Here is a 72,089-nt window from a genome sequence, read left to right as displayed (position 1 = left end):
TATATATATATATATATATATATATATCAAAGGAATATTATGAACCTAGAGTAAATGAAAATAGATATGATGTACATCCAGTTTAGTGTTTATGTACTTTAATGTTTAGATTTATAATTATATAGAACAAATATTCTGAACTGTTATAAATATTTTATTATTATGGCCATTAAACTTGTGACCTTTTGTTCGCCTTTACTTATTTTATTACTTAGTTAAAGGATGTGAAAGGTGGTAATGGTCCTATAAATTGAGGGTGAAGGCTCAATGAATAAATGGTCTCATATGATTGTGTTCTATACATTGTGTTCTCCCTCTCCCTTTTACTTATCTATTTTATATACTCATATACATACAATCTCCAAGCATTATCGTGCAAACACCACGTGAGAACTAACGAGTTGATAGGGACTAAGTAAAAGGGTATGCCCTAATCTGTGCCTAACAACACGTTATCAGCACGAATCTCTATCGTAATCTTCGGTGAACGGTATGCCTGAATCTGTTACAATAGATGTTTTTATATTAGGCAAGCATGTTCATATGATTCGTATAATACATGGTTTTATATTGCACATGTTCATATGATTCGTATATATGCTTGCAAATTCTTGAATATGGATTTCCGATTTTTTTTTTTTGTTTTTTTGTTTTTTTTTTTGAATCGGAAGAAAGCATGGGATATATATGTTTGTGTAAATAGAAGTGATTTTTCGTATATACAATGTATGTACACCATGTTGATAATATATGCTGCACATAAGAACATTCATATCAAACTGCATAGATGGTGTTGCTAAATTTACATAAATATTTTTGTTATATATATTGCTGCAATATGAGCATGGTATTCGAAAGGTTGCAATGCTTCAAAATGTTTTCATGTTTGCAAATGGAAAATTATGTTTTCCTTGCATGGATCCGAAAGGATATTTTGTTTTCTGCTGAAAGGTTGAATACTCGAAAGGTCATTTTTATGGTCTCTTGTGTGTTTTCGAAAGGTTTCGAAAGGTTAATTTGTTCTTTCAAACTTTACCTTTCGACTTCATCTTTGAAAGTTTGATTTGCATCTAGAAGATGTCAAATTCCTTATTTTTGCTATGAACATGTGATATTATGAATGTATATGAGAACATATGATATATGTCTTGTAGATTACGCCTTCCACTGTCAAATGTGAATTTATTGAGCTCACTTATGAATGAAGCAATTATTTAGCTTGGCCTCTTGGTATTAAAATATATTCGGCATCTAAAGAATTGAGCCTAGTTTTTTGTTGCTAAGTCATAGAGCACCGATGCCTAGAAGACACAAGCTTTCATTTTCATACGTCACTACTTGAACCATGACCTTAAAAAATGAGTATCTGATTGAAAAAAAGAACCCCTTGAATTAATGGAAGTCTCTGACGGACTATTCCGACTAGAAGTCATCAAATGTTCTTCCTTAGACACATTTTGACTAGTTTAATCTCATGTTTAATTTTGAGATTATAATGTAAGTCAGTGATTAACTATGATTCAGCTATACACAAAATAGTTTCGCAAGTGAAACTCTAAACAAGAAGTTTCAAAGAAATATTTAATTGGAAAGACATTGCCAACTTTTCATGCGAGTAATATGTATTCCAGCAGTAGTACAAGAAAACAAATTATGAGAAGCATCCTAAGTTGATTTTTGCACTCCATGTGGCGAAGAAACATAACTAGTTGTTGATGAAAAATCAAAATGCATGTCTGGTTGGTTTTTGCATAGGTGCCTGAAACACATAATGTTACTCAGTTGAGCAACTTTATAAGGGGTTGCGGTCGAATTGAAATTATAACAGGTGTGGTATGATTTTCGAGCTAAGAATAAGAAACAAAGTGATCAAGATATTCAAGGACAACCAAACTCATCGAGGTAAAATCCTAGCTAGAAGCAGGTTTGCTAACAATGTAGGTCTGAAGGGCATTGATCCCTACGTGTCGCACACCAAAGCATTTGGTCGTCGAAGAATGCACCTCATCTTGATGATTCTAGGTAATTTGCCTGAAGCAAATCTATGATAAATGATGATAATGAAATGATGAGGTATTGATGAAGAAATGGTTGGTGTGATGATAATGTTTTGAACAATGCATGAAAATATATTCATTGTCGAAAAAGTTAGTTCATGCCTGAAGCATAGAGCATCCGAGAAGTTAGCTCATGCTTGAAGCATCAAAAAGTTAATTCATGGCCGCAATATTTATTGCATGGCCGAGAAGTATATATACTCCAAAAGTGTTTTTAAGCGCAAAGTTATTTTTGGACGCAAATTATGATGAGTGCAAAGTTATTTTACTTTGCTGATTTTACTACTCGAAGTGACTATTTAGAAAGTTTACTTCTCTAAGTTTACCATCTAAGCTTAACTTTCTAATCTTACTTCTTGAAATTTTACTTTCTGGAACCTTATTTTCCGAAGAAAGTTTACTTCTCTTAGCTTGCATTCTTATTTATGCAAATTTTTCTCATGCATGCAACATGACTCTCGTATGAAATTGACTGTTTGCTAATTCAAAATTGAATTATTATCAATCCCGAAAGGATTGCTATTATCAATAAATTATGATAATCATCTTTTGACTAAATTTAAGATGTCAACATGACAAATCCCTCTCCGAATATGGCTTAGTGCAATTATGTGTTATTTAAGGAGTGGTATACCCATTTATAAAAATGATCCTGGACTACTGCCATACATAATATGATTGATTTAAATGTCATTGGTATGAAAGATATAAGCAATTTATATCATATCAGTTTGCCCGAAGCAAACGAGGGAATGAATTATTTCATATCAGTTTGTCCGAAGCAAATGAGAGAGTGAATTATATCACGTGAATTTTCACGAAGCAATTCCCAAACCAGTGAGTGACCTAATGGAAAGTTGAGGATAAGGATTTTTGGGAGACCTTGAAGATCTATTTTATTTGACAATCTTCACATATTCCCTACGATTGTTGTGTACCCTTATAATATCATTTGATATGTATGCTTTCATATCTGATTATATATGTTAGAGTACTCTATATGTTACTCTTAGATGATTGCATATATGTTTTGGGTACTTCATATGTTGTGATACATTTTTAAAGACTTTAAAGACCCAAATGATTTTATAGTATAGCATGAACTAGTGGGTCCGCCTTGGACAATTATATATTTTCTTGTTGGGGACATCAGCTTTATTTGCTATTGTGGTTATCACAACCTGACATACTGCATATCATAATTATTTCCCCTAGAACCTAGTGTGTGGTATAAAACCAAACATTTCCCATCTGCGTTTTATTCACAGTGTGCAGTCTTCTTCCTATATCACCACCATACCGTACCTTTGTGGGTATGTATATATTGCTTAAAAACCTCCATCTATTATTTAAATCATTAGAGCCCATGATAAGAGATCAATATATAATTAGGTACGCTGACTGCACACTTTATGAAGATCATTTCACGACATTAGGGGGAGATAAATGTTCAAATTTAAAAAAATGCCGAGAAATTCTATTGATGATTGATGAAAAGATCTTCAATATTTGAATCCACGTACTAGGTAGACTGAACTAGAAGTTCATAAGAAGTAAACTGAACTGGAAGCTCAAAAGATAATTAATCTGCCAATATATATATACTGATACTGCCAATATCTGAAGGCATATGGTTGCACTCTTTTTCCCTTAGCTAAGTTTTTTCCCACTGGGTTTTCATAGGCTAAGGTTTTTAATGAGGCAACCGGTACAACACAACGATTTAATATACTTTGTGTACTCGTTTCCTCGTCTGATTTTTTTCCCACTGGATTTTCTAGCGACATTTTTAACGAGGCATGAGTATAGTTATTTAATGGCCAAAAGGGAGTGTTATAAATATTTTATTATTATTATGGCCATTAAACTTGTGACCTTTTGTTAGCTTTTACTTATTTCATTACTTATGTTAAAGGGTGTGAAAGGTTGTAATGGTCCCTATAAATTGAGGGTGAAGGCTCAATGAAAAGATGGTCTCATATAATTGTGTTCTTCCTCTCCCTTTTACTTATCTATTTTATATACTCATATACATACAATCTCCAAGCATTATCGTGCAAACACCACGCGAGAACTAACGAGTTGATAGGTCGAATTACAACATGAACATACTATTGGGATTTGTATGGAACAATTTCTACAGGAATGACGAGGATAATTGGTAGCGTGAAAAGCAAATTTCGACGACTGGTGCAGTATGAAATTTCGAGTTGCTTTCGATCAGTAACACATATGAACTGCATAAAGCTGGTAGAGTTAATTCCAGCAATGGTCCTCCGACTATTGCAATTTTCCAAAATTAATTCGCGACTTTTAATTTGGACGAAAAAGACACTTGACTTTTTAATTTGATCGATGGTCCTTCTGTTATCCATCCGTTTCTTAGCCGTTAGTTTAGGGAGCAAAATGGGCTTTTCATTAGCTCTGCTTCTTCTTCCTCATTTTGGGCAGTATATGTACGCATTTGACGTAGAGAAGCAATGCTTCTTCTTCCTCATTAGCTATGTTTATTCTTCCTCAGTGGCTGAAATTTCCTTCTCACTTAGCCCAAAATATAGGGTGATTTGTTATAATAATATTATTATTATAATTTAATTAAACCAAGTATGTGGGACTTGTGGCAATGCATGCAGATTGAGGATGCAGTAAGTGGGTCATGACTTTACAATACATGGAGCATGCATCTCCTAAATTTATGCTTTACTAGTTTTGTATTCACTATAAATAGGCTTGTTATTAACCATTTTAAATCATCAATTTGAATCACAAAGCATTCTTTCCTCTCTCTCCCTCTTTCTCTAATATATATATTATATATATATTATAGATATATTATATTATATTTAATATATATTATATTAAATATATTATATTTAATATATCTAACATTTGGTATCAGAGCCAGTCAACCTTTCAACCCCGAGGTATTTTTCATAGTGAATTATGGCCACAAATTTCAATATTGTATGGTCGGGTCCCAAATTGGACGGGAACCTCGATTACAATTATTGGCAAATTATGATGTCCACACATTTGCAAGCTCAAAATCTTTGGAGCTTTGTTGATCCCGGTCTACCCGAAGGAGCTGATGCAGGCGCTATACGGCGAGATAAATTGGCCTTGGGTCAGATTCACCAAGGTGTTCATTATTCCATTTTTGGGCAATTAGCTCGTGCTCAAACAGCAAAACAAGCTTGGGACATCTTAAAGGTGTCACACAAAGGAGTCGATCAGGCGCAGAAGTCTAAGTTGCAGTCGTTGAGAAAGTTGTACGATAATTGTGAGATGACCTCTACAGAAACAGTAGATGCGTATTTCACTCGTCTTATTGATATGGTGAATAAGATGAGGCTATATGGAGATACGATTGAAGATGGTGCAGTGGTTGAAAAAGTTCTTCGAACTATGCCGATGAAGTATGACCATGTGGTGGCTTCAATAACAGAGTCACACAAAACCGAGCTCTTATCAATTGCAGAGCTGAAAGGTATGGTAGAAAGTCATATTGACAGGATTGCGTCAAAATCGGAACCACTAGCAGAAGAAGCTTTGAAGAGTCAAGTCACCCTTAATGTGACTGGCACTAATCAAAGAGGTGGAGGATCTGGTAGAGGTCGTGGAAGAGGAAGAGGAGGTTCTAGTGGAAGAGGTCGTGGTAACTTCAACCAAGGAGGAGGACGTGGTAACTCCAACCAAGGAAGAGGTGGAGGTAATACCAAACAAGGTAAATTTCCATTTCATTGCTACAATTGTGGCAAGTATGGACACAAGATTGCAGATTGTTGGTATAATGAGGACAACAATCGTGGAAATCAAGCAAACATTGCTGAAAACACTGCTGAAAAGTCTGGTGAGAGTTCTGAAACTTTACTTTTAGCCAGCGATAGTTTTTCTGCAGATAAGAACATATGGTTCTTGGATACTGGGTGTAGTAACCATATGTGTGGGAAGAAAGAATTGTTTTCTGAATTGGATGAATCAGTCCGGTCTGAAGTAACGTTTGGCAATAAGTCAAAGGTGCCAATTTTGGAAAAAGGTAAAATCTCTATTCAGTTGAAGGATGGTACTCACAATTTTATATCCGATGTGTTCTATGTTCCTGAACTACACCAAAATTTGTTGAGTATGGGTCAGTTGTCAGAAAAAGGATATAAGATACATATTGCTCAAGGGTGTTGTACCATTGCAGATGCTAAAGGAGTTTTGATTGCAAAGGTAAATATGTCCCAAAATCGACTATTTCCTTTGAAAATTAAGCATACTCTCCTTGCTTGCTTTAATTCTGAAGTTTGTGATGATAATTGGTTATGGCATATGCGGTTTGGGCATTTTCATTTTTCTGGGTTAAACTATCTTGCGAGAAAGGAACTTGTTTCTGATTTACCTGTTGTGAATGTCCCTAATCGTATCTGTGAGATTTGTGTGATTGGGAAGAAGCATAGAGATCCCTTTCCGGTGGGCAAGTCAAGGAGAGCCACAAAACAGTTGGAGATTGTTCACTCAGACCTGTGTTCGTTGGAGGTTCCCTCATATGGAAGTTGTAAGTACTTTATTACTTTCATTGATGATTTCAGTAGGAAAACATGGGTTTACTTTCTGAAGCAAAAGTCTGAAGCATGTGATGTTTTCAAACAATTTAAGGCTTTTGTTGAAAAGCAGAGTGGTTATGAAATTAAAATCTTGAGAACTGATAGAGGTACAGAATATATTGCCTGTGATGATTTTCTGAAGAAGAAGGGTATTCAACATCAGATGACAGCTAGATACACTCCACAACAAAATGGAGTGGCTGAGAGGAAAAACAGGTCTATCATGGATATGGTAAGGTGCATGTTGAAATCCAAGGATCTGCCTAAACCTTTTTGGGCAGAAGCTGTTGCTTGTGCTGTCTATGTGTTGAATAGGTGTCCAACTAAGAGTGTCCGGGATAAGACACCCGAAGAAGCTTGGAGTGGGAGAAAACCCTCTATCAAATATCTCAAGGTTTTTGGATGTTTGGCATATGCACATGTGCCAGATCCGTTGAGAAAGAAGTTGGATGATAAAGGTGAGAAGTGCATATTCATTGGTTATAGTGACACTTCAAAGGCTTATAAACTCTACAATCCTGAAACTAAAAAGGTTGTTATAAGTCGTGATGCCACTTTTGATGAATATGGTGTCTGGGATTGGTTAGCTAAAGATGAAAGTTCAGTTGTTATTCCTGCTGTTGAAAATATTGTTGAAGAGCAACCGATTCCAGATAATGTCCAGTCTCCTTCACAGCCAGAATCGTCAGTTCGGCGATCTCAGCGCGAGCGCCACTTACCAGCTCGCTTGCAAGATTATGTTTTGGGTCATGATAATGACCTGTCTGATGAAGAGATTGTTCAATTTGCTCTCTTTGCAGATTGTGATCCTTTAACTTTTGAGGAGGCTGCTACAGAAACTCATTGGCTTAAGGCGATGGATGAGGAGATACGTGCCATTGAAAAGAATGGTACCTGGGAGTTAACAGATTTACCTCCTGGAAAGAAGCCGATTGGAGTAAAGTGGGTTTACAGAACGAAGTACAAATCAAATGGAGAAATTGACCGTTTTAAGGCACGGTTGGTAGCAAAGGGTTACAAGAAAAAACCAGGTATTGATTATTTTGAGGTTTTTGCTCCTGTAAGTAGACTTGATACAGTTCGAATGGTTATTTCTCTTGCTGCTCAAAATGATTGGAAATTGCATCAAATGGATGTCAAGTCTGCTTTTTTGAATGGTTTTCTTGAAGAGAAATATATGTTGAACAACCTGCAGGATTTCTGAAGAAAGGGGAGGAAAATAAAGTGTACAGGTTGAGAAAAGCCTTGTATGGCTTAAAGCAAGCGCCTAGGGCATGGTATGGTTGCATTGACTCATATTTTGTTGAAAGTGGTTTTATGAGATGTCCTCATGAACACACTTTGTATGTCAAATGCACTGATTCTGGTGATATTGTTTTAATCTGTCTGTATGTTGATGATCTGGTTTTTACTAGAAACAACTTGAAGCTAATCTCAGAATTCAGGGAGGCACTCATTAAGAGGTTTGAAATAACCGATATGGGCCTTATGTCTTACTTTCTTGGCCTTGAGGTTATTCAGATGGATGGTGGAATCTTTATTTCACAGAAGAAGTATGCTGCTGATATTTTGAAAAAGTTCAAAATGGAAAACTCCAAACCAGTTTCGACTCCGTTAGCTGAAAAGTTAAAGGTGTCCAAAGATGAGTGTGGTAAGAATGTGAATGTTACAGCTTATAAAAGTTTAATTGGAAGTCTGAGGTATCTGGTGGCAACAAGGCCAGATATTTCTTTTGGAGTTGGAATACTTAGCAGATTCATGGGGGAGCCAAAAGAATCACATTGGGCTGCAGCAAAGCGAATTCTGAGATATGTGAAAGGTACGAGTAATGATGGACTTTTTTACTCTACTAATGAAGTTGTGGAACTTGTTGGGTACACAGACAGTGATTGGGCTGGAGATATGGAGACCAGAAAAAGCACATCAGGATATGCCTTCTATCTTGGTTCAGCCATATTTTCTTGGTCGTCAAAGAAGCAGCAGATTGTAGCACTTTCAACAGCAGAAGCAGAATATATTGCAGCAGCAAACTGTGCTACTCAAGCAGTTTGGCTGAGGAGAATTTTGGAGTTCTTACAACACGAGCAGGAAGCACCTACAACTATTTTTTGTGACAACAAGTCAGCAATATCGTTGTCCAATAATTCAGTCTTTCATGGTCGCAGCAAACACATTGATATCAAGTATCACAAAATCAGAGAGTTGGTTGTTGAAAAACAAATCAACATTGAGTATTGTTCAAGTGAATGTCAAGTTGCAGATATCTTTACGAAGCCGTTGAAGACAGAGACATTTCTTAAATTGAAGAAAGATATTGGGATGACCAATATATCCAACTTGGTTTAAAGGAGGCAATGTTATAATAATATTATTATTATAATTTAATTAAACCAAGTATGTGGGAGTTGTGGCAATGCATGCAAATTGAGGATGCAGTAAGTGGGTCATGACTTTACAATACATGGAGCATGCATCTCCTAAATTTATGCTTTACTAGTTTTGTATTCACTATAAATAGGCTTGTTATTAACCATTTTAAATCATCAATTTGAATCACAAAGCATTCTTTCCTCTCTCTCCCTCGTTCTCTAATATATATATATTATATATATATATTATAGATATATTATATTATATTTAATATATATTATATTAAATATATTATATTTAATATATCTAACATGATTCCTCCATTACTGAAATGTCTACAAGGTATACTAGTGAAAACTCTTCATCTTCAAGGAATCAAGAATACATCTATGGTGAGTTCATAACCAGTTCGTCTCCCTGGCTCTGGGTCAGTGGTGTTGGAGAATCTCAAATGGAAAGCACCCCCATCCAACTGCCAACATATGAACACCACTTCAGTTTATAATTACATATTTACAGACCAGAAGTCATTCATTTATCTAAAGAACAAGACCTTTATTGCAGCACAAAATCAATATAATAATGTCTTGTTGGAGAATATGAAATCAAAGGGGGGAAGAGCAGAACTTACAAGAATTGGCTCTTAGGCGAGAATAAGCTGATAAGGCTGCAGAATCAAAGGCCTTTTTGATGGGGTTGAGAAGATAAGGAGGAATAGGCACATTTGTAGTTATATACTTATAGATCAAAGCCTGGTGTTCCAGCTCCATCCACTAAGATGGAGTGAATGGACCTCTCACCCCACTTAATTACTAACCCATGCATGTTCCTAGAATTCAATCCTGCATACCCTGAAATGGAAAGAACTAAATTACCTCAAAAACAAATTTCAAGAAAGCAAAAAACTAAAACAGCTATCTTGATTGGTGGGTGGAAAATGCAAAAGGCCTTTGGTATCAAGAATGTATGAGGGGCAAGTAACATCACACTTTGAAAAGGGGATCATAAAAGTGCTTGGCTACAACAATGTAGAAAATCTGAGTTTGGAGAGACCAATTAAGTAAAAACAAAACCTCTGAGGAGGAATGTACGTGCATGAGTGACAGATGTTTAATTAAAATGTTCTTTTTCCCCACTTTTCTACCTTCTTATTAGCACCGGCCAAACTGGTATCTTTGCAAACCAAGATTCTGTTGTGGAAGATGGTGTGAAAAGACATGGTTTCCAGCACATACAAGATTGTGTTGGGAATTTAAAACTCAAAAACAGAAAATCCATGCAAGAAAGAAACAGTCTTTAATTTCCTAAAAAGTCATAAGCAGATCGAATGTGAACCCAATTTAAACATCAACTCAAGTTTTGGAGGGGAGTTGGTAGAGAATCATTTCCCTTCCAAAATGACAAGCCTAGAGGTCTACTAATTAACCAAACACATCATATGCCATTATTACCATTTATGCACCCACCATGGGTCATAATAAAGTTAGCAAAGCGTACCTGAGTTTTTGCTAAAAGCGGCAGAAATTTGGTGATGGTAAGATGGCAATGGCAGTGTCTGCGAGTTGGGAGAAGAAAAATTGAGCATTTGCTGGCCGGATAACTTTGTTTCTCTCCAGCCATAGCTAATAAGGAAGAAGAAGCATAGCTAATGAAATGAAGGACCTTTGCTGGAACAAATTAGAAAGTCAATATTTTTCGTCCAAATTTTGGAAAAATGGCAACATGCATGAGATCTCCCTTTTATTTCTTTTCCATAAGCTGTCAATACCCTTAATTCCTTAAAAGAGTTATACTATATAAAGTGGGAAAAAAGGGATTTCCAAAACCAATGTGGGACAACATTTTTAAAGAATAAGAAGCGTTTTCCCTTTAAATGTCTTCCAACACATAGTGCATGATACCCATTATTAAACATGATACATCTGCAGTATAATATTTATGTAAATTAAGATTAAAATTTGCGTATATAAATATATAGAAGCAATTTTATGACCATACTACATTGTTAATAGAAATACATATAATATGCATATAGTTTAATGTTTAGGACTATAGATATATAGAATACATATTATGAAAATATTACTATATAAATATAATGCACAAATTGATACTTAATATAAAATTATGCCATTTTGAACTAGGGTCTATTATATATGCATGGTCGACCTTGTCCACGATATAATTGTAGTGTTTTATAATCAATTGATTATTTGATAACTAATCAATTAGAAAGTATCACCTTGTATATAAGAAATTTCATACATTTTCTTCGATTTCATTGTCATTAACTAGAGCAGAGTTCCCTATTTGGTATTAAACTATGAATTTTGAGTTGTCAAAACTCCTAACAAAAACACGTTGGAACTCTATCTATCTCTCTCTTCGTCTAAACTCTTTCAATTGAATTATGAATTGAAATTAGTCATATTTATTAAATGATGGAATGACAAAATTTCAAAATAATGACTAATTGTGACAAGTAAATGAAATTCAATGATGTAGTATCATAAAATTAAAAGAGTATGATAAAATTTGACAGTTGCAATAGTTAAAGACTAAGGGGGCGTTTGGTTCAGGTTATCATACATAACTAAGGGAATGTGACATTTCAGAGCTTACATTTCTATATCTGGTTAGGGAATATAACATTCCAAATGGAAGTGCAACCTTGGTGCCATTAGACCATAAGGTCTTTGGGCACGCCTATTGATTGTTAGTTAAACAAATAATAGTGGTCAAATAAGTTAAAATTGACTAATAGACTAATTATTTTACCAAACATGTCCAATATATAAAAACACACATGCAGCATATTAATTAAAATTTTAAAATGTCCCCCAAACAATAATTAATTAAATCTTCATATACGCACCCCAAAAAAAATCAAGAAAAGACATAGCACTAGTATTTCTCCAATATTGATATCAATGCAACATGGATCAGTGATGACCATGCAGTTACCCACAAACTCCTATAATCTCTGTTGCGGCTTCCTTGTAAATCTCTTCTACTGGAAATTGACGTTCATATTCACCTGCTATCACCTGTTTCAACATATTGAATTAAAAGAACGTAATGAACATATAATATATAAACATAAAAGTACAGTTCAACCATCAATTTAGTCTTTTAATTAGTTAAGATGGAACACATTATTCTTCTATTTCGTATCAGAACCAATTCATGCCAGAGGTCATGGGATTCATTGCTCATAGGGTACGTATGATAAGGATGAGGAAGACTTACACGGGCATGGATCATGTACATGCTCTTATTATGGTCTGATGACACATGAGCAGATAGCACATCAATTTTGTACTTCTCCAGCACAGAGCAAATGGCAGCTAAGACACCAAACTTCTTAGAACAGCAAACGTTAATGTGTGCATCATTGCCACACACATTGAGTGTCACATTAGGAGAGGTCCATGTTTTAAAGACATGATCAGAAGGGGGTATAGATGTCATATGTGGGATGCTGCTCATCATCATCGTACCATTGTCGGAAGCAAATGTACCACATTGATCACCCATGTCCGTCATGCCCAAAATGGTTCTTGTTTTCGAACTTTCAAGCATTTCCGACTTCTGTCTCTGGAGGTCGCTCAATGTACTTTCAAGTCCCTTTATATGCTTCACGGCTTCATCAAGAATACTGGACTTGTCAACTTAACCTTAAGCATGAAAATGATGCACATTCAGTACACAAATCACGCACCTTAATAACACAAATCATGCACCTAAGGTTTTAACAACTCACACACCTTAAGCATACAAATCACGCACCTTAAAAAGGAAAACAACGCACCTTAAGCTTCAGGAGCATGTCTTCAAAGCAACAATTCGATATGGCCGCCAGCATTTTGGCATTGCCAGGAAACAATGGCATACAGCAAACTAGTAATGTCTTAAAGCAACTTAAATTTTTTTTTTATAAATAAAATTCACGTTATAAACACTTTATTTTTTTACATTGTAGTATCTGTTCAAACATACTTTCTCAACCTAATGACGCACAAAGAATCAACAACGCCTCCATTGAAGCTCGGTCTCATGACCTCCCACATGAGAGAGATCATTACATGTCATCTAGCACAAGTGATATTAAAAAAAATATAAACAAAATATTGAGGGTGAAGGCTCAATGAATATCTTTTAAATAAATATAAACAAAATATAAACACTAAATTAATTATTAAAAAAATTAATTAAGATCTTTTAAATAATAATCCGTATGTATATTGATATATTTTATTTCAAAAAAATAATAATAATATATAAACACATAAAGGCATTACTTTATTTTACATATTTATATACATAAAGTTTTATTTTTATCAACATATATATATCAAAGGAATATTATGAGCCTAGAGTAAAGAAAATAGATATGATGTACACCCAGTTTAGTGTTTATGTATTTTAATGTTTAGATTTATAATTATATAGAACAAATATTATGAACTGTTATAAATATTTTATTATTATGGCCATTAAACTTGTGACCTTTTGTTAGTCTTTACTTATTTCATTACTTATGTTAAAGGATGTGAAAGGTGGTAATGGTCCCTATAAATTGAGGGTGAAGGCTCAATGAATAAATGGTCTCATATGATTGTGTTCTATACATTGTGTTCTTCCTCTCCCTTTTACTTATCTATTTGATGTACTCATATACATAAAATCTCCAAGCATTATCGTGCAAACACCACGCGAGAACTAACGAGTTGATAGGTCGAATTACAACACGTTATCAGCAAGAATCTCTATCGTAATCTTCGGTGAACGATATGCCTGGATCTGTTACAATACATGTTTTTATATTAGGCAAGCATGTTCATAGGATTCGTATAATACATGGTTTTATATTGCACATGTTCATATAATTCGTATATATGCTTGCAAATTCTTGAATATGGATCTTCGATTTTATTTTGATTTTTTTTTTTTTTGATTCGGAAGAAAGCAAGGGATATATATGTTTGTGTAAATAGAAGTGATTTTTTGTATATACAATCTATGTACACCATGTTGATAATATACGATGCACATAAGAACATTCATATCAAACTGAATAGATATTGTTGCTAAATTTACACAAATATTTTTATTTTATATATATATATATTGCTGCAATATGAGCATGGTATTCGAAAGGTTGCAATGCTTCAAAATGTTTTCTTGTTTGCAAATGAAAAATTATGTTTTCCTTGCATGGATCTGAAAGAATATTTTGTTTTCTGTCAAAAGGTTGAATACTCGAAAGGTCATTTTATGGTCTCTTGTGTGTTTTCGAAAGGTAAATTTGTCCTTTCAGACGTTACCTTCCGACTTCATCTCTGAAAGTTTGATTTGCATCTAGAAGATGTCAAATTCCTTATTTTTGCTATGAACATGTGATATTATGAATGTATATGAGAACATATGATATATGTTTTGTAGATTACGCCTTCCATTGCCAAATGTGAATTTATTGAGCTCACTTAAGAATGAAGCAATTATTTAGCTTGGGCTCTTGATATTGAAAAATATTCGGCATCTAAAGAATTGAGCCAAGATTTTTGTTGCTAAGTCATAGAGCACCGATGCCTAGAATGCACAAGCTATCATTTTCATATGTCACCACTTCAACCACGACCTTAAAAATGAGTATCTGATTGAAAAAGAACCCCTTGAATTAATGAAAGTCCCTGAAGGAATATTCCAACCAGAAGTCATCAAATGTTATTCCTTAGACACATTTTGACTAGTTTAATCTCATGTTTAATGTAAGTCGGTGATTAACTATAATTCAGCTATACACAAAATAGTCTCGCAAGTGAAAATCTAAACAAGAAGTTTCAGAGAAATATTTAATTGGAAAGATATTGCAAACTTTTCATGCAAGTAATATGTACTCCGGCACTAGTACAAGAAAAAATATTATGAGAAGCATCCTAAGTTGATTTTAGCACTCCTTGTGGCTAAGAAACATAACTAGTTGTTGATGAAAAATCAAAATGCATGTCTGGTTGGTTTTTGCATAGGTGCCTGAAGCACATAATGTTACCCAGTTGAGCAACTTTATAAGGGGCTGCAGTCGAAATTATAACCGGTGTGGTATGAGTTTCGAGCTAAGAATAAGAAACAAAGTGATCAAGATATTCAAGGACAACCAAACTCATCGAGGCAAAATCCTAGCTAGAAGCAAGTTTGCTAACAATGTAGGTCTGAAGGGCATTGATCCCTACGTGCCGCACACCAAAGCTTTTGGTCGTCGAAAAATGCGCCTCATCTTGATAATTCTAGGTAATTTGCCTGAAGCAAATACTATGATAAATGATGATAATGAAATGATGAGGTATTGATGAAGAAATGGTTGGTGTCGTGATAATGTTTTGAACAATGCATGAAAATATATTCATGGCCGAAAAAGTTAGTTCATGCCTAAAGCATAGAGCATCCGAGGAATTAGTTCATGCTTGAAGCATCTGAGAAGTTAGTTTATGCTTGAAGCACCCAAAAAGTTAATTCATGACCGCAATATTTATTGCATGGCCGAGAAGTATATATACTCCAAAAGTGTTTTTAAGCGCAAAGTTATTTTTGGACGCAAATTATGATGAGTGCAAAATGATTTTACTTTGCTGATTTTCCTTGCCAGTTTTACTACTCGAAGTGACTATTTAGAAAGTTTAATTCTCTAAGCTTACCCTCCAAGCTTAACTTTCTAATCTTACTTCTTGAAATTTTACTTTCTGGAACCTTATTTTCCGAAGAAAGTTTACTTATCTTAGTTTCCATGCTTATTTATGGAAATTTTTCTCATGCATGCAACATGAATCTCGTATGAAATTGACTGGTTGCTAATTCAAAATTGAATTATTATCAGTCCCGTAAGGATTGCTATTATCAATAAATTATGATAATCATTTTTTGACTAAATTTAAGATGTCAACATGACAACTCCCTCTCCGAATATAGCTTAGTGCAATTATGTGTTATTTAAGGAGTGGTATACCCATTTATAACAATGATCCTGGACTAATGTCATACATAATATGATTGATTTAAATGGCATCGGTATGAAAGATATAAGCAATTTATATCATATCAGTTTGCCCGAAGCAAACGAGTGAATGAATTATTTCATATCAGTTTGTCCGAAGCAAATGAGGGCCTGAATTATATCATGTGAATTTTCACGAAGCAATTCCCAAACTAGTGAGTGACCTAATGGAAAGTTGAGGATAAGGATTTTTGAGAGATCTTGAAGATCTATTTTATTTGACAAGCTTCACATATTCCCTACGATTGTTGTGTACCCTTATAATATCATTTGATATGTATGCTTTCATATCTGATTATATATGTTAGAGTACTCTATATGTTACTCTTAGATGATTGCATATATGTTTTGGGTACTTCATATGTTGTGATACATTTTTAAAGACTTTAAAGACCCAAATGATTTTATAGTATAGCATGAACTAGTGGGTCCGCCTTGGACAATTATATATTTTCTTGTTGGGGACATCAGCTTTATTTGCTATTGTGGTTATCACAACCTGACATACTGCATATCATAATTATTTCCCCTAGAACCTAGTGTGTGGTATAAAACCAAACATTTCCCATCTGCGTTTTATTCACAGTGTGCAGTCTTCTTCCTATATCACCACCATACCGTACCTTTGTGGGTATGTATATATTGCTTAAAAACCTCCATCTATTATTTAAATCATTAGAGCCCATGATAAGAGATCAATATATAATTAGGTACGCTGACTGCACACTTTATGAAGATCATTTCCCAGCATTAGGGGGAGATAAAAGTTCAAATTTAAAAAAATGCCTAGAAATTAAATTCTATGGACGATTGATGAAAAGATCTTCAATATTTGAATCCACGTACTAGGTAGACTGAACTAGAAGTTAATAAGAAGTAAAATGAACTGGAAGCTCAAAAGATAATTAATCTGCCAATATATATATATATATATATATATATATATATATATATATATATATATATATATATATATATATATATATATATATATACTGATAAAAAGAGTGACTAAGTCCCATATATCTTCTCCAACTTGGATCGTATGTATTTACCATTGCTCCTTGACGCCAGAAGCGTGGAGACATGTTGGTATAAAAGACAAGAATCCGCGGAAAGCTAAAGCTAGTAAAAAATTTCGTCACTCTTGAAATAGTTTAAAGAGGTATGTCTTGAAGACATTCGTCCAGAAGGCGGAAAAAATCCCAGTAAATTTATTAGTGCACCCAAAATCACAATACTAGGGATGTCGAACGACCAGATAAAAATATTCTTGGGAAATGGCTAGAGTCTGGTTGAATTAGAAATTGCCATGAGAAAAGCTAATCTTGATTATATTAGGACAGTTTTTTGAATTTTAACATTTTGAAACAATAAGTTGTTACAAAAAGCTAATTAATTAAACACATGTTCATAACCACTTTCTCAACCTACTGAAACACAAAGAGTCAATGAGGCTCAAACCCACAACCTCCCAAATGGGAGTGCAACCTTGGTGCCATTAGACCACAAGGTCTTGCCATATTGATTGTAAGTTAAACAACTAATAGTGGTCAAATAAGTCAAAATTGACTGATAAACTAATTATTTTACCAAACAAGTCCAGGATATAAAAACACACATGCAGCACATTAATTAAAATTTTAAAATGTCCCCCAAACATTAATTAATTAAATATTCATATACGCACCCAAAAAAAAAATCAAGAAAGACATAGCACTAGTATTTCTCCAATATTGATATATATCAATGCAACATGAATCAGTGATGGGCATGCAGTTACCCACAAACTCCAATAAGGATGAGGAAGACTTACACGGGCATGGATCATGTACATGCTCTTATTATGGTCTGATGACACATGAGCAGATAGCACATCAATTTTGTACTTCTCCAGCACAGAGCAAATGGCAGCTAAGACACCAAACTTCTTAGAACAGCAAACGTTAATGTGTGCATCATTGCCACACACATTGAGTGTCACGTTAGGAGAGGTCCATGTTTTAAAGACATGATCAGAAGGGGGTATAGATGTCATATGTGGGATGCTGCTCATCATCATCGTACCATTGTCGGAAGCAAATGTACCACGTTGATCAGCCATGTCCGTCATGCCCAAAATGGTTCTTGTTTTCGAACTTTCAAGCATTTCCGACTTCTGTCTCTGGAGGTCGCTCAGCGTACTTTCAAGTCCCTTTATATGCTTCACGGCTTCATCAAGAATACTGGACTTGTCAACTTAACCTTAAGCATGAAAATGATGCACATTCAGTACACAAATCACGCACCTTAATAACACAAATCATGCACCTAAAGTTTTAACAACTCACACACCTTAAACATACAAATCACGCACCTTAAGAATGAAAATAACACACCTTAAACTTCAGGTTCCCAAGCATGTCTTCAATGCAACAATTCGATATGGCCGCCAGCATTTTGGCATTGCGAGGAAACAATGGCATACAGCAAACTAGTTATTAGAAGATAAAGGTGGCAGTTAAGCTCCGTTCAGAAGTTAGTTAGGATCTTTTCTCTTTTCTGTTGTCTGTTAGCTCTGTGTATAAAAGGCCATCTGTAAAGCTTCTTTTCAGTTGATAAAATATCGAACCAATGTAACAGTACTCTTCCTCTGTTCAATCAGATTTCCTTTTCTTCATACTCTCTCTTTTGTAATACTAGTAATGTCTAAAAGCAACTTAAATTTATTTTTTATAAATAAAATTCACGTATAAACACTTTTTTTTTACATTGTAATATCTATTCAAACATACTTTCTCAACATAATGAAGCACAAAGAATCAACAACGTCTCCATTACAGCTCGGTCTCATGACTTCCCACATGAGAGAGATCATTACATGTCATCTAGCACAAGTGATATTAAAAAAAATATAAACAAAATATTGAGGGTGAATGCTCAATGAATATCTTTTAAATAAATATAAACAAAATATAAACACTAAATTATTAAAAAAAATTAATTAAGATCTTTTAAATTATAATCCGTATGTATATTGATATATTTTATTTTAAAAAAATAATATATAAATACATAAAGGCATTACTTTATTTTACATATTTATATACATAAAGTTTTATTTTTATCAACATATATATATCAAAGGAATATTATGAACCTAGAGTAAATGAAAATAGATATGATGTACATCCAGTTTAGTCTTTATGTACTTCAATGTTTAGATTTATAATTATATAGAACAAATATTGTGAATTGTTATAAATATTTTATTATTATGGTCATTAAACTTGTGACCATTTGTTAGTATTTACTTATTTCATTACCTATGTTAAATGATGTGAAAGGTTGTAATGGTCCTTAAAAATTGAGGGTGAAGGCTCAATGAATAAATGGTCTCATATGATTGTGTTATATACATTGTGTTCTTCCTCCTCCTTTTACTTATCTATTTTATATACTCATATACATACAATCTCCAAGCATTATCGTGCAAACACCACGCGAGAACTAACAAGTTGATAGGTCGAATTACAACACGTTATCAGCACGAATCTCTATCGTAATAATCTTCGGTGAACGGTATGTCTGGATCTGTTACAATACATATTTTTATATTAGGCAAGCATGTTCATAGGGTTCGTATAATACATGGTTTTACATTGGACATGATCATATGATTCGTATAATACATGGTTTTATATTGCACATGTTCATATGATTCGTATATATGCTTGCAAATTCTTGAATATGGATTTCCGATTTTATTTTGATTTTTTTTTTTGAATCGGAAGAAAGCGTGGGATATATATATATATATATATATATATATATATATATATATATATATATATATATATATATATATATATGTTTGTGTAAATATAAGAGATTTTTCGTATATACAATGTATGTACACCATGTTGATAATATATGCTGCACATAAGAACAAGAACATTCATATCAAACTGCATAGATGTTGTTGCTAAATTTACATAAATATTTTTGTTATATATATTGCTGCAATATGAACATGGTATTCGAAAGGTTGCAATGCTTCAAAATGTTTTCTTGTTTGCAAATGGAAAATTATGTTTTCCTTGCATGGATCCGAAAGGATATTTTGTTTTCTGCCGAAAGGTTGAATATTCGAAAGGTCATTTTTATGGTTTCTTGTGTGTTTTCGAAAGATAAATTTGTCCTTTCAGACTTTACCTTTCGACTTCATCTCTGAAAGTTTGATTTGCATCTAGAAGATGTCAAATTCCTTATTTTTGCTATGAACATGTGATATTATGAATGTATATGAGAACATATGATATATGTTTTGTAGATTACGCCTTCCATTGCCAAATGTGAATTTATTGAGCTCACTTATGAATGAAGCAATTATTTAGCTTGGGCTCTTGATATTGAAAATATTCGGCATCTAAAGAATTGAGCCAAGTTTTTTGTTGCTAAATCATAGAGCACCGATGCCTAGAAGGCACAAGCTCTCATTTTCATACGTCACCACTTGAACCACGACCTTAAAAATGAGTATCTGGTTGAAAAAGAACCCCTTGAATTAATGGAAATCCCTGAAGGACTATTCCGACCAGAAGTCATCAAATGTTCTTCCTTAGACACATTTTGACTAGTTTAATCACATGTTTAATTTTGAGATTATAATGTAAGCTAGTGATTAACTATAATTCAACTATACACAAAATAGTCTCGCAAGTGAAACTCTAAACAAGAAGTTTCATAGAAATATTTAATTGGAAAGACATTGCCAACTTTTCATGCGAGTAATTTGTACTCCAGCAGTAGTACAAGAAAACAAATGATGAGAAACCTCCTAAGTTGATTTTAGCACTCCTTGTGGCTAAGAAACATAACTAGTTGTTGATGAAAAATCAAAATGCATGTCTGGTTGGTTTTTGCACAGGTGCCTGAAGCACATAATGTTACCCAGTTGAGCAACTTTATAAGGGACTGCGGTCGAAATTATTACCGGTGTGGTATGAGTTTCGAGCTAATAATAAGAAACAAAGTGATCAAGATATTCAAGGACAACCAAACTCATCGAGGCAAAATCTTAGCTAGAATAGGGTTTGCTAACAATGTACGTCTGATGGGCATTGATCCATATGTGTCGCACACCAATGCATTTGGTCGTCGAAGAATGCGCCTCATCTTGATGATTCTAGGTAATTTGCCTGAAGCAAATACTGTGATAAATGATGATAATGAAATGATGAGGTATTGATGAAGAAATGGTTGGTGTCATGATAATGTTTTGAACAATGCATGAAAATATATTCATGGCTGAAAAAGTTAGTTCATGCCTGAAGCATAGAGCATCCGAGAAGTTAGCTCATGCTTGAATCATCCGAGAAGTTAGTTTATGCTTGAAGCACCCAAAAATTTAATTCATGGCCGCAATATTTATTGCATGGCCGACAAGTATATATACTGCAAAAGTGTTTTTAAGCGCAAAGTTATTTTTGGACGCAAATTATGATGAGTGCAAAATGATTTTAGTTTGCTGTTTTTCCTTGCTAATTTTACTACTCGAAGTGACTATTTAGAAAATTTACTTCTCTAAGCTTACCCTCTAAGCTTAACTTTCTAATCTTACTTCTTGAAATTTTACTTTCTGGAACCTTATTTTCCGAAGAAAGTTTACTTCTCTTAGTTTGCATGCTTATTTATGGAAATTTTTCTCATGCATGCAACATCACTCTCGTATGAAATTGACTGGTTGCTAATTCAAAATTGAATTATTATCAATCACGGAAGGATTGCTATTATCAATAAATTATGATAATCATCTTTTGACAAAATTTAAAATGTTAACATGACAAATCCCTCTCCGAATATGCTTTAGTGTAATTATATGTTATTTAATGAGTAGTATACCCATTTATAAAAATAATCCTGGACTAATGCCATACATAATATGATTGATTTAAATGTCATTGGTATGAAAGATATAAGCAATTTATATCATATCAGTTTGCCCGAAGCAAACGAGTGAATGAATTATTTCATATCAGTTTGTCCGAAGCAAATGAGGGCCTGAATTATATCATGTGAATTTTCATGAAGCAATTCCCAAACCAGTGAGTGACCTAATGGAAAGTTGAGGATAAGGATTTTTGGGAGATCTTGAAATTCTATTTTATTTGACAGGCTTCACAGCTTCCCTATGATTGTTGTGTACCCTTATAATATCAATTGATATGTATGCTTTCATATCTGATTATATATGTTAGAGTACTCTATATGTTACTCTTAGATGATTGCATATATATTTTGGGTACTTCATATGTTGTGATACATTTTTAAAGGCTCTAAAGAGCCAAATGATTTTATAGTATAGCATGAACTAGTGGGTTGCCTTGGACAATTATATATTTTCTTGTTGGGACATCAGCTTTATATGCTATTGTGGATATCACAATCTAACCTACTGCATATCATAATTATTCCTCCTAAAACGTAGTGTGTGGTATAAAACCAAACATTTCCCATCTGCGTTTTATTCACAATGTGTAGTCTTTTTCCTATATCACCACCATAGCGTACCTTTGTGGGCATGTATATGTTGATTATAAACCTCCATCTATTATTTAAATCATTAGAGCCCATGATAAGGGATCAATATATATATATATATATATAATTAGGTACGCTGACTGCACACTCTATGAAGTTCATTTCACGGCATTAGGGGGAGATAAAAGTTCAAATTTAAAAAAAATGCCGAGAAATTCTATGGATGATTGATGAAAAGATCTTCTATATTTGAATCCACGTACTAGGTAGACTGAACTTGAAGTTCATAAGAAGTAAACTGAACTTGAAGCTCAAAAGATAATTAATCTGCCAATATATATATACTGATAAAAAGAGTGACTAGGTCTCATATATCTTCCCCAACTTGGATCGTATGTATTTACCAATGCTCCTTGACGCCAGAAGCGTGGAGACATGTTGGTATAAAAGACAAGAATCTGCGGAAAGTTAAATCTAGTATAAAATTTTGTCACTCTTGAAATAGTTTAAAGAGGTGTGTCTTGAAGACATTCGTCCAGAAGGCGGAAAAAACCCCAGTAAATTTATTGGTGCACCCAAAATCATAATACTAGGGATGTGGAACGAACAGATAAAAATATCCTTGGGAAATGGCTAGAGTCTAGTTGAATTAGAAATTGCGATGAATTTTATATATATGGGAGTAATTTATGAAAAATGTTATAGTTGTCGACAACATAATTGCCTTTACAAATTGCTCTTGTTATCTGATATTCTGGATCCAGAGCTATGTACCAGAAGTGCCTTGACTTTTTTATGTATGTATAAAAGAGCAATTAAGGCATATACAGCTCAACTTGCTAAAAATGTATTCTCATTATAACATGTACACCATTTTATGTTAACCTTGTAGGTTACAAATAGGTGTTTGTACAAAAGAAAAATACAAATAATCGGGTGGTATGATATAAAGCGAGACTGGTAGCTTAAGGGTTTACGCAGAGACCCTGAATTGATTTTGATCAAATATTCTCTCCCACAACATATGGCATTACGTTCCGCTAATTAACATCATTGACAGTAAATTGTAAATCTAGATATGCAGTTAATGAACATCATGACCGCAACTTTCTGGTCATTAGACGTTAATATTTATTTTTAAATCCCTGATGGATTCAACACACTTGAAATGAGGAAAGTGAAAATTGCAATGTGTATCATTAAACTACTAAAGTCTTTGTATGACTTGAATATAGTTAATTCCAGCAATAGTCCTCCGACTACTGTGATTTTCCAAATTTGGTCCTTATCTTTTAATTTGGACAAAATAAACCGTTGACTATCATAATTGTTCCATCATTGGTCCTTCCATTAACCAACTGTTAAATAGATGTTAGTGAAGGGCTAAAAAGGTAATTTCATCATTTCCTTACCCGTCCAAACCCCCATAACTGATGAATATAGAATTTATGTTGATGAATATAGAATTTCCCCTTCTCTCTCAATTTCTCTCTTTCTCACCCTAAATTCTCTACTTTCCCTATCCCTATTTCTGCTACTTCTTTTCTTGATTTTTCATTGCTCAATCAGAGTCGTTGAGAAAGGCCCATTCTGGATTATTTTCCGATAGGAAGGAATCTTGAACGCCATTTACATCCATATCCGCCTCATTAATCTGCTTCCGAACCAAATTTTTTTGGAACTCTATCTATCTATGTCTCCGTCTAAACTCTTTTAATTGAATTATGAATTGAAATTACATCTTAATCATATTTATTCAATGATGAAATGACAAAATTTTTAAAGAATGACTAATTGTGACAAGTAAATATTTAAAAATAAAAATAAAAATTGTGGCAAGTAAATGAAATTCAATGATGTAATGTGATAAAATTAAAAAAGTAAGATAAAATTTGACAATATTGCAATAGTTGAAGACTAGAAGTACGTGAATTTACTCTTTCAATCCCTCCACGTAGATATAATTATTCAAAATATCAATATAGATTTAATCATCATTTTGGTCCATCAATTGCTTCTCAACTGTCAATGTAGTCCCTACTTTTTAATTTCAACCAATTTGATCCTCAAATTGTTTAAAATTGCGTCAATTTTTAAATTTTTATAGGGAAAAATGTTGATTTCCACATTTTTAAAATTTCGTCAATTTGGTCTTTAAAATGGTTTAATTGACGAAATTTTAAACAATTCGAGGATCAAATTGGTTGAAATTGAAAACTGGGGACTACATTGACAGTTGAAAAATAATTGAGGGACCAAATGGTGATTTCCCCTATCAATATATTTCTACATTATTATTATTATTATTATTATTATTATTATTGTTGTTGTTGTTGTTGTTGTTGTCGTCGTCGTCGTCCTCGTCCTCGTCGTTGTTATTGTTATTATTGTTGTTGTTGTAAATTGAACCAAACTATAAATTTTCTCAATCTTTTTCAGATCCTGTGTATTAGCTGGCCATATATATACTTCCCCTCCCAAAATGGAAAAATCTCAAATTAATTATTACTTTAATACCAACTCCCAAAATGGAAAAATCTCAAATTAATTATTACTTTAATACCAACTTACAAAAATTACCACAGTACCACACATCGACAATGGATTTGCAATAAATATACTATATATACTCCTGGATTATATTATTAATATTATAATAATATATGTGGTCATCAGCGAAAAAATTGACAGCTGTTCAAGTGCTAATGACAGACAATTAATTAATGAGAGCAATAATCTTTATCTCAGATTGTCAAGGACTTTGTGGTCTATTGACACCAAATTTCGCTCCTATGTAGCTCTATTACAATGTAGTATCTGTTCATATACTTTCTCAACCTATTGAAACACAAAAAGCCAATAACGTCTCCACTGAGGAGAGAACTCACAACCTTCCAAATGGAAGTCTAACCCCGATACCATTAGACCACATAGTCCTAGTGGAGGTAGGCAAATCTATTATCTATCTATTATAATATAATAAGAGTCAATAAAGTTAGGCCTATAACAGGAATTAAAAAATATTCGTTTAATTATTTATTGAAATGAATAGTTCATTTTCATTTTGATTTTATTAATTTTTCTACTTTACCCCTTTTCCAAAATATTAAATACCATCACATTCTGTTAGTGTAAACTTTAATAACGAAATATTTCGTTAACTACTTATTATTCTTAACCTACTCATTGATTTTAATAAGAAACATTTTAGGTTCGAATCTCATTCCAATAAGATTCAAGTAATTGTTGAACATATACTATCAATATGTTAGAGAGTATTAAAAAACACAATATAAATTTTAACATGAACTTTGGTAAATTAATTAGGCAGACAATATAGTATTTCAAAAAAAAAAAAACAAAAACAAAAACAAAAACAAATTATATACATAGCATTCAAGGTTGAGTATCAAAGATTATAAATAAGGAACCTTGAAAATCATTTCCTTGCATTTTTTAAAAAATAAATATAGGTTAAGTTTTTTTCTTCCATTTTCTTTTTTCATTTAATTAATCTTTCTTTTTGGTTATTTAGAACAAGACTCAATATTTTAATTATGCTTTTGCATTAATGGAAATTATTTAAGTCATTACGGTATTAATATTTTTTGTCTGTATTTTTAAATGATACAATTGTATTTTACTTTATAAATATTGTACTAGTATTCTTTATCGGACAAAATTGTTATTACATCATTAAAGTTCCACACACACACACACACATATGACTTTGTTCTCCAACCTAAAATCCATCCTAGCGTGGCTTATAACAATTGGAAGTTTGGAACCCCTCAAACTTATTATCAAATTAAAGACTAAATCATCAAATGAAAAAGTGTCATGTCAAAAAGGCATTACTTTTATATATATATATATATATATATATATATATATATATATATATATATATATATATATATATATATATATATATATATATATATATATATATATATAATCATGATCAAATAAGAACTGGGTTTATCGTGATAAGTGTGGACTAATTTGATTAATCCATCTAAGATGATCAATGGCTAAAAATATAAAGTGGTCAATTTTAGAGGTGTCAAACTGACGGGTTTGGACAGGCCCGTCATTGGCCCGCTTATTTTTTGGACCGGGCTTGGCTTGATCTGGAAAATGTAAATTAAAGTCCGGCCTGGTCAATAGCCCGAAAATAAAAAATATAAAAAATTATATATCAATTCATTTAAATTATGTTTTGTTTTTCTAACTTAAAAATTATTACCAAAACTGAAGAAATGAATATTAATCATGAATGATGCATTGTTGCACTATATAAATTTTACTGTTGTATAAATACTTACCCACTTTACTTAAATGTTAATGTTGCATTGCTGCATTATATGAATATAATAGATTATAGAGTAATAGAGAGTTAGAGACTAGAGTCCTTATTAATGTTAATTACGGTAAATTAATATATAAAAAAAAAAGTGAATGTTACTATATATTAATTAATGAAGTCAAATATTACCAGTACACTTTAAGTATTTAACACATTGTTAATTATGTTAATATAATGTATATTACTATTATTGTATCTTCGGAAATTGTATGTGCCAATGGACCGACCCGATCCATGAATCAAAAATTAAAGTTCGACCATGTCCATAATATAAAACCTAGTCCGCCCATTATAGTAAATATACAATTATATAATTATTAGTTTAAGAGAATCAACCTAGGTATTTCATGCATCTATTTCTTTAATATAACAAAACTAATTAGACCAAATATGTTCTTTTTTTGCAAACTAGAACTAGTAACTAGAGGTGGCCACGGGCCGGTTCAAGGTCGAACCAACCCTGAATCGGCCCGGAAAAAGGTGGGTCTGAACCTCACTGGACCTAAGTCGGGCTTAGCTCGAACTGAAACCGCCTTGTTAGGAGGCGGCTCAGGTTCTTTTAAAAAAAAAATTCGAAGCCCATCATGGAACCAACCCATGGCCCATGCCCGAGCACGGCCCAGGCCCAGGCAAACACAGCCATGACAGAAAAGCATGCTAGCTTTGCTTCCATGGCTAAATGCCTAAAATTCTTTTTTTTTTTAAATAGTAATTTTGATTGTGGCAGCTAAACATATTACTTACTACTCATCCCTGCAACGTGCAACGGCCAAATATATTTGGCCGTTGCATGTAGCCTCTGTCGGAGGCTAGACTAGACTTGGCCTCCGGTAGAGGCTACTCCTGTTCTCGCCGCTCGGTCAGTGCAACGACTAAATTTTTTTGTTTTTCTTCTTTTTTCTTTTACCATTTTATCCTATAAATACTCTTATCCAATTTATTTTTATTACACAAAAATTCTTAATCCAACACTTTCTTACTTCTTTTGAGAACACTTTCTTACTTCTACTCACAACAATTCTCCATAAATTAAAAGCAAACTCAATTTAAAATTCTTTTATAAATTTTTAATTTATCATCTAACATAATTTAGTGAGTAAAAATCAAATGAACTTTATAAACTATACTACATTTTATAATATTTATAAGTTATCAAATAATATTAAGTCAATAAGTCTTATATAAAGTTTTAATACTACAAGACTACAAGTTCAAATGTATTTAATGTCATTTATAAACTTTAATTAGTAGAAAATCATGTTAATTTTAAATTTTGAGATTAATAACAAAAATATTAATTTTAGAAAAGTGACTGTGTGTAATGTGTATATATATACATTAATTATTATTAATGTATTAAGAGGTTGTAGTAGCTTAATTGGAAAGAATTTAAATTAGTGATTAAGATTAAGAGGTTAAGCGTTCACATCTCATTTCAAACAAAAATATATCAATTTATAAAAAAAAATGTATATATTTAAAACAAAATAAACAATATAATAAATTACGGGCCTAGCCCGAGATCGGCCCGGACGCCCTGAATACTATGGCCCGGTCCCGAGCTGTGTTGACCAAGGCCTAGGACTGGCCCGGGTCTGGACTTTGGCCAGCTCTACTAGTAACCCAATTACACATGAGACACAAGAACTGGCCAGCTCTACTACTAACCCAATTACACATGAGAACAAAAAAGAACCGGGCAAGTAATTCTAACCAAAAGTAGTATCTACTACCAAATACAATAAGTATTTTGATAATTGTTTTTAGAAAAGTGCAAATTAAATATTAATTTTAATGTCAATTATAATATGCATTAAATAGGACGAATCTGATCAAATTATAAAAAATGTGGTGACATTTTTGTAATTACTGTCAACTTCACATTGCAAACTTGAACACATAAATATGCATTCTGTAATAACTAATAACTAAATAAACATTCTTGAATAAATTTTATAAAATCAATGAAAATGCTAAATTTTAAATCTAAGTCATAAATACTTAAACTCTAAACAGTAAAAAGTAAACCATACACCAAATAAAACCAAAAAAAAACTCAGTCATAACTCTAAAAATCTAAACGCTAAGTGCAATGTTTTGATACTAAATATGCATTCCGTAACAAGTAAATGTACAATCTTGAAAAATTCTTAGAAGTGTAGATTTTAGTGTTCAAGTTTGTATAGTAAAATTGGTAATAATTACGAAAATGTCGTCATATTTAAAAAAAAAAAATATATATATATATATATATATAATTTGATCTGTCTATTTAGTCGAATAAATTCTTTTTATATTTATTTTTTTAAATTATGAATTACCAATATATATTGTACTGATTGTACAAGGTAAATCTACGATTTGGAAATTATAAATCTACAGTGTAAAAATTATGAATCTATAGTATAGAAATTATGAGTCCAATTCCGTGTGCACCATGCATGGTGCACACAGTTGCAAAAACAATGTTATTTTGATGTCCGACTTAAAAAAAAAAATCAGTTTCGATTGCCGTTAACGGCATTATGTTGTACATAATTTGAACTATATAGTTCATTCATTCTGGATATATAGTTCATTCATTTTGAATATATATTTCATTCATTCTGGATATATAGTTCATTAATTCTGGATATATAGTTTAAATTATGCACAACATAACGCCATTAACGACAATCGAAACTGATTTTAAAAAAAAAAAAAAAAATCGAACACGTCATTTTTAATCAAAACGACGTTGTTTTTGCAACCATGTGCATCATGCATGGTGCACATGATTGCACGGTATAATTTGCACTGGCCGATCCACGGGTTTCAATCCGCCCAGCCAACTCGTATTGACAAGCCGTACACTCAAATTTAAGAGCATACATATAATTAATGTATTTCAAAGACCATAATTCTTTGCATTCCAATATGCTCAAACATATATATGAACAAATACAAATACAATAACAGAATTCATACTTAATTTACGGAAGAACTGAACTGACGAATTATTTACATCATATTTTACTGCTAAAATGTCTCCTCTTGCATTGTATTATTCATTCATGCTAAATTATTTAAAACACCAATCTATCTGTTTGCAACTTATACAGAGGTATTAACAAAGCTGCAAATATTTTTTCTAGATCCCATGTCCCTCAGCTCATGAGAACCAGTAAAAACAGGATGCTTTTCAATATTTCACTTTTGTGCTTCTAGGAGGGATGGATCATCCAGACATGTTTTTCTTTTCTTTTCTTTTCGTTCCTACGAGGATGATGAGAGGGAATGTCGGTCTCTTGTCAACTATTTAAAGCTGTCACCTTACAGATGGGGCATAGGTTCTTCTCCATTAACCATTGTTTAACGCAATTCATATGGAACTCGTGCCCGCACTCCATTATGCCAATCTCATCCTCGCTAACGTACTCCTCCTGAATGAATGAAAAAAACACGAGTGACAAACTGTTTCTTATGGTAAATTCATTCAGTAAAAAAGAACTGTCAGATCGATGAATCTCACCTGGCATATACAGCATGGCTCCAAGTCTGATGATAATCCTCCACAGCGTTTAGATTCATACTTACGCTGTTTCAAAACCTTCAAAATGGACTCCTCACTCAATCCTGTGTTCACGTTCCCTATGCGTTCTTCCAACGCCAACAATTCCTGATAAACTCAAAAATAATCAAATCACAATAGTCGCTCATGGGTGGCGATGAGATTCGAACCCATGACCTTTGGTCTGACTCTGATACCAAATTGAAGCATGTGCTCCATCTCAACTAAAAGCTTAAGCTCATAGTTGGATTACACGTTAATGGCTATATCCTCAACAAGGGAAAAAGTACTCGGGCCTCACCTCATAAGACATGTTGTCCACATCAAGCCTCATATCTCTATGCCTATCGTGAAACTCGCCAACCCCATTAATAAATGGTTCGTACATCATATAATCCTGAAAATAGCTGTGTAAGTTAAACACGTATGGCATCACATTAATCACACAATGCACCTCTGAGGCTGTCTAGAGAGACCGGGTTTTGCTTTAAAGCCAAAGCACAAAGCAAAGAATCACTTTTTCATGCAAAACGACGCTTTTTTAAACTTATATTATATCAAAAAGAGAGATCAAGATCAAACCTCAGCATGCAAGTTCTCAACCCTTCTCATAGCATTAAGTACTTGACGAATCTGTTGCTACGAAATTGAATGACAATAAATTAGACCACGGAAAACATGCATGTAGAAACAAAAATATGTAAAGAAAACCAACCTCAGTTGCCATTCTGTGCCTCCCGTCAATATCACCAGCTAAAGCACGCCAACCACTGTGATCATCACCTGGAACGTCCACCATCATAGATGATCGGTTATAAGGACGTGAATGACGGTTAGCCCTTCGAGATGGCCCCTCTGAAGTAGTAGCTGAATGCAGAGATGAAATATGACCTCTCCGGCTTGCAGATTCAAGTTCTGCGGGTGGGAAAAGAGTCCAAGGGGAAAACTCGGATAATCTTTGATGGCTACTACTAGTTAGGTTCTGATTAGGCACCCATGGAGTATGAGAAGCCTGCATAAGAGAACCGGAACCAATTCCAGAACCAGAAGGAATGTCTGCGTTCCAATTAGTAGTATTTTGTACAAAATTTCGAGCCTCGGTAGCAGAGTTCAACCTGCGATTTTCCGCATTATTTCTCAGGGAGCTCCTAAATCTGGTTTCACCTCGAAATATTCCACTTCTCCCTCCACGGCCTCCAGATACCATATTCGAACCTGAGCTACCACCACCTTGCGAATCATGTGATCCATTCCAGGGAAACGAATGCCTGCCCCTTGGAAAACTAGGACCCTGCATTGATTGAGACTGACTTGCTGTATGGCTCGGATTCAATGGCGCTGATAATGGCTGTCTCATTTCAGAAGAATCATTTATCGAGATAGGTCTGGGCGGCATATCAATAGAACTAACAGTTGAATGCCCCATGGCAGCTCCAATTGGAGGTAAACCAAACGAAACTGATTCCTGATTCCTAATATTTGCCCAAGAACCAATTGCTCTAGAGCTCTCTACAACACTATTAACGCTTAAAGGCGGGAATCCATCAGCAACCCCAAATCTTGAACCATGTCCATTTCTTGAGTTGCGTTGCTCCGTAAAATCAACAGGATTGGACGGTGACGATATACCTAAGCTACCAGAACTATTATAACAAGCAGGAACATTATGGAGCACAATGTCCTCGGCTCGTGGGTTGGAGCTCGAACTTCCACCCACAGACAACTGGCGGGAGCTACCTTCTAGAGTTTTCCGCTTGCCAGATAAGCCCCACGTGCCCCAAGAAGAACCAGACACATCTTGGTTTCCAACCATATAACCAGAATTATATGACGTCCCGGTATTATCAGAAGAAGCAGCGAGAGCTGGAATATGCTCAGCCTCTGATCCACCAAACTTGTAAACATTTGAAGGTGCACCTGTTCTGGTGACGAGATGACCATCATTTCCAGGGCTATGATTGGAATTAAAATGATGCGTACTAGGCCTGCTAATCGGATGGTTGCCACCATAACTGCTACTGAAGCTCTTATTAGCAAAAACATTGGAGGACTCAAACCCCCTTTCTTCTGACCCTTGATCAGCTACAGCATAATTGCTCGATGAAGAAGGCCACATATGCCCTGCTTTTAAATCGCTGCAATAAACACGACCATTTAAATCGGCTGCAGAGCTAGACTCACCTTGATCCCAGCCACTGAAACTAGGAGCACTCGGAGAACCAGCATAGCCCTCACTAGCAGCAGGCACTGAATTTGAAAAACGGCTCCCTGCTGGATCAAGAATGTTATCCCAAGGGCTAGACCGATCCATGGAACTGCTACTGGGCACCAATCCCTGATTAAGGTCAATGGTTTCAGTTAAGGAATCCAAAATACTTCTTCCTCCTTGCATCTTGGTCAATTCCTAGGAGCAAGTTATAGCAAAATTATATGGTAGGCCCGAATTCGTTAAATATAAAAATGAAAAAAACATTGGAAATAAAACCACAACTTTATATATTTACAATATCAGTTGCCACCAAACAAATCATCTATTGAAACAAAGAATACCCTTTCAACAAACGGCAGAAGATATGCTCATAGACATAGCAATGTGGGATAGCAAGAAGCAACAAACAGACAATTAAGTAATCAGATGATTCTGAGCTAAAGAATTTCATTGTTCTTCATGTGACATAACACCATATAACATAGATTGTTTTCATCCACCAGGAAACACCACAAAACGAAATTACAATCAAGAAATCACTCAAAATCATGCATTGCAGCTGAAATCTTTTAAAAGTGCCTTTTTCCTTCATCTTCTTCTGAAAGTGCAGATTGCACCTACATGTTTGCGAATTCAGTAGAAACTAAATTGAATCAAATGTAAAGAGAAACACCAATCAACTGGCAGAGTAAAGGTATACGAGGTGAGGAACTTTATGATCATGCCAAGTGATTTTTCAAAAAAAAAAAAAAAAAAAAAAAAAAAAAAGAATCTGTCGGCAAAACGTAAAGAACTTAACTTTATACAACACTAACAATAAACACAAACACCATCACCAAAACCAACAACTTTTGACCGATTGGATTCCCCTAAAAGACTAAGTCAAGCCTCCGATATCACCGAACAAAAATATGCATTAGTTTAGAATACTAAAACGAGCAAGATAATATATAAAAATCAAAACAACCAAATTGAAACTGGTAAATGAACAAAAAAAAAAAAAAAAAAAAAAAAAAACTACTCCGTAGTTTAAAAAAAAATCTAAATTTCTGAGAACCAATTAACAGTGGCAGAATTCCCAGATCCTGAATGCAAATTAAACTATTACAACTTCAAAATCCAATCTTTCACAAGCCACATACCACCAAAAAAAAAACAAACAATGATAAATTTTCCATCAAAATTGAATCAGAAACAGGGTATTAATAAATTGAAGACAGAAACATATGGGTCAAAATTAAAACCTGAAAAACTGATAGCAGAAGATGATCGGATTACGCGAAGAGGGCAATAAGCACAAATGATATATGTATGTGAAAATCAGCAATCACATTCTACGGTAGCAAAGGGTATGTATGTATGTATATATAGTACGACGTCGTAGCCGAAGCAGCACCGCTGGGCAAATGCAGGGTAGTGAGGTGTGGATATATACGGAGAAAGAGTAAAAGACTCTACGTATGATGGTGTGCCTCTGCGTGGACGAGAGAAAAGAGAACAGAGGCCCCTAACATTAACAAAGATTAATGGGAAGTTTGTGGCTAACCTAGTAATTAAGGCGTTGTTGCCTACAATAATCTAATCTCCTTTCTACTTTTAACTCCCACTACTTTACTCCCTTCGTTACCTTTCCTTTTATTTTTTTATTTTTTCATGGGTGACTTTATTTACACATTTCAAAAACAAAGTATCCTATGGGCTATGGGCTATTAAGATATAATAATAATAATAATAATAATAATAATAAAATCTTTATATAAAAGAAAACACAAAAAGTATAATTTTTTTTGTTTGAGTCGGTTAACTATGGATAACCTAAGCTAGTTTATCTTTTTGTGATTTTTCACCGGCTATGGTCACAATGAGCGATTTACTTATGGTACACTGACGGATAGTGGTTGGCCTGCGGGTTTTTATCATCACCAAAAAATAATAATAATAATAATGTTTGGTTAGAGACTTTAGTACCATACTATCGGATTTGATATTTATTACCATCTTTGTTTGCCTATTTTTACTATTCTACTATTAGATTCAAATCCCTTTAGTAATCATAAAATTCATTATTTTTCTTGTGACAAAAGGTGGAATTGTCCACCACATGCGCCCCCACAACACCCCGACCCGACATCATTGTGTGGAGGGGTAAACCATGGTGACTTAACTAATCAACAAAGACTAGACTGTTGTTCACTGCGCATAAGGAGTCCCCTTTGTTTAAAGATGTTGCTCCCACACTACCGTAAGTGAGACTCAATTATTATTCTCTTGTGACAAATTTTACCTATGTGACCAGTTGAGCTACTCATACAGGCAATTCATTACATTTCTCATCCCTAATTTTGAATAATGGATCAAAAATAAAAAATAAAAACATCATTGTCCAAGTATTTAATGGAGAACTTTCATATATATACACATTTATGTGTGTGTGTGTGTGTGTATATATATATATATATATATATATATATATATATATATATATATATATATATATATAATTTTATTTATTTATTTATTTATTCCAATTCATATTTACTACCGAAACAAAAAGATTTATGCTACTTAAATATATTACAATTATCAAGTATTTGATCTCAATTAAGATTTTGATTTCATGTTTAATATATTACAATTACCAAGTATTTGATTTCAATTAAGATTTCGATTCCATGTTTAAACTAAATGCCCCATAAGTTTTTTAGAATTTTGGTATGAATTATTATTTAAATTTAAAAAATATGTATGGCTCAAAATCTAAACCTCCCACATATGAGAGCAATCCGATACCAGTGGACTACAAGCCACTTGATAAATATATATCATATTTGAGAAAACCAAATTAATACTCCGTATTATCATATTGAATTAATTTCACTTTTGGTCCCACGACTTTTGAGTTCTTATCATTTTTGGTGCACAACTTTAAATTTTTTCAATTTTGGTGCCTAACTTTGTTATTTTTATCAGTTTTAGTCCTTCCAGCCAAATCGACGGTAAAATATTTCCAGATTTTATATTTTAGCGGCAAAATCGTCATCCCATGGAAAGATCTTCAATATTTAAACAAAAGAAAAATCATATTAAGAGGAAAAGAAGAGTTTGTCAATGGTCGAAACTATAAATCCTATAGATCTGTTTGGTTTCTGCCCGTCTTCCCCATTATTCTCATCATCAAACACCTATAGATATGATTTTACAGTGATTTTTTTAGATATTGAAAATGTTTCCTTGGGATGACGATTTTACCCCTAACAATATAAAATTCAGCAAAATTTCGCTGTCAATTTGGCCAAAAGGACCAAAACTGATAAAAATAACAAAGTTAGACACCAAAATTAAAAATTTTTAAAGTTGTGCACCAAAAGTGATAGAAAATCAAAAGTCGTGGGACCAAAAGTGAAATTAATTCTATCATATTTTGGAAATAAAATCAAATTAATATGGCTTTGCACTATTGCCTCGGCTTGGCACACCCCTCACTGAAAAAAAAAATATTATTATATTTTGATTTATCATATTTTGGAGTTACAACTAACTTACTAAATTATATAGGATTCAATATTGTTAAAATTTTAATGGGAATATAAAAAAATATTGATTTAATCATGTGCATTGATAAATTGTCATTTCTTTAGATGATGAAAGAAACTCTTATTTACTATTTTATGATATACGCGAAGAGATCCTATGTAATAGCATACAAACAAATTGTTTTCTTCTTTGTATATCGGTAAAATATTTTAAAATTTACCCCCTTTTAAAATTTATTTTTTCTTTTATATACAAACTTTTGTAACACAAATATTCATTTACTTATTAATATTCTTAAATTGACTTATTAAAAAATATTTTATAACATAACTGTTGGTTTTATGACTTTTGGGCAATCAAAGTAAGACAGGCCAACACTACTATTAGAATAACAAGAAAATAGGAATAATATAGGAGGAATATATGGAGAAAATATAGGAACTTTGTAACATATTGGGAGTCTTAGTTACATAATGAGACATAATTCTATTATATTAGAGATAATGAGTCCAACTCTAATTATATCAGGAATAACATACCCAATCCTTGATAAATTCTTGGGTCGCTCCGTATTGTGTATCTTTCTTGGACTTCCACGATCCGGTTGCTTTTCTTAGGCCGGTCCATATGGCCCAGGCCTAGTATGCTCGCAAATTATTCTGTGGAAACGTGTTCACCATGCGCATGGTGAACACAGGGGTAGATCGATAATTTCTATAATGTAGATTCATAAATTATTTATTTTTTTAAAACGTAGATTCATAATTTTGTTTTTCATTTGTTGTTACAGATATTATGAATCTACAGTACAGAAATTATGAATCTATAATACAAAAATTATGAATCTACAGTATAGAAATTATGAATTTACAATACAGAAATTATGAATCTACATCTTAGAAATTATGGACCTATCCCGTTAACAACAAGTGAAAAACAAAATTATGAATTTACGTTTTCAAAAAAAAAAAAAAAAATATATATATATATATATATATATATATATATATATATATATATATATATATATGAATCTACAGTATAGAAATTATGGATCTACCTCTGTGTTCACCATGCGCATGGTGAACACGTTTCCACAGCATAACTATTGTTAGTATGCTATCCATCATCATCATCAACAACATCCAACAACAATAACATTGACAAATATGCATTCGAACCATTATCCTTAGAATTCCAACATCAAACATGAATGAATTATTTTTCTTCTCTTGACTTCTCATCATCATCATAACTTCCATTTTCATAATTTGCAAATTCTTCACCTCAAGCTTATGATCCTTGGCTTAAATCTTGAATGGTAATTTTCAAATTTCAATCTCATGCTTGTCTAGCTAGGAGTTTTAGCAATCCATGAATTATCCTGGAAACTCATCATTTTGAGACACCCATATGGTTTATTATTACTACGTACTACTACTACTACAATTCAACGTCAAATCACCTTAAAAAATTACATGGCATGTCATTCAATAAGTTACCTGATGGTTTGCAAAAAGTACAAATTGCACTTTTTTTTTACAAATTAAATGGTCTACTTTGATTTTTTTTTTTATTCAATGACCTAATTGAACTATTAATACTAGCTCAAGAGCTTATTTGATTTTTTTTTTAAGTATTTATTCTTTCAATTCAGCCAATAGTATGCCAAATGACATATGATGAGATTAGTGCAGGAGCACAACTCAACTGATCAATCAATCCAAAATAATTTTAAAACTTTTGTTTTGCTTACAATCGCATGGTTAAAGGTTTGTGTATGAATCTGACATTGTTATGAGACACATCTCGTAATTTACTTCCTTTACCAGTTTTCAAGACAGAAATAGTGAGAAACTCTTAAATTTGAAAAGTAAAAAAGTAGAGACAGAATCGTGATATGTTTAATACGGAGTAATAAATTTATGGTTTAAACTTATTGTTGGAATTTTTAGCTAAAAATGACATTTTGAGTGATTATTTTGTGGTACAAATATATGTGGGTCCACTTCCGATTTGGGTCGGGTCAAAGTGGATTCGGGTTCTTCGTAGTGAGACGAAGAATTTGATATAATGTACGCTCAAAATGAGTAATAGGTGAATGAGAAATTGATTCTCAAAGTGGACCTATTGGAGAGAAGTAAAAAAACTTAAGTTTAAATGCTAATTAGAAATCAGCAGTTTAATAACTTTCGTTGCACTGCACGAAAGTTGTAGAGCTTAAGTGTAATTAAGCTTTGGTTGCTTAATTAGTGAATTGGGTTTTTAGCACCTTTCGTGCTATGCTTTCATGCTGGACGAAAGTGCATGCAAAATTGAAAGCTTAATTATAAGCTTTAGTTTCATGCTGAAAGTTGGAGTTGTGAGCTCCTTTCGTGCTCTTCTTTCGTGAGCTACTTTCGTGCTGAGCACGAGTCAATGCTATATGCATTGATTCGTGCTGCACCGTTTCGGTGGTGTGGACCACTCGGGTGTGGTTTCCAATCCCAATTCGTTAAACCTTCGGGTTTGTACGGACTTCTCGGTCACTCAGATATTTTGAAACAGGTCGTTGTGGTTGGTACGAATTAATCGTGTATTAAGTTCGTGACCGTTGGAATTATTACGATAATAATTACGACCATTTCAAACGTTATTATCCAATTATTAAATCTTGGATTTATGATTGGATTAATGGCCATTATAATGTTTTAATTCCTTTTCCCTTACAAATAGTTGTGGATGTTGGCAGAATGAATTTCACTCCGTTTTGAAACTCTCAAAAACTTTTGTTTATTTTCTCTTAAACTCTCCTGCTCGATTACAAAGGGAAAAAAGAAATTCTGCCATCATCTTCCGTAAAACATCGGAGTGCTCAGCTTGTGTTCTAGTTCGCCGGGCTTTGGGTTGGAGTGCTCGAACGCCAAAGTCGTAGTCCGTTTTATCCTGGGAGACTGACGCCACAACGATCCTAGCACCCTCGGGAGGTGGCGAATCGGTTTTAAGGAGAGTGTGTGTACACACGACTCGGGCTTCCTATGCTTCTTCTTTCTTCTCGTTGGGTTAAAACCTCAGGTTAGAAACCCGTCTCTTGTTTTATTTTTTGTTCTTGGTTTCGGACCAAGTGGTGGGATTAATCTCGGAAAGATTAAATCCTTGTACTAGTTTTGTACTAGTTGTGGTGGGATTAATTTCGTGAAAATTAAGTCCCGTGTACTAATTTCGTACTAGTTGTGGTGGGATTATTTTATAAAATAAATCCCTATTTGGTTAATATATATACGTTGTATATATATGTAATTTTGGTTTCGTACCAAAATTGGTTGGAATTAATTTTCTATAAATTAAATTCCATTTTTCGGGACAAATATATATTATATATATATTTTTTGTATCGATTTATTCACCATTTTCCAACACTTATAACATAAGATATGATTCATAAAGTAAAAGAATCATGATGTCCAACAATAAAGAATTAATAATTCTATTTTTGTCCTAAATTTAATTTAGAACATCCTTATTGTTGCATGATCATTTTTTGTCCTCTATCAACAAAATCAATTCTCTTGTATTTAACGATTTTGTTGATGAAAGACAAAAAATGACCATGTCACAGTAATACTATGACCAAAAGAGAATACTTTTATTTTTTAAAAAGAAAGACTAAAAATGAACTGTCACGTATAAATCTAGAATAAAAAATGGAGTTAACTCAATAATAAATTTTGGGTTTTGGTTAGTTGAGCTTGACTTGAACTTGGCCCAATCAAATTGATGCAGCATGACAAAATAGCCATAACCGTTTTAGAGCTGCGAACCACATATATGGATGGGTAGTTAGCAAAATAGATGTTGAAAGATAATGATCCAGGAAGAAGTGGCATACTAACCATACATGAAGAATGTGCAGAGAACACGTGTTGATTACCACTCTTTCTGGCAATATGATTGAACCTTCTTCTTCTTTTTTTTCAGAGAATAAACGTTAATCACCATTCTTTCTAATAATCAAACTTACTCATAATTTTATTTTTTTTTTAAATAGTTTGCATGACATATCATTTCTTATTATGAAAGTACCCTTCAGTTTCAAAAAAAAAAAAAAAAAAAAAAAAAAAAAAAAAACCATTTTAGATAGCTAGAGCAAAACAAGTGTTGAAAGCTAACGAGGGAGAAGTGGCACACCAACTACACACAAGGAATTTGTGGAGAACACATGTTGATCATCACAACTCTTTCTGGCAATTGAATCTATACTATTCGTAATTTATAATAATAATAATAATAATAATAATAATAGTAATAATAATAATAATAATAATAATAATAATAATAATAATAATAATAATAATAATAATAATAATGCAAAAAGAAATAAAATAATAATAATAATAATAATAATAATAATAATAATAATAATAATAATAAAATTTCATGCCATCTTGGGGTAGTCTTCCATTACAAAACTACCCTTCAATAGTTTTGTGGAAGCTAAGTGGCACACCAAATACATAGGTGGAAGGTGCAGTGAACAAGAAAGAGAATTATAGGTTCAAATCCGCTCCATGTTCCTCCTGGGAGGCCATGCGAATTGCACCATTAGGTACGCATGTGATGATGCATGATCGCACGTTCTCATAAAAACGAGACCCTATATATATATATATATATATATATATATATATATATATATATATATATATGAGAGAGAGATTAAGTGCGAAGGAGCTCCCAAGTGGAATAACATGAGATTTAAGTCGTTGTCCAAATGCTCTGTCGGGTCGGAGTGTGGGGGCCCTTAGGGTTGGGATTTAGCCTTTTGGAAGAATGAGATTTAAGTCGTATATGTTTAATTTGTCATTCTTTAATCTTTATTAGCCAAAAATGTGAGAAAACTTTAAAAGGAAAAGACCTATTTTTGGAAGAGATGATGATCGAAAACAGAAAAACTAAAGGCAGTGAATATAATTGTCGTAATTTGTACTCACTCAAAGTTTAGTGTAGTAAGCTACGCATACCCATTCAAAAGTGAAGTCCATGCATATCTAAAGCAAATGTATCATCAAACAAAGTTAATTTGAATAGATAATAACAAGATTATCATACATACGCAACAAAGTCATGCAAATTAACTTCAAAATTAAACTATGCACTTTAAGTTTCAAAGTTGTGCACCCAAAGGTGCAAAGTTATGCACCTTAAGTTTTAAATTTATGCATCTGAATGTTCAAAGTTATGTACCTGAAGATTTAAAGAAATACACCTGAAAGTTTAAAGTTATACACCTGAAGGTTCAAAGTTATGCATCTCAATGTTTAAAGTTATGCACATCAAGATTCAAGGTTATGCACGTAATGAAAGTTTAAAGTTATGCACCTCAAGATTTAAAGTTATGCACCATAAAGATTTAAAGTTATGCACACGAATGTTCAAAGTTATTATACACCCTTAGCAATAGTATTAGTAGTATTATTATTGTTGTTCTTCATCTTGCTTTGCCTAAATAGCATTGTCAAAAGAAGAGTTAATTCTAGGAATGGTCCTTCGACTATTGGCTTTTACTAATATTTGTCCTCGACTTTTAGTTTAACCAAAATTAGTCCCTTGACTATTAATTTTGTTTTAATTTTGATCCTTCCGTTAAATCTCAGTTAGTTGGGAGTTAAATCTGAGAACAAGAATGTAAAATCAAAAGTTTTTACCCTTTTCTTTTCCATTTCTTCTCCCTCGCATATGGGAGGTTGTGAGTTCAAGCCTCAACGGAGGCGTTATTGGCTCTTTGTGCTTCAGTAAGTTGAGAAAGTAGCTATGAACAGATACTACATTGTAACAGAGTCAGTAGCATTCAAAAAAAAAAAAAAGAGAAAATGACACTTTTTCCCCCTAAGTTATATACTTATAGCACTTTTCCCCCCTTAATTATTTATGTAAGCACATTAGCCCCCTCAATTATTTTAAAAGTGGTAGTTTTTTCTCCTAATATATTAAATTGACATTTCTACCCTTAAAGTAAACATTTTATTTATTTTACTTCTCCAACAAATTATTGCGTATATGTAACGATTACCACGGTTCGGTTCGAATTGAACAGACACTATAGCAATCGAATTAAAAGTTTTCAGTTATGATTCAGATTTAGAACTCAATATTTGAATTTCAATTTATTAAATTTAAGAATAAAAAAAATTGGATCATGAACCGTGAACCGGCGGTTCCGGATCCAGTTCGCGATTTTGAACCGTCTTTATTTTAAAATTTTATTTTTTATTTTAAAATAGTCTAAATTCAACAATAAATGTATTTTATTTTTTCAGTTCAAAACATGAACCGGCCATTCCAGTTCGCGATTTTAATAAACTCTAAATATCGCGTTTTGATTATAAATTGTAATTGGAATATTTTTGTTTGGTTGCTATAGTATCTGTTTGGTTTGAACAAAATTATAGTAATAATTTGTTGGAGAATAAAAATAAATAAAATATTTATTTTAAGGGTAAATATGTCCATTTAACATTTCAGGGGGAAAATGAGCCACTTAAATAATTCAGGGGGAAAAAGTGCTATATGTATATAACTTAGGGGGAAAAAGTGCCATTTTCCCCAAAAAAAAAACTAAAATTATAACTCAATTGCAATATTTTACAAGTTTAAGGTACCTCATTGAAGTTATTTCCAGTTAGTCATGCAATTGCAATATTTGTTTGTTTTATGATATTAATTTGACACTTTCCTTCTAAAATGTGTAAGAAAATAGGAACATATCGATATAGATGTCGAAACAGGGCAGCCCACCCCATATAGGCTGGCTCATCCAAGTTGGGAACATGAACCCAACTCGTATACTAGAAAGTTGGCAAGTTAAACGGGCTATCCCACTTATTTTTTAAAATATATTTTTATATTATTATAATATTTATATATTATTTTTAATAATATAAAAATTGAAACTTTAATCTCACATATAACATCTAAGCTTTTCTCAAACTAAGCAACTTGTGTTTTTAGAATAAAAACATGTGTATACAAGTAGATATATAAATGGATATTATATTGATTAAACTCCTTATTAAATTAGTAATTTATAAAGTCATAAAATATAAATTTTATATAATGAATATATTTTATGCTAACTATATAATTATACGTATTTATAGAAAATTACTCGAGACTATTCAATATGAAATTAAATAATCATTCAAAACATAGGAATTATTGATAAAAAAAAAAAAAAGAGTAAGATATGCGATTAAAATTGATTTAAAAGTTATAAAATAGTATCACAAAGACATAGTAACTAGTATTCTATATAATCGGCATACTTTATGCTAAATATATAATTATATTAATATTTATATAAAGATATAATTAATCATATAATTAAATCATGTAAAAATGTGAGTAATTTAATTATATAATTTAATTTATATGTTATATATATATATATATATATATATATATATATATATATATATCATGCTATTTAATTAAATATCTATACAAAATTTAGTTACATGCTCATGAATAATCATACAAATATATAATTATGGAACATAATGTATGTAATTATAAAATATATCATGTTTGAAAATAATTTACATAAATATATAGTCATACATTAGATTAAGACGTTAGGAGTTTAATTCTTTTAATTAATTGAAGAAAATGCTGGTCATATTGATTTTTTCATACGAAAGAGAGCACGACTACTCATATCAACCAAATTGGTTATTATATAGATGCAAATTTAATTTGTCTCAAATGTTGTAAATCAAACATTTTCTTTTAATTAAGTTTTAATTGGGTTAACTATTTTACCAAAACATAGGGATTATACAGAGTTGTAATATTTTGATAGAATTTAATTAAGTTTGGGATTGATAGATTGAATTTCAACTATTTATAATTGTAAGGAAAAAATATATCAGACTCTTTATTAATCTGAATAGAATACAATCAGACTTTTAAAATATTTAAAATGTATAAAAAAAATTATAAATCTTGATGGAATACACCACTTAATTTTTGCTTATAAAATAGATTCTATTTCTTACGGAGTAACGGGAGTATTATTTTTACTATTTGACATTTTATAAATTATTAAATTCTATGAAAAGAAAATATTATATTTAAACTTACCGGCGGTGTGGTTTTTTGGTACAATTCTAATCATATGGCAACATAACATTTAGTAGCGTCACGTGATTTTATAGAACCTTCGAATAGCGATGCAGGCAGGCTTGGTGTGTCAGACACATCTGATTTGTACAGAAATCGAGGAAAGACATTGACAGACAGAGAGAACCTATGGATTCTCAGCAGCGGCGGCGGCGGCGGCGTTTGGCGGCGCTGATTTCTTCATTGGTCGCTGAAATCCTCTCTCTCCTCCTCCTCCTTTTCCCTCCTTCTTCTAACCCTCTTTCCATCACGGATTGCATCGCAAACGGTGGAGTTCCAGTTTCCGATCAACACGACGTCGTTCTCCCTCTCCTCCTCCATTTTCTCTCCACCTCTGAAATTGCCTCCACCCTCTCCCTCCATTCTCTTTCCAAGAAACGCAAGCGTGCCCGTTTGTCGGAGCCCGACCCGGAATCAACGCTGTGTCAACTCGTCCGGGTGGAATCGGTGAAGCGCCGGAACCCGGACTCGTTTAAGCACTTCTTTAATATGAATTCCTCCACCTTCGAGTGGCTGTGTGGGCTCTTAGAGCCGCTGCTGGAGTGCCGCGACCCAGTTGACTCACCTCTCAACCTCGACGCCGAGACCAGGCTCGGAATCGGGCTCTTCCGCCTCGCCAGCGGCGCGGATTTCCGGGAAATCTCTAACCAATTCCGGGTCTCCGTCTCCGCATCCAAATTCTGCGTCAAACAGCTCTGCCGGGTGCTCTGCACCAATTTCCGATTCTGGGTCGGGTTCCCCAGCCCGAACGAGCTCCAGTCCGTGTCAACTCAGTTCGAAACCCTCACCGGAATGCCCAATTGCTGCGGAGTTATCCAATGCGCCAGGTTCAAGATCAGAAGAAACAACCACTCCATCTCAGTTCCTCAGGAAAACCCCGAAGAAGAAGAAGATGAAGAAGACACCATAGCAGCTCAAATCGTTGTGGACTCATCCTCGAGAATTCTAAGTATCATAGCGGGATTTCGCGGCCAAAAGGGGGATTCCCAGATCCTAAAGTCTTCAACTTTATACAAAGATATAGAAAACGGGGGATTATTGAATTCCCAGCCGATGTATATAAATGGAGTGGCTGTTCCCCAGTACTTCGCCGGTGAAGGATCCTACCCTTTACTCCCATGGCTAATGCTACCTTTCCCTTGCAGTGTGCCCGGCTCGAATGAAGGGAATTTCAACAATGCCCATCGTATTACGCTCTTATCAGCCATTAAAGCCATTGCAAGCTTGAGGAACTGGGGTGTCTTGAACAGCTCAATTGAGGCAGAGGATAAGATTGCAGTTGCATATATTGGGGCTTGCTCAATTTTGCATAATATGCTACTTATGAGGGAGGATTTCTCAGCTTTTATCGACGAGCATTCTTTGCAGTATTGTCAGACCTCTCAGTTTCCTGAAGAGAGTTCTCCCCAGAATATGGCATTGGCATCTGCTATAAGAGCTGCATTGGCCACAAAACTTAGTCGAGGCCGCAATGAAATGGAGTGAGAAAAGGATACATTCAACAATTTTGAGCCATTTTAGACTATCCTGCAAGCATTTCTTTGTTTCAATTCACTTAGGGGAGCTGATATTATTCATCTTTTTTTCTGGATTTTACATTCATGACCATAGTTCCTAGTTTTCACATTAACATCTATCTGAATATGATACTAGAGCCACTCTGATCTGATGTGGTAGTTATCTTCATACTTCATAGTAGTGGGAATTGCAATTATACATACATACCCAGTACAGAATTGAGATATAAATTTTATTTCCATGTTTGCAAGTTGTACTCATTGTTCTAACTCTAGTTCGTTACTGCAATTTGTTTTCTTGGAATTCTACTGCAATGTGTATCCTATTTTGCTGATTTATTTAATTTGTTAATTACGATTGTTGAGCATATAGTCATTAATGTGCAATCCAACTATCAGCTTAAGCTTTTAGTTGAAATAGAGCACATGCTTCAATTTGGTATCAAAGTTAGACCAAAGGTCATGGGTTCAAACCTCATGTTACAGAAGTGAAGATGATTGTACGGTGTTGCTCATCGGATGGAAACAACTGCGCTTTCTTCTGTTATTGGTATGAATCATACGATCTTATAGTGTTGCTGTCTGTTGGATAAACTCATGTATTGGCATTCTTGTGTTATTGGTTTGATGAAGGCTAATCTTAAATTGAGCAGCAATGTACTGCTGTCATGTTTGGTTTTTGTTATTGGACAGGGAAATGAAGAGCAATTAGCAGTAATTCTGTGAGACTGCAACATTCTTAGTATTAATAAGGTACAGAAGATTATACAATAATGTCTGTCATATGAAAAAAAGGAAACACTTTAATTTAGAGTTGTCTATGTTTCTCTGCCCTCGAATAATTGCTAAGACTAAGTACAGTTTTGGATTGCTCAGCCGGAAATTCTCGCAACTTTTAGCCTGCCTGGTAGAAAAATCATTTTGAGAACAATATGTATATGCTAGAGAACGATATTTGTATGCAATGTTATTGTGGATTTCTTTCGTATTTAATTATTTTATAGATAGATTTTATGGGATTAGTTCATTTACAAGTAATTAATGAAATTTTTAATAATTAGTTAATAAAATTTTACAGCGAAAACTTGGAAAATGTTTTTTGAATAATTTAATTTTTTAATGTTTGACTGAATGACTTAAAAGTTAAAATTATAATAATAATAATAATAATAATAATAATAATAATAATAATAATTATTATTATTATTATTATTATTATTATTATTATTATTATTATTATGGTGGTGTTGGTGGTTTGCCTCCCATGAGAAACATGTCTCATGTGAGAACTGTGGTCTAATCTGGACTATGGTTGTGATCAAATCATCCTAATATATTAATTAGTGCTAATTAAGGCACGAATTAATAAGGAAAACTATTCCGAAATGCAATTTAGTCATCATGATAACATCAATTCGGACAAATTAAAATACCGTAACAGGGCATTTGGTTGGAGGGAGTTTAAATTCCCTTCCCACTTAATTCCCACTTAATTCCAAAGGCCATAAAATTCCTTAGTTTGGTTGGAAGGAATTGCAATTCCATGAAATTGCAATTCCCCCATTTTCATGGAATTAAAATCCCATGTCCCCCTGGTATTTTAATTCCTGGGATTTTAGGAAGAAAAAATGCTAGTGATGAGTCAAAATTATCCATCATTTTTTTAACCTAAAATTAATACCACAACAATAATTGACATTTTGGATTTTATACTACTTATTCCCTTTCAATTCCCATGTATACCAAACATTGAAATTAAAATTCCCAGTAATTCTATTCCCGTAAACCAAACACTGGAATTTAAATTCCCACTTTATTCCCAGTAACTCATCTCCCATGGAATTGCAATTCCTTTCCCACGTAATTCCCCCTCTTCCAACCAAACGCCCTGTAAATATCTCCCACTATCATTTTCAAAAGCAAATAGTATCTCTAAGTGATGGATGGTATACTGGGGCAAATTATATCGTGCACCGTGGTGCATAATCGATTATGCACCGCGCATCAAAACGACGTCGTTTTATTTAATGAAAAAAAAACAAAATTTTCGCAAAATATAACTCTGTTCTTCAATTTCATTTTGTATATACTGCAGTTTCAGTTCAACACAACTACAATTTCATTTCGATATAACTACAGTTTCATTCAATATTTGTACACTCAAATATGTGAAAATGTTATTTAATTTTATTTTATATACACTATAGTTTCATTAAAACACAACTACATGATCATTTCAATATAATTACAGCTTCATTGTACAACATACACTCAAATATGTGAAATGTTATTCAATTTCATTTTATATATACTGTAATTTTATTTCACCACAACTACAGTATCATTTTGATATAACTGCAGTTTCATTTGATAATATAAAAATAATATGTGAGACAGTGTCGGTTTAGACATATTGTAGTGTCACTCCGTTATAATTGCAGAAACGGCACCGTTTTGACGCGCGGTGCATAATGAATTATGCACCGCGGTCCACGATATAACAACTCGTATACTGGGGTTTGGGCCATATGGATCGGTCCAAGAAAGTAACTTGATCAAGAAAATCTAATAAGGATACACAAAATGGGGCAACTTAAGAGTGTAATAAGGACTCCCAATATAAGGTAGTTTAGGATTCTTATTCTTTGTACGGCTATATGCCCAAAATATATATAAATAGACCTCATACATGGGAGGCGGGGGGGGGGGGGGGGGGGGGGCAATTTACACTATTCACAAGCAATTCTCAATAACACAAAATATTTATTCTCTAAATTCTCTCCATGTATTTTTCTCTATATTTTTTCCCATACACTCATTATTTTAACAGTGATGTTGGCCAGCCGTTGACTACCCAAAAGTCATAAAATCAACACTAAGCTTCTCAGTGTTCTATACCAATTTTGGACTCTCCAACTACTCCAGCCACTATATCGACATCCTCATGGGCGCCAGCGAACAAATCGCCTATGCAATCATTAGAGTAAATATCCAAAATGGTCCCTCGACTATAGCTAAATTCACAAATTGGTCATCGACTTTCAATTTCAACCAATTAAGTCCTTAACTTTGTCATTTTGACACGATTTGGTCCTCCATCTATTTGACCTTTTGTTGACCGTGATCAACGATCTCCAGAAGAACCTTCAGCTTTCGTCGAAGCACGTGGAGGCCTCCAGGATGACGTTGCACTGGTTCAGAAACACGTCGTCTTCTTCGCTCTGGTACGAACTCAACTACATTGAATCCAAAGGGGGATGAAGAAAGGCGACCGGATTTGGTAGATTGCTTTCGGCAGTGTATTCAAATGTAACAGTGCGGTCTGGAAATGCAACCGGAACCTTAAAAAATAGACGATGGACCATGAAATTACATATATATCCTCAAAAATCACAGTCAACAAACGGTCAAATAGACAGGGGACTAAATTGTGTTAAAATTACAAAGTTAAGGACTTAATTGGTTGAAATTGAAAGTCGAGGACCAAATTGTGAATTTAGCTATAGTCGAGGGACCATTTTGGGTATTTACTCCAATCATTATAATATGAGTATCAACCATGTGCATTCATACAATATTCGTCGTGCTTTCATATTGTTTTGACCGTGCATTTCTATACCGAATGTACTGCATTGATAACTCACTGATGGTGCATCCATTTCGCGAAGCTTTTGGAAACATAACATGAACACATAACTCACTTAGACTAACATAGCATGCACAACAATGCCCCACATAATATACACCTTTACCGCTAGAAATGCACAACTGTAGCTTTGGGCGTGCACAAGGGTGTACAACATTTTGTAAATTCACACCTTAAACCTCTAAACCCTAAATCACTAAACCCCACAAAATTGATCATGCGGTGCAACCGACACCCTCCAACCAATGCACATCGCAACGTCCTATCATGCACTGCACTAAGCGGCCTAATTCACATCATCACAACCTACGATGCATCACCCCTGACAAAAAAAGAAAAATCTCCAAACGCATACATAACACCCTCTAACCACTGCACAACCCAAAGCCTTACGTTGCACCATACTTACCGCATTAATGCACATCTCAATGATCCACGATGCACATCATCCTTAAAATCACAGATTCATCAACAAACCTAATCAAAGTATACTCCAACAAATCGCAAAAAAAAAAAAAAAAAAAAAAAAAAAAAAAAAAAAAAAAAAAAAAAAAAAACTTGAATGTATGACGAAAGCACACAACCAACGATAGAAAATCCCAGCCGAAAATATAAGAGAGGCGACAAAAGTTCTTGACAAAAACGATAAAACTTATTGGATAAACCTCCTAAAATCAATGAGCATAATGCCTAAGGAAACTCCATACAAGGAAAATTACATTAACATCTGATTTAAAATTATATTGTAACCTCTATAATAATAGTCCATTGAACTGGAATTAACACAGCGGGTACGTACGTTAATTCTTAAAAAATAAATTCAAGTTAATTCAAAATTAATTCATACAGATCAAAATTAGCTCGTTTCAAAATGATACACCAGAAGCTGAAACTTGAAATATACATACTGAGACGTTCGTAGCCGAAAAGTTTGTATCGTTCGAAAAAACACCGAACTATGATTACCTTAAAAGAGTTAAAGCACCGAAGGGTGCTTAAAATAACAAGGCACCATAAGGTGCTAAAATAATAAAGCACCGGAAGACGGTAAACTACAAAGCACTATAGAAGGTGCTTAACACCAAAAGCAACTAGAGGTGCTTAACAATAAAGTATCATCGAGACTCCGAGAGGTGCTTAACAAGCACTATATGACTTCTCTATTTTTTAATCTCAAATGTGTTTATTATGAGAATTAATTTTTCATTCACCTATTATATGTTTTTAGCATATAATATATCAATTTCTTTGTCTCACTCAAGAAAATTCGAATTCATTTTGACTCGACACAAATTAAAAGTAAATCTCATAAATATTTGTATAACAAAATATAGACACTTAAAAAAAAAATTCTACCAAAAAAAAAAAAAAAGACACTTACAATGTTATTTTTCTAAAAAATTTCAACAATAATTTGTCTGGTCCAGCGCACCCCTCCACTCAAAACAAAAAATAAAAAGTAAAAAATCAGAGATATTTATATTAATATATTTATCGGAATGAAGTTGTGGATTCAAATATTGCATTGGTTGTTGGCATTAAATGTGTCGTGAAAGGCCATTGTCAAGTCCTAAGGTAGTACCGAATAAAAGAATGACTAATATTACAACTACTTTATTTTTATTCTATTTTGTGAAAAATGTTTACTTACTTGGCATACTCTGATTATTTTATAAAAAAAAACTATGAGCCATAATTTTAATTTTTTTTTTAAATTTTATTTCATAAATAAAATCAGAATATATAACATGCATGAGTTTTACTTCACATTAGGACATGCATATATATATTATTAGAATCCGCCTTAGACAATGACGGATTAGGTTCTAGTCTAGGACTTAATTAATACTTGAAACGGTCATACATAAGTGCGTTCAAGTGGCAACATTGGAAAAAGCATCCGGGAGCGAACGAAAAAGTACACTACGCAAAACTATAAAGTATATATCAAATGATGTATAGAAATGTAACTCAAAATATGCACGAACTCTAAAATTATTGAACCATAATGCATACAAAACTACGTGCATTAGTCCTTCCGTTGCACTTTTAAATATCAATAGATCTACATGTTCTTGAGTGTGATTTTTAAAATCATTGGATACATTTACTAGTTTTGGTAGTGATGGTGTTGTGTGGCGTGGTGGTGTTGGTGGTGATGGTGGTTAATTTGGTGGTGGTTATAATAATTCCGAAACTATAAATGATATGAAAGAGAAAATAAATATGAGAAAATAAAGAATCTGACAAATTTCTTCTGACTAAATAAAAATATAAGAAGATATTTTCGTCAAATTGAATTTTGTTTCTGATAACTGGAATAAATATTTTTCTTGAATACTCAAAGACATGAAAATTGAAAATGAAGTCATTTTCTGAATTTTCAAACGGAACATACGTTATTTAACATTTGTTTTTTTTTTTTAACTTACATATTGAATTTTAACTTTAGTTCTATAGATATATGATAACTTTATATATTAAAGTTTTTTTTATACTCCCACACTTATATAAAAAAAATAGTACCAAATGCGCAGTATTATGTTTCTTAAATAAGTCGTCCATTTTTAATATGTCAGCCCCTTGAGCACAATACATCCATAATAGAGCAATAGTTATCAATCGTTATGCGTTGGACCCATGTCCAGCATGCTTGTTGGACACGGGTAACAGTGCCGTTAAGCACTGTTATCTCCTTTTTTTTTTTTTTAAATTTCAGACCGCTTCATTGTAAGAGTATATGTTCATAATTTTATTACTATATGTTAATAACTATACATTCATAACTCCATAATTGTACGTTCATAACTCTATAACTGTACATTCATAACTCCATAACTGTACATTCATAACTCCATAACTGTACATTCATAATTTTCGAAGCTCTATGTTCACAATTTTAGAGCTCTATGTTCATAATTTTATCACTATATGTTCATAATTGTAAGTTCATAATGTTAGAGCTCTTTGTTCATAATTTGATCAATAACTGTACATTCATAATTCCATACTGTAGATTCATAATCTCATAACTGTAGATTCATAACTCCATAACTGTAGATTCATAACTCTATAACTGTACATTCATAACTCCATAACTGTACATTCATAATCTTCGAAGCTCTATATTCACAATTTTAAAGCTCCATGGTCATAATTTTATCACTATATATGTTCATAATTGTAAGTTCATAATGTTAGAGCTCTGTGTTCATAATTTCATAATTGCATAACTGTATATTCATAACGGCATAACTGTACATTCATAACGGCATAACTGTATATTCATAATCCAAAAAAAAAAATAACGCCGTTAACGGCAAAACGCGCGCGAATTTTTTTTTTTTTTAACTAAATGACGCGTTTTTTTTTAAAAACGACGTCGTTTTGGGCCCGTGTCCATAATTCAATGTGGACACGGGTCCAGGGCATAATTTGCCAATAGTTATTACGTGGACCGTAGTACTACCGTTTAAAAATGATGTCATTTTATGTAATTTTTTTATTCATGTGACCTACTGCAACATACATTTTTATAAATTATAACGTACATTATTTTAATTTATAAAGTACATTATCTTACTACAAAAGTTTTATTATTCTAACACATATGTATATTATTCTAACACATAAAATATATTAGTTTAATACATAATGTACATTATTTTAACACAAAATATATTATTCTAACTCATAATGCATATTATTCTAACTCATAAAATTTAATTACGCTATTTTGAACTGTTTTTCACTGTGTGGACCGTGTAATTTGCCATCGAGACATCCCCATTCCCAATCCACACGACAATTATGCATCCCCAATTATGCATTTCCTTTTTTATTATTATATATAAAAACAAAATAGCTACATTATACGGAGTATTAATTATTAAACTATTTGTGGTGCAAATGCATTGACATAACCTTTTATTTTCTATTAATTGTTTAATTTAAATTATTACGACGTGTTGGGTCATGGTCTTCACCAACCCTCTCCAAAATATTAAATTAAAATTTAATAGATAGATATTGTTTAATGTATTAAAAAAAAAAAATCGTTTCAACAGCATTTTACCAAACCCATGTCTCTCCGGGCACCAGCCAGGCAGCCACGGCATAGCGGCTTATCCACCCTCATTAGTTATATTATGCCACGTGTCCATCGCCAACAAATCTCCGCCATCTTGCATCCGTAGATGATGTTCATCGTTACGTCACTTTCCGTCACTTGCCACTGTCCATGGTCGCCAAAAGATGGCCCACCTCAACGACTTCATAAGGGTCCCACCACTAAGTCAGACGTGGAATCTCACCAACCCCGGACCGGGTTAGGGCGGTCTAACCCCACCAAACATCGATTAAACCCCGGTCCGAACCGGATGCCTCCATGCATATATACCCCTACAAGTTTTTATCCAAAACTCAGGCACCCACAAGACTACGAAGAGTGCTTAGAAAAAACTCAGGCCGGAAACGAGTGTGAAAGGAAGCCTCGCCGGAAAATTCAAAGCCATGGCGGAGAACCAGACGACCAGACACCAGGAAGTTGGCCACAAAAGCCTCTTGCAAAGTGATGCTCTTTATCAGGTACTTATATTATTATATACACTCTTTAATTTAATTAATTGCATTATTATTATTATATATATTTCATTTAAATTAAAAGTATTTGCAGAAATATTATTTTCGGCCTTTTCATATTATTCTACTTTAATTTTGCAGTATATTCTTGAAACTAGCGTGTACCCCAGAGAACCAGAAGCCATGAAGGAGCTTAGAGAAGTCACTGCTAAGCATCCCTGGTGAGTTATTAGTTAATTCGGATATATATATACATACGAGGAACATATATATGTAGTTGGATCGGATCTGATCTGATGTTAAGATCGAATTGATGAAATGAACACAGGAATCTTATGACAACCTCGGCCGATGAAGGGCAGTTCTTGAGCATGCTTCTCAAGTTGATCAATGCCAAGAACACCATGGAGATCGGCGTTTACACCGGTTACTCTCTCCTAGCCACCGCTCTTGCCCTTCCTGATGACGGAAAGGTACGGTAATCATTTCTTAATTAATCCCAATTATTATGCAAATTAATTAATTAATTTCCAAATTAATGTTATATACGTTAGTTTCAAGCTGTACCAACGGTATATGTCGGGAGGAAGAAATTAATGGCATGGGATTTTTAGTAAGAGTGATGAATATTTAGACATATTTTTTATAGTAATTAAACAAATAAATCGCGATAAAAAAAAAATCAACTTTATATGTATAGAAATTAATGGCATGGGATTTTTAGTAAGATTGATGCATATATATGGAATAATAATGTTACAATCTTTTACAAAAATCATTCCTTATTTATTAATTATTATCTGATTTTTTTAATGAATTTGGTCTACCGATTTTTGGTGTAATTAATTAAAATAAAGATAATAATAAATATGCAATTTCTGAAACGTAACGCAAGATGCACCTCCTCAGACGTCAGCTTTAGGTGAAACAGCTAATTCCTTCCTTTCCCTCATACCTGCTAAAAAAAAAAAAACCAAAAAAAAAAAAACTAGTGTTAGTTGAGTCACGACTTTGGAATATATTTTTTGAGAAAAAAATATAATTTTTTACGTTATGTTGTAACTCGAAGTTAAATCATTACCATAAAAGAAAAAAAAACGATAAATAGCTTTGCACATATTTAGTATCAGAATTATTATATTATTGATTAGAGAAAAATATATATTATGATAACAAGTGAATGAACTTTGCAGATATTGGCAATGGACATCAACAGAGAAAACTATGAATTGGGTCTGCCGGTGATAGAAAAGGCAGGAGTTGCCCACAAAATTGACTTCAGAGAAGGTCCAGCATTGCCCATTCTTGATCAACTCGTTGAAGATGTATGTCACAGTCTCACCAACCTTGATTCCGACATCAATTACATTAATATTATCAAATTTAAGGAAATTATTGTTAAGTAATAATAATCTGATCAATGTTGAAAAAATCGCTAGGTGCCTAGGAATTGCCTAGGGCGCTTAAAGCGTCTAGGCGGGTGCTTAGGAGGCCGACCGCCTAAGTGGCTTGGCGCCGATCAATCGGTGCCTAGGTGCAATTTTTACAACACTAAATATGATAATAGAATGAATATTGAAAGTCAAAATATAATATAATATGGGTTTTACTTTTACAGCCAAAGAAGCATGGCACATACGACTTCATATTTGTGGATGCTGACAAGGACAACTACCTCAACTACCACAAGAGGTTGATTGATCTGGTTAAGGTTGGGGGTGTGATCGGCTACGACAACACTCTGTGGAACGGTTCCGTGGTGGCCCCACCCGATGCTCCCATGAGGAAGTACATCAAGTACTACAGGGATTTCGTGTTGGAGCTTAACAAAGCCTTGGCCGTTGATCCCAGGATCGAGATCTGCATGCTCCCTGTAGGCGATGGGATTACCCTGTGCCGCCGCATCAGCTAATCACACAAAATCAAAAAAAATATTAAATAATTCCAATAATTTTTTCTTCCCCTATACTCATTCCGTATTACCATTTATCGTACTTCTTGGAGTTGCACTTTTTTATTTTATTTTTGAGACGCTTTCCTGTATGAAGTATGGGTATTCTATATTTCTATTCATCGTTTTATGTCCTTTTGATGAATATATATATATGAAGAAATCTATTATTTGTGAATTCACTATTTCATTATTCGCGCAAATTTTTTATTAAAAGATGTTTTTCGATAAATACTTTTTAATTAAAAGAGGATTATTCATTCATTCACCTTTGAAATAATTAATGATATGCATGCAATCATGGAGAAGAATATTTTATTATTTGTAAATTATTTTATTGATTCCCTTGTATTTTAAAATTAAAAGGGGATCAATTAGACATTGAATTAAGCTACAGCCTACAAGAAGATAAGGTTAGGTTGAACGAAGAAAAAAGAGTAAAATCCAGGATGTATCTGCAACCAACATCCCTTCGAATTAGTTTAATATTATTTTTTTTTAAAGAAAAAAAGTAGGATAAGCACGAAATACCCACACAAATTCATAAAAGGGAGTGGGCAACTGAACTTTTGGGTCGGTTGGTGTGCTGTTATTTTCTATGGTATAGAAACGCGTGCAAATTTAATTAAACACGTAATTTTTAAGAAAAATAAAAATAAGAGTTTGAGGGGGAGTCTCAAACATTTTACAATTCCTTTCTCATTCTTTCTTCCTATATGAAGATTACTAGCATTAAATGCTAGTTATTATACATGAAAATCAAATTCCTAACAAACCGTACCATAATTATAGATATTTTACAATTCTTTTCTCTTTCTTTATGATTTTGTTTTGCAGAGCTTATTTAGGAGCGTAGAGTCCAAAACTTATTTTGAAATGCTACCTTATATAATGTTCAAAAATAAGTTAGTAGTTTCTTAGTTTCTTTTTTCTATCTTTATCATTATCTATAATTTTCTACATCTACAATTTTAATAAGAGCGAATATTGTTAGACCCTTAACGGGAACTAAAAAAATGTCGGTACAACAATGCTCTAAAAAATTATACTTTGCGCTTTTCTAATTGTACAATGTCAATTTAAAATCCTAATATAACCTCATTCTTCTTAATTTTATCAAACTTACACGGTTAAATTTAACGGCTCTGTCAAAGGAAGTTGCGCGGTGGCAAATCTGAAGTTTACGTGAAATTGAATGGCAATTACGAGAAGCACACTGACCGCGATTAAGAGAGTCCAGCGGAGAAGAAACAAATTAGGGCAACAGTTCGGAGAAGCACGACCGTCCGTGACTAGAGAGGAGAATCACACAAGGCAGCATTCGGAGAAGCATAGCCGTGCGCGACTACTTGGTGAGGAGAATCAAAGCTAAAGTTAAAGGAAAGCCGATTTGGTCTCTTTGCGTCTGGTATGCAATTATGTACAATTATGCAGAGATTGAATTACATCTATTTGAGAATTTTTCTTCTTTTAGAGGGTGTGGGTGGTGTATTGGATTTTTAAAGAGTATCATATTGTATTGTTCAGTGATTTCATTGGCTTGCTGATGACCTTACCCTAAAGATATGGAGTGCTGACATAGCAAGGTTGCAGTGTGGTGATGTAAATGCACCTTGGTGAGTGCGATGCTAATACTGATTTTCGTGAGTGGTGATATGGCCCTGCTCCTAGAAGTGCATTTTTTTTTTCGAGTTACAATCTAAGATCAATATCCTCCTCTTTGCATCCATGCTGGTTATAATTGCAAAGGCCTTGTTTGCTCACGTGAGATTGGCTAAACAACTTACTAATCTGAATAGCATTTTGCTATGTTCCAGAACCTCTTTAAACTGATACTCCTCGTTACTCAATCAGTTTAGACCCTTTGTATTTATCCCCTTTAAAGTGATCGATGAGACTTTTTATTGTCCCTTGTGTGCATATAACATATGATATAAACTCTTATATATATATATATATATATATATATATATATATATATATATATATATATATATATATATATATATATATACATATATATATATATATTTATATTTGTAATCATTGACTGCATTATACAAAAGCATTCTTGGTATGCCAAACATTTGCCAAAATGAATCATGATGGTATATGTGTCTCTATGTTGTTGCCTGGTTCAAGTTCCTAATTGTACATTTGTACCTTAATTTTCCGTGCAGTGAAGGGAGAAGACGGAAATGGATTTTCCCTACACTAATGCAATTCCAAAAGTTTGAGGTATTGTTCAAAGTGCCATAAAGTATTATTTTAGCTAGCTTATTTGAAGTTGAGTTGTGCGGTGACAAATTTTGATTTAATTTAACAAATTACTTTCTTCTTGAACTGATTCCAGTAATAGTCCCTATAGTGATATTTCACTTTTAATGCACATTAACCGTCACGAAGGAAAATCGGTTTAAAAACCGTGATCAAACTTCTATAGATTTTCAGATACTAGATGCTAAGTTACTGCTCTCATTTGATGAATTTTCTGTATATAAAGAAGGCAAACTTAATATTGATATGTCTGGTCAAGGATTCAACAATTATAAAATAGCATATTACTTCAAAAGAGCATTCACACTGTTTATTAAATATATGTAGCAACTGACTTGCTAAAATGTGTGTGTGTGTGTGTGTTTTTTTTTTCTCTCTCTCTCTATTATTTATTAATTATTACATATGAAAGGTGGTATATTTACATGTTATTGGCAGCGTAGTACCCAAACAAAATATACTGAAATTGGTGAAATCTACTGAAATTTCTGAAGTTGCTTGCCAGTTATGTTTGCTTAGGTTACTTATACTATTGGCAAATTCTATGTTTTGCACCTTTGCTTAGTTTTGCAGACTGCATTGTGATATTAAAATGGCGAATTTAGCTTTGAATGAGCTATTCAAATTAAATCCAGATAGTCAGGGAACTCAGGGCCTCAGGGGCGTATGTGTTCAATCCAATGCTTTGGGAAAGGTTGATAGATGATTTACTTTAAACGAAATGGGTAATTAATGTTAGGTAAGAGGAATACTGAAACGTTCATGATGTAGGTGGCTTGGAAGTGAAGGAGATCATGGAGTTTTTCAGTTCACATGCTGGACAACAGATTTAAAGAAGGGTAATGCCTCTTAAGCTTTTGATCTTGTTCCATATGTTAAATTTCTTGAAATTTCAATTATTTAAAATGCTAAGTTGCCTTGAATCTGGTTTTCATCTTCGAATCCAGCATTGGTTGGGGAAATGATCTAATGATGAGGATCGCCTTGGAAACTGTATTTTTCCAGGAGTTGATGATCTGCAGGTTCTTGCTTGACATGGTCTGCAATTTTTTATCTCTCATAACTGATTTGGCTGCAACTCCAATCAGATGATGAGGATCCACTGACCTCACTTCCCCCAAACATCAGCAAATTATGATTACCCTTATTCATAGCTGCTGGGTGGTGTGATGATATTGCTGCATTAGTGCAGGGGGTTCAGCAAGGCCTGCTGGTCTTGATGGCTCATTTGGAAGTTGAAAGAAGAATAGAGAGACTTGTTACAGTGATCATGCCCGAAATCTGGGTGGTGGAGGGAGGGAGATTCAAGCCCAGAAAATGACTTTGTGTGGGGTGTAAAACGAGGATTGTTGTTGAGGTGGTGTGGGAAGAAGAACAGAAGGTGCAATTAGGGCGGCAGAAAACAGTGGCGACATGGATGATGATATGACTGATCCGTGTTTGGAAGAAAAAGCAGAAGAAGAGGAAGGAGCATCATTGCCATGAGCTTCTTCTTCAGTTTGGTGTTCCAATAGTTCTTGATATCATTATCAGTTTTTCCTAGTAATTGAGCTGCTATTATTGACCACCTCCAACCAAGCCACATGTTAGATATGATAATAATTAAGCAGCTGGCCTGCCTGGCATATATGCATGATGCATGCAGAATCTTTCTACATAAAAACATTAGAATCTATAATCCATCAACTAATACAGTTGACTTTTGTTTTTCTTTATCCGATCCCCTTTTCTCATCACCCTAAGATCAAGCACAATAGAATTCAAGTGAAGGAAGACATAAAATTCTTTTATCTTTTATTAATTTAGCATTTTTCTCTCTCGGATTATTATATAAATGCTTTAACCAATTAAGGAACACTAATTTAAAAATACACATTGTTCATTTGTCTAAATGATCATTGCACGCATCATTCTAATTAACTACCAGTAAATAAGATGTAGTAAAGACACAACCAGAGATGAAGACAATTCCGAACCAGAGATGAAGATAATTCCGACCCTCAGTGAAAGCGAAAATGCACTAAGAAGAATTAATTTAGTTACTTTAGTTATTTCCAATTTCTATATCTTTTATTAAAATAAGAGATTTTAGCATTTTTCTCTCTCATTATTATTTTTTTAAAGCAAAAAGGTGACTATTATTAATGCAAAAGACTCAAAATAAAGTCACCGTAGTATCAGCAAGAGAAAATGAGCAATGGCATTAAGCTGCCTAGGAATTGAGCAATTAACTAAACTGGCCAACATGGCCCTACCGTCTTCAATAATGACACTAGCATTTACTCTCTCATTATTATATGACTACTTTAACCAATTAAGGAACACTAATTTAAAAATGTACATTGGGCATTCGTCTAATCGCGCAAAGCGCGTGTGAAAATTAGTTATTTTAAATAAATGACATCTTTTTTACCCTCCCAATTAAAACTCAATTAAATGACATCCTTATTATTTTATATGGCTTGAGTAGTAATATCTCCATCAACGAAAATTTAAGTGAGAGTGTGAGACCTCTATTAAGTTAAGGAGATTCAAAACAATATTGCTATTTCATTATGTGATGCTAGATCATGATTATGCTAATAGTTTCATTTCAAAATGTTAACTTTTAATAGGTAAACAAATCTATTTAAATTTAAAACTATTTAAATTTTATGAAGATGTCATTTTTAGTATTTTTTACATGTATCAGCTTATCAACAAACTATTTTTACCAAACGCTTTTAAGCATAATCAGTTAGCTTAACAGCTCTTTAGTTTCAACTTCTAGCTTATAACTTTTCAGTTTTTAGCTAAGTTTGCCAAACGTAGCCTATAACTGTATAGCTTCCCTCAACAAGAAGCTGACAGTTTATCTCGTTCCGGTTCAAAATTGGGGCAAACCAAAACGGTGTTGTTTAATTTGGTAGAAAATGACGCCGTGTCAATTAAAAAAAAAAAAATCTTTCTTTAGCTGTTAACGACGTTTCTCTTCAGATTGGGCAGTTTACATCCCAAACTCTATGTTCACAATTATAGAAGTATATGTTCATAATTACTAAACTCTATATATGTTCATAATCATAAAACTTTATGTTCATAATTTTTGAACTCCATATTCACAATTATTGAACTCTATATTCACAATTACATAACTCTATGTGCATAATTATAGAACTCTATGTTCATAATTTTTTAACTCTAGAAGTCTATGTTCATAATTACTGAACTCTATGTTCATAATTTTTAAACTCCATATTCAGTGTTTCTATATTCACAATTACATAACTCTATATTCATAATTATAAAACTCTATGTTCATAATTTTTGAATTCTATATTCATAATTTCTGAACTCTATATTCACAATTATGTAACAGTATATTCACAATTTTTTATGTTACAACTTATATATATATATATATATATATATATATATATATATATATATATATATATATATAATTGGTAGATAAAAAACGATGTCACTAACTATACCGTTACTCCCGAATTACAGAACAACATCGTATTAGACCCGTTTCCAGTGTCCACCTTGCAAGGTGGACATTAGTCCATGGCATAACAGTCCCAAAATTGGGTTATAGCAAATCGACTTGGGCCTAATAGTTTTCCCCGTTTGAGCCTAATGGCAAGAAGGCCCAATACGGCGTCGACTCTGCCACTGTGATTAATATTCTGAGCATCCCACATCGGATTTGTGAGCAATAGAAATTGTGATATGGATACTATAAAATACAACGTGATACGAGGTTATAAACCATGATCCTTCAGGCAAGTTTTAAGGGGATATGAGGAGTGGTCAATACTTGTATCTGATATGAGATGGGTGTCCGCCTCGCCTGTTACGACAATAGGGCACTTCCATTTTTACCATCTGATCCCTTTCTTGAAGGTCATCACTAATTTTATTATCCAAAATTATTGGAAAAATTACCTTTAAAGGGGTAATTATGTGAGTAAAACATAATTTATGTATTTTGTATAAGAATTATAAGAATAAATTTATTTAGCATTAATGTGGTGTTTGATTAGATGTAGTTGGAATCAAACTACATCTAATCAAACATCACATTAATGCTAAATTAATTATTACACAAGGCCAAATACCTTGTGCTCAGATGCTATCTCAACACGGAGAGTACCCCAAGACAAACAAAGGCCAAATGGTGGAAACTAAGTGTTTGATGGGTTTCCCCCTCATCTTTGATAATAAATAAATAAATAAATAAAATCTGGTGTTGAGATGGCATCTCTGTGACTTTACTTGAGGAAATGTCATAGGATCGAACCCCGGTGGTGGGGTATTGACTCTTTGGGCTGCACTAGTTTGAGAAAGTATTATTATCTTGTAATAGAGAGTCAATGATATTTAAAAAAAAATTATTATTACACGGATATTTTAGTCTAAATAATGTAATTTGAATTAAAAATGAGACAAAGGACCTTTGGTGGAATTAATTCCTATTTGCATGTAGTTAACATATTATATGTTTTTAACTTATTTATTTTCATATATTCAGTTAAATGTAGACACATAATATGTTAATTGTAAACACATAATTTAAAAGTCATTTTGAAACAACAATATCTACAATGCAAAGTGAACTCGATAAAATTACCCTAAAAAACTGAAATTAAAAGAACAATCGCTTAGAACTACCAGAGATGAAATCAATGATTTATATATTTTCCCTCTTTGAGATTGATGGCAAACAGCTGCATTTGAAAGTTGTTTGTTTGCAGTGCCTGCCAGCTTGTTGGTTTGATTCCTTACCTGTCAAGGAAAATACCAACCAACGAACTACAAGTCTATAATTGAATTAGAGTAAATACCCAAAATAGTCCCTCGACTATAGTTAAATTCACAAATTGGTGTTCAACTTTCAATTTCACCCAATTAAGTCCTTAACTTTGTAATTTTAACACAATTTGGTCCTCTATCTATTTGACCGTTTGTTGACTGTGATTTTTGAGGATATATATGTAATTTCATGGTCCATCGTCGATTTTTTAAGGTTCCGGTTACATTTCCAGACCGCACTGTTATATTTGAATCCACTGTCGAAAGCAATCTACCAAACCCGGTCACCTTCTTCATCCTCCATTTGGATTCAATGTAGTTGAATTCGTACCAGAGCGAAGAAGACGACGTGTTTCCGAACCGGTGCAACGTCATCCTGGAGGCCTCCACGTGCTCCAACGAGAGCTGAAGGTTCTTCTGGAGATCGTCGATCACGGTCAACAAACGGTCAATTAGATGGAGGACCAAATCGTGTCAAAATTGCAAAGTTAAGAACTTAATTAGGTGAAATTGAAAGTTGAGGACCAATTTATGAATTTAACTATAGTCGAGCGACCATTTTGAGTATTTACTCATTGAATTATTAGGTTTGAATACTTTTCAATGTATTGCTTAAATTATGTGCAATAGGCACCAAGTTTTTAATTTTAGGATTGGTCTAGTCCAAGTCCAGTCTTGAATAGGTTGATTGAACTCAAGATCTTATGGGCCTGCCAACTTTGGGCTGAGTTGCTAGGCCTATTTCACCCTGGGCAGAGCGTTATGCTGTGCAACCGTGTGCACCATGCAAGGTGCACACAGAGTTGGATTCATAATTTTTATATTATAGATTCATAATTTTTATGCTGTAGATTCATAATTTCTATACTATAGATTCATAATTTCTGTACTGTAGATTTATAATTTCTAAACGAGCAAATTACACTTTTGGTCCTGTGACTATTAGGGGTGTGTTAATTTAGGTACGTGACTTTTAAAACTAACAATTTAGTCCTTTAACTATCATTTTTTTAGCAGATTTGGTCCTCCTGGCCAAATTGCCGGTGGAATTTGGCCGGAAAGACATTCGAATTTTTAAATCAAATATTAGTGGGGGTAATTCGGTCTTTTTAATTGTAAAAAAAATAGCGTTTGATTTAAAAATTCGAACGTCTTTCCGGCCAAATTCCACCGGCAATTTGGCCTGGAGGACCAAATCTGCTTAAAAAATGATAGTTAAAGGACTAAATTGTTAGTTTTAAAAGTCACGTACTCAAATTAACACACCCCTAATAGTCACAGGACCAAAAGTGTAATTTGCTCTTTCTAAACTATATAGTTATCAAATTATGAACATATAGAGTTCAACAATTGGGAATATGAACATTGAAAATTATGAACATAGAGTTTTGTAATTGTGAATATAGAATTCAATAATTATGAATACATAGTATAGAAATTATGAATCTATATTATATAAATTATGAATCTAATTCCGTGTGCACCATGCATGGCACACGGTTGCACAACATAATTTGTCACCTTGGGCCGAGCTTACTTCCTTATCATACTTTTAGACCATTTGTGATTTGTCCATGTTATCCCATTGGGTGCATAAAATTACATTTAGCAATGAGTTAATACCTAAAATGGTTTTTGAGTAGTTTTTCTCAATTTTGCCTAAACGAGTTTGGTGACCTAATGTAGTCTCATATTTTTGTGTTTTTGCTCAATTTAGTCATTCGTTTGTTATTCCGTTAAATTGGTGTTAAATAAATGGACAATTTAGTAATCTCAATATTGGTCTCTATTTACTTTCAGCCTTCGAATTGAAGTGCGGAATCCCTCTTTCTTATACTAATTACTTCAAGACCTACAAATCCATTTTTATATTCGCAATTCTGAGAATAATTCGTAAAAGAAATAGGGATTTCGCACCTCGCAGATCTAGGAGTAAAGAGATGTTAAAACTGAAATTACTTGATTATATTGTCTCTATATTTAACATCAAATGGACTGAATTGAGCAAAAATACAAAAGTTTGTGACTACATTAGGTCACCAAAATTTTTTAGGACGAAATTGAGAAAAATCATAATAATCAATGATCATTTTGGATATTAATTCATTTAGCAATTGAGTGATTGACTTCCACTAATTCAATAAAATTACAAAATTTCAAATACCCAACAACATTATATATAATTGTATGGAATTTCTATATCCTTATTTGCTGCTACGTATAAAATGAAATGGTTGTATATATGATCCTATGATGTTTGTGTGCACATATAGATGTGTGGCGGTTCAAGTTTTGGGCATAGACTGTTCCGCTGCTGCTTTCATCTCCATCAATGCATCTTCAAAACACATGGCAAGAACTTTGGGGTCAGGTACAATGTCTTTGGCTACCAATATTTGCATGTCTGCTTTCCCAGCATAGCTCATCATGTGCATTGTAATGGCCTGCACACAATATTTGACCACACAACACACCCATATTTATATAATATAAATATGCAATCCAAATATCAGAGTCGTGCTTCAATTTGGTATCAGAGCCAACATCATGCTAAATATAGTATACGTACATGAGGTAAACTTGATGAATTTGCTCTGATGAAAGTTATGGGGTGGCCTGCAAAAGAGATCTCTTCTTGAGGGCCAATCACATTCGAGATGGTGAACGTGGTGTTGCACACGATCCGGTAGTTAAGAATGCTCGCCACCTACACATCATATCGTGTTCAAAATATAATATAATAAACACGTATATATAGTCTCAGTATCAGGTTAGCCAGGTACGAATATTAACCTTTGCACCAAGTAAGGACATGACAAGATCCCCGACTTTGTAGGAGCAGAGAGCTTCTAACGACAGCTTCTTCTTGTCAATCATGGCTTTCGCTCTCTTCACAAACTGGAGAGGATCACTGCCAGCTTTGCGGAAATAATTTACAGGCAACAGTAAAACCCCGATTTTGTTACCCCACCGCGTGCCCGATTTACTATTCATCAGCTTTATAACATCCTGATCAGAGATTCAGAGCCACCCATATCATATATATTATATTGTAAAATCCCAATATTAATTATTATTATATATATATGAACGAAGTCTAATATTATAATATTAGAAATTATATATAGGATACCTGAAGTCCAGGTTGTGGCCTTAAATTTACCATGGAAACACCAGTGATCTGAAGACCATCCTGCAGACCTGCATGCAAGACAGACAGTTAACGTTGTTTAACGTATTAATTACACAATATAATAGGCTAAAGTGTCATCCCGCACCCTGAACCATTTGTGATTATTCATCCCGCACCATGAACTGTAAAAAGTGATATTTCGAGCCATCAACCAATTTTTTTTTTCACCTAGCACTTTTTATAGGTTGTCCGGTAATAACAATGACATGGCACCGGTTTCAACTGCTGATATGGCCTTTTTATCTAGTCAACGAGTTGTTAGTGTCATCCCGCACCCTGAACCATTTGTGATTATTCATCCCGCACCATGAACTGTAAAAAGTGATATTTCGAGTCATCAACTAATTATTTTTTTTCACCTAGCACTTTTTATAAGTTGTCTGGTAATAACGATGACAAAGATGGAAGGTAGGCATTGGACGAATTTATATTTCAATTTTTCTATTTCTTTTGTACATTTTCCCAATTTCTCCGTATTTTTCTTATTTTTGTTTCTTGATTTTTCAGTATTTTTTATTTTTCAAAGATGTTTGTAAACTGCCAATGTAATGTTTGTAAAACTGCAAGTGGTAAATTTCCAATGGTAACATGCCAATGTATTCCATTAAACATAGACATTGATAACGCAGTCAAACTGCTAGTGGTAAACTGCCAATGCAGTCAAAATTGAAATATAAATTCGTCCAATGCCTACCTTCCATCTTTGTTATCGTTATTACCGGACAACCTATAAAAGTGCTAGGTGAAAAAAAATAATTAGTTGATGGCTCGAAATATCACTTTTTACAGTTCATGGTGCGGGATGAATAATCACAAATGGTTCAGGGTACGGGATGACACTAACAACTCGTTGACTAGATAAAAAGGCCACATCAGCAGTTGAAACCGGTGCCATGTCATCGTTATTACCGGACAACCTATAAAAAATGCTAGGTGAAAAAAAAAATTGGTTGATGGCTCGAAATATCACTTTTTACAGTTCATGGTGCGGGATGAATAATTACAAATGATTCAGGGTGCGGGATGACACTTTAGCCAATATAATATAATCGAATTAAAATTAAACTCAAAGTTACGTTGAAGCTTAGCTTTTGTTATTAGTTAGTTATTTGTTACCTTTGGATGATGAACGCATGTCCAGGTACCTAGACAGCCCACATGCTATCACTCCGAAAAGAACATCGTTAATGGTCTGCAAGTAACAGATAATTTTTTTTGTTAATTAGGTAGTTAGCAGTCAAAGCACGGCATTGTTGTGAAAACCATTGAATTGAATGACATGACGGCTCAGCACATGTGGGAAGCAATTATAAATCAAGTAAAACTACAATTAACTTAGTAATTATAAAATTATAAATTTAATATAATTTATACTGATTTATTTGACTGTGAATATCCCTCGTTACTAAAAAAAAAAAAAAAAAAAAAAAAAACTACAGTTAACCACGAACTAAACTAAACTCAATACACGTCTATATATGCAGCATTAACAGTTGGGGAGTTGGGACCACGGACTAGAATAGTTCACGTACGCCTGGCCTGCCGTGGAAGCAACTAATACCGAATCTACTACTTAACTAACTACATATTTATTACATTGTACTTAATCCAATAAATGGCGACAATTGATTGGCAGCCATCAATTAAGAATATGATATGACGCTGACCAATCATGTCTGTAAAATATATGATATATACGTCTTGTTTGACAATTAGTGGTTAGCTATTAACTATTAGCGGTTAGCGAATTATATTAGCAATTCACATGTAGTGAATTGTGATAGCAAGTTTGGCCAGCGACTTGTAAACAAACGTTCAATAAAAATTAACTGTTTAGATTAACGGTTAACATGTAAAAAGACCTAAAAAGACATTCATAATAATAATAATAAAATTATTATTATTATTATTAATTTTATTATATAATAATAAAATAAGTAATACCCCGTAACAAGATAAAAATAATATAATTATAACAAGTCAATAATAATAATAATAATAATAATAATAATAATAATAATAATAATATATGTGGGATCAATTTTGATCCCACATCAAAAGTGAAAGGGAAAGAGGGGTTGAACTCCTCCATAAAAGGAGTTCAACTCCCCATCTTTTCAACCCTTCCCCATATGTGTTCCCACATCGGATGGGGAAGGTAAAGGAGCCTAAGGCTCTTTTATTAAATGAGCCTTAGGTTCCTTGGAAGTTGTTTTTTGTTATTATTATATATTATATATTATATTATATATATATTATATTATATATTATATATTATTATATATATATATATTATATATATATATATATATATATTATATTTTTTTAGATTTTAGATAATAATAATAATTATTATTATTAATAATTAATAATTAATATTAATTATTAATTATTAATATTAATTGCTGAATTAACAAACAAAATGTTGATGTTTTGACGTGGTTAAAAATAGTGGGTCTGTTATTTACCAAACAAATCTATAATATATATACATGTCTATAATTTCTAAAAGTATTTATATTTATATATAGATATTTATTTAGCTTTATTTTAATGACTGCTTAGCTTATTACACTTCACTTTTGACCAGTCCATTCCTAAAAGGGCCAAAGGTATATTATAATGCATGTTGGGTAGAGACAATTCACAATAGAATGTTAGTCAACTCTAAATTTTGCAATAGTTTATGACATTTAAAATTAAAAATATAATAATATAACGTTAAATGAGATTATTGTTTTCTATTCCAATTTAAACAGTTATTATTTGGACATTATTCCGGTTAAGTGGTTTCTGACATTCTAGTGTGGCCACGTGGGTCATTTGTAAAGATTTTTTTTTTTTTTTTTTTTTTGCAACATTTATTTCAAACACGTCTCAATCAGTGTGGATAAAATTAAAAATTTAAAACTAGGGGATTTTGAAACTTTTTTTCCAAAGATATTTATTGTCCTTGGGGACAATATAATAAGAATGTGTCAATCCAACGGTGATTTTTAGAATACTGATGTCGATATATGCGAATCTAACGTCTGAGAGAGAAAGAAGCTTACCGCGTCAGCAACCGCCTTCTTAACTGTTTTCATGTCGTCAATGGTGAACTTGGCGGTGGCGAGCTTCCGGGGCCAGAGCTCCACCCCAGCTCCGCCGCGCAGGGCGGTGGACTTATCCTTCAGCCACAGACTCCTCAGCACAAACTCCAACACATACACCAGCGTGTACCACAACACCATCATCAGTCTCTTAAAGCTCCACCGCCGCCTCGGAGGACCGCCGGAGCCGACGCCGCCGAGCGTCGGAGTTTGGGTGGGGTCGCCAATTTTCCGGCAACATGACATGAACAACGACACGATGGAAATTCCATCTCCCAGAGAGTGGTGAATCCGGAGGACGGCGCAATTGTGGGCCAATAGGAGATGAATTTCCCACAAGGGCTTGTCGCCGGGGAGCGGCGAGGAGACGGCTAGGTCGGCCAGGTATTCGTTGACGGCATCCTCGTCCGACACGGTGTCGCGGTCGCTGATCGGGTCGCGGCGGATGACGAAGTGGTCGTCGAGGTTGACCTGGGTTCTACGCCACCGTTCGCGGCCGCAGGAATCTCTGACCATGAGGCTGCTGAATCTTGGGTGTTTGACCATTAGGGAATTCCCGATCTCCGATTTAACCGCTTCCACATCCCATGGACACTTCACTCCGATGAGTGCGTGTATTATTTGGTTCATCTCCGGCTGGAGAAATAGCCGGCCGGCAGGTGTTACCGGCTCATCTCTCTCTGGGATCTCCATATATGGTCTTTCTTTTATTTTATTTATTTATTTTTTTTTGGGATTGAGAGTTTGGTATACTTTTTAGGGCATTATATAGTGATCAATAATTACATGGGTGTTAATGGACGGCCATTAATTACAGTTATCATTTGTTATAAATACATATACAGTACAAGATGACGACTATTGAGAGTGGCCATATATATTTTAAAAATAATAAATAAGGTTGCGTTTAGAAATAAGGAATATATTTTTGGAAAAATAATTTTCAGAAACTAATTTATTTCTTAATATTTTCATATTTTTGGTATTTTTGGGGGGATGGGGAGGGTACCGACAAAACAATCAATTGTTACATTTGGCACCCTTCCAAAGCATCGTATTGGCTCTTTGATTGAAAGTATGGATGTAAATCGGGTCAGTCCGCTCATATTTGGATCAACTCCGTTGAAATGTTGAGTTTATCAATTCGAGCTTATTAATTTTTATTTTTTTGTCAGGTTCAAAGTTTTTTGTCATAACTTTAAAATCGCATGCTATCTAATGCCTATTAAGTGAATTATGCATCGGGTACATTATTTCTATCCATATATATATATATATATATATATATATATATATATATATATATATATATATATATTACATTATTTTTATGCTTAACGTTCATTATTTGAATATTTATAGAATAGTATAAAAACAGTTTGATAGTCCATTATTTAAATGTATAATGTTCACTATTTGTGTGTATATGGCTCATTATTTGAGTATGTAAGGTACAAACTAATTGTAGGTTCATTGATTATTTATAAATGCATATTCTATGTGCATTTATGTCGTACATGAAGTTCATTATTCGTAGAGCATAGCTGAACTTATTCGGTACACCACACTCCCAATAGAAACATGAAATTTAGTAAATATGTGTTCACTATTTGTATGCATAAAGTTTTTTTTTTTTTTTTTTTTTTGAAACATGATGGGGAGACCCAAAGAACTCATAAGCGACCAAACACCCCAGTTGTATCCCTGGGAACCCGTCTCGAAACATTTGCCCTTAGTTGAATTTGTATGCATACACTTAGTTCACTATTTGTATGAATGTGTTTTGATGCATGGTCCACAATAAAATGTGCCTATGCTATCGGGCTTATCTGGCGGACTCAACTAAAATTTGTAATATTTTAAATTTAGCATTTTAAACATTCAATTTTAACAAACTTTCACATTTTACATTAATAAATATAAATTTAAACACCATTTTTTTAAAAACAAAATTTAAACATCATTTATCATTTAATAAATATAAATCACAAATTTCAACAAATAATTAATATATTTACACTATAATATAATAAGAGTTAATTCCACCGGAAGTCTCTTGTCTTTGTGACAATTTCAAATTTAGTCACAGACTATCGTTTTTGCCATTTAACATCCGAGACTATTATTTTTTGGTCACTTTTAGTCCTTCTCGTGACTTTTCCTATTTTTAGTAATTGCACTTTTGTCATTTCATATTTTTCTTTTATTATTATTTTTTTGTTTTAACCGATTTAATTAGTTTAGAACTTTAAGTAACCTTTGATTTTTAGTAACCATATTTTTCATTCGGTTTTTAGTAAAGTCCTAAATCAATTAAACCGGTTGAAACCCGAAACTAACAAAAGAAAAATATGAAGAAAAAAAATGCCCTTACTAAAAATAGGAAAAGTCATGCGAAATACTAAAAATGTTCAAAAAATAATAGTCTGGGATGTTAAATGGAAAAAACGATAATCTGAGACTAAATTTGGAATTGCCACCAAAGACAAGAAACCTCTGGTGGAATTTATAATAAGTTTTTTTATTGTTTATTATTTATTTTCATAAAAAAATATTTTTATTTGTAATAAATTTATTAATATATTTCTTACAATTTTATTTTAAAATTTAATAAAAATTAAATT

The 72,089-nt window shown here is 33.2% G+C and overlaps 4 protein-coding genes across 5 annotated transcripts; 2 read left to right on the top strand and 2 right to left on the bottom strand.

Annotated features, from left to right (window-relative positions):
- Positions 1 to 29,968: 29,968 nt before the first annotated feature.
- LOC109162152 (E3 ubiquitin-protein ligase MBR1-like) lies at positions 29,969 to 34,037 on the bottom strand (the record flags this gene model as incomplete). Its single annotated transcript, XM_019310870.1, has 6 exons — positions 29,969 to 30,380; positions 30,470 to 30,616; positions 30,810 to 30,905; positions 31,091 to 31,147; positions 31,224 to 32,908; positions 33,962 to 34,037. Coding segments are annotated over 6 exons (2,193 nt in total), but the record flags the coding sequence as incomplete, so codon positions are not given.
- Positions 34,038 to 44,449: 10,412 nt separating this feature from the next.
- LOC109161621 (putative nuclease HARBI1) lies at positions 44,450 to 46,240 on the top strand. Its single transcript, XM_019310105.1, has 2 exons — positions 44,450 to 45,256; positions 45,302 to 46,240. The coding sequence occupies exons 1-2, from the start codon at positions 44,538 to 44,540 to the stop codon at positions 45,891 to 45,893; spliced, it is 1,311 nt and encodes a 436-aa protein (XP_019165650.1). The 5' UTR covers positions 44,450 to 44,537; the 3' UTR covers positions 45,894 to 46,240.
- Positions 46,241 to 47,520: 1,280 nt separating this feature from the next.
- LOC109162045 (O-acyltransferase WSD1-like) lies at positions 47,521 to 70,314 on the bottom strand. Of its 2 annotated transcripts, none has more exons than XM_019310690.1 (6): positions 69,427 to 70,314; positions 67,490 to 67,565; positions 66,314 to 66,381; positions 65,927 to 66,189; positions 62,960 to 62,967; positions 47,521 to 47,532 (listed from the first exon to the last, which is right to left on the bottom strand). In XM_019310690.1, the coding sequence occupies exons 1-4, from the start codon at positions 70,156 to 70,158 to the stop codon at positions 65,947 to 65,949; spliced, it is 1,119 nt and encodes a 372-aa protein (XP_019166235.1). In that variant the 5' UTR covers positions 70,159 to 70,314; the 3' UTR covers positions 47,521 to 47,532; positions 62,960 to 62,967; positions 65,927 to 65,946. The 2 variants fall into 2 exon arrangements, with proteins under 2 accessions (XP_019166235.1, XP_019166234.1); XM_019310689.1 differs by lacking the exons at positions 47,521 to 47,532; positions 62,960 to 62,967 and adding exons at positions 65,276 to 65,624; positions 65,750 to 65,887 and having other exon boundaries at positions 65,974 to 66,189; positions 69,427 to 70,303.
- Positions 53,977 to 56,084, top strand: LOC109162046 (caffeoyl-CoA O-methyltransferase 5). Its single transcript, XM_019310691.1, has 5 exons — positions 53,977 to 54,158; positions 54,294 to 54,373; positions 54,481 to 54,625; positions 55,346 to 55,477; positions 55,771 to 56,084. Exons 1-5 carry the CDS (start codon positions 54,084 to 54,086, stop codon positions 56,062 to 56,064), a joined length of 726 nt encoding a protein of 241 aa, XP_019166236.1. The 5' UTR covers positions 53,977 to 54,083; the 3' UTR covers positions 56,065 to 56,084.
- Positions 70,315 to 72,089: the final 1,775 nt, after the last annotated feature.

This window comes from Ipomoea nil, unplaced genomic scaffold, assembly GCF_001879475.1.
Source record: "Ipomoea nil cultivar Tokyo-kokei standard unplaced genomic scaffold, Asagao_1.1 scaffold2926, whole genome shotgun sequence".
NCBI lineage: Eukaryota > Viridiplantae > Streptophyta > Magnoliopsida > Solanales > Convolvulaceae > Ipomoea > Ipomoea nil.
This window is presented reverse-complemented; position numbering and strand designations above follow the sequence as displayed.

Bases quoted from the DNA above. Each gene is read 5' to 3' on its own strand.
- LOC109162046 (XM_019310691.1), top strand. From the start codon at position 54,084: ATGGCGGAGAACCAGACGACCAGACACCAGGAAGTTGGCCACAAAAGC. The intron at 54,159-54,293 runs GTACTTATATTA...TTAATTTTGCAG, and splicing joins AAAGTGATGCTCTTTATCAG to TATATTCTTGAAACTAGCGT. The intron at 54,374-54,480 runs GTGAGTTATTAG...AAATGAACACAG, and splicing joins GTCACTGCTAAGCATCCCTG to GAATCTTATGACAACCTCGG.
- LOC109161621 (XM_019310105.1), top strand. From the start codon at position 44,538: ATGGATTCTCAGCAGCGGCGGCGGCGGCGGCGTTTGGCGGCGCTGATT. The intron at 45,257-45,301 runs CCACTCCATCTC...AGAAGAAGAAGA, and splicing joins TTCAAGATCAGAAGAAACAA to TGAAGAAGACACCATAGCAG.
- LOC109162045 (XM_019310689.1), bottom strand. From the start codon at position 70,158: ATGGAGATCCCAGAGAGAGATGAGCCGGTAACACCTGCCGGCCGGCTA. The intron at 66,190-66,313 runs GTATCCTATATA...ATCTCTGATCAG, and splicing joins GGCCACAACCTGGACTTCAG to GATGTTATAAAGCTGATGAA. The intron at 65,888-65,973 runs GTTAATATTCGT...TATGATGTGTAG, and splicing joins TGTCCTTACTTGGTGCAAAG to GTGGCGAGCATTCTTAACTA.